The sequence below is a fragment of the Balaenoptera musculus genome, chromosome 6, assembly GCF_009873245.2.
Source record: "Balaenoptera musculus isolate JJ_BM4_2016_0621 chromosome 6, mBalMus1.pri.v3, whole genome shotgun sequence".
In the NCBI taxonomy this organism is placed as follows: domain Eukaryota; kingdom Metazoa; phylum Chordata; class Mammalia; order Artiodactyla; family Balaenopteridae; genus Balaenoptera; species Balaenoptera musculus.
In genome coordinates this window covers 105,239,755-105,311,169 of record NC_045790.1, presented here as the reverse complement: position 1 = coordinate 105,311,169, position 71,415 = coordinate 105,239,755, and the positions used below count along the sequence as shown (strand labels likewise).

Sequence of the window (71,415 nt, the reverse complement as noted above, 5' to 3'; positions counted from 1 at the left end):
TATTAGTTCTAACAATTTTTTTGGTGGAGTCTTTAGGGCTTTCTACACATCCCAATTGTTCTAAACATCCCATTTTAGTGATGTGGAAACTGAGGCTCAGAGTAGTTAAAGAACATGCCCAGAGTCACAGCTAGAACTCATGGTCCTGACTCATTTCAAAGTCTGCCTAACTCCAAAGTCTTCCTAACACAAGATATTGCCTCTGCTGTTCAGTCCTTGAAACAGTACGAAGGACTAGATGGTATAACACCCATTTTTGAGAAGTAACAGAGAAGGAGAAAGTTCAGATTATGCACCTCCACACCTGTAGCTTCTTCCCCATCCCAACTGCTCTGCCACTACCTGAATGCATATGTGATGAATGGCTGTCTATACAGAGATTGGGAGTGACCGTGTGCATCTGTATACGCCTCTGGGTGTTTGTGTATCTGTGAACGTGTGGTGCATATGTGTGTGCTCCCATTGTGGCGTGTGTTGATATGTGTCTGTATGATGTGTGTTGGGGGAATGTCTGTGGCGTGTGTTGGTATGTGTCTGTGTGATGTGTGTGGTGTGTGGCGTGGTTGGTATGTGTCTGTGTGATGTATGGGGGGAGTGTGTGTGGTGTGTGGGTGGTGTGGTATGTGTGGAGACCTGTTTGTATGGGGTGGTGTGGGTCTTCAAGGCATGTTGTGCTGTGTGCATGTGAGGGAGAGAGGTGGGAGATGAGTGGCGCAGTGTGTTCTCCAGGAGAGGAGATCCAGAGACTGGTCTCGGGCGTGTTTTCCGTCCTCGAGCATCCCAGCATCTTGCTGACACTGATCTGGGTCTGGGAACATCTTTCCTGAATAAACATGATGTCATTTCCATTCCATTCAGCCTGCGCTGGGACAGCTGCTGTCAGCATCACTGAGGGAAATGCCACCTCGGCCCTGACAGCTGCCACTTGGCACACTTTGTAGAGAGCTTCTCCGGGAAGAAAAAAACCAACCAGTCATGCAGATGCTATTTAAAGTATGTTGCATCTTGATGAGAAATGTAGAGGAAGCTAAAGTGTGCTGGAGGGATGGCTCAGGACCCTGGGCTGGGAGGAGGGGGAAACTCGGGTGCCCATATCACACAGGCTCTATGTATCTTGGGCTAAGTCTTGCCCTACCTCCCATTTTACAGATGAGGAAACTGAGGCCTAGAAAGGGGAAGGGGCTTGCCAAAGATCAGAGAGCAAGTCAGAGTCACAGAACATGAGAACTGTAAGTCATGGTCAAAATTCACAATCTAACTCCCACATTGTACCAATGGGGAAACTTTGGCCCAGAAAGGACAAGCAGTTTGCCGAAGTTCATACAGCAAATCAACGGCAGAGCTGTGGCTAGAACCCAGCTTTCAGGCATGAGTATTTGACCTTTGACTTGAACACACTGATCATCTCTGTCTTGCATATAGTAGGAGCTAAAAAAATATTTGTTAAGTGAGATTTGCATTGCTTTGGATTATTCTTTTCTCATCCCTGCCTTTCACAACCAGGAATATCATGTGCCTGCCTTATCCAGCTACTCTGGAACCTCTAATATCCTGGAATTAGTTTCTACTGCAGCAGGAAGCATATAACATGCTGCTGGTCAGGCTGGGGACCTCTCACTTTTTTAAGTTGTTGCCTTGAGTATTCAGCAAACCCAGGTTTGAGTCTGACACTTCCCTGACTTCTCCTCCTTATCCAAACTCCTAATAGTGACATTCAAGGTTTTTCACCTCCTGATCTCTTTCCACCTTCCCATGCTCATCCCCATCTCTTCCCATTAACCAGTGATCCTGTAATTTCTCATTCTCCCTGAGTAAGCCATGTCCTTTCACACCTCCATACGTGCTTTTCTCTGGAAGGACCTTTCTCTGCCTGTCAAACTCCTACTCATCCTTCAAGACCCTACTCTAATATCACAGAACAGGTAGAGTAGCTGATCTTGGGCTCACAGCCTCTTGGACATCCCTTCGTCATAAATCTTCCCACAATGAGTTGAAGCTGATGATCTGACTCCCCTAAAAGATCAAGAGCAATCAAGGACAAGAATAGAGACTGAGCGATGTCTATATCCCCAACATCCAACTCAGAGCCTGAAATAAAAAATGTTCTGAAGAAATGTTCATTGAATGAATGCCCTGCACAGTGACTTGCTGACAGGCCATGGCAGAAACCCTGGTCCAGAAGGCCAACCTATCCCTGGAGAAGTGAAAGAAAGAATGGTACCAGCATGGCATTGAATTCCAGGCCAAATTAAGAAGTCACCCTCAAGCAATTCATAAAATTCAGCCAAATGTGTCTTTAAGATCTTAGCTCAGTCCTTTCTGGGCCACCCCTCCCACTGTCTGACAACTCCACTCTCACACCCAATCCTGCTACCTCACTGATACCTAAAGCATCCACCAGGCTTGCTTTCTCTTTGTGGCCTAAAGCTCTAAAATAACTTATTTCAACCTTAATCTCCAGAAAAATTCCATTACTCTCATTGAGACAGACTGTCTTGGATGTTGGGAAAGCAATTTGACTCATAAAAATGTGTAAAGGAGTAGGACCTCATTCAACTTTCTTAGAGATCTCTGCAAAGGAGAAGAAAGGAGTTGAGAAATATTAGTAATAAAGGGATTTAGCAATAAAACAGAATTGGAAGTGAACTCAGACAAGAAGCACTTTCCTAATGTTTACAAAAGCTTTGAATGGCAGAAGTTTACACAATAGGTTCTCTACGGTTCCTTTGCTTTTTCTGTCATCACCCCGTCTAACTACTTTAGAATATTGCTGATATTGGCATCCTTCTGATAGACACCAGTCTCATTGATACGTAAAATTCAGATAATCTTTGGAATCTTCAAAAGTGCTTACTTTTAACTTATGGAAAACTTATTAACTTTCTTATTTTTCTTTTAACTTATTGAGAGTACAGCATAGGCAATGCTTTTGGACAAGATAGGAATAGAAATCTCTCCTCCTGCCTCTTTTGAAGTCAATTATCATGGTCACAAAAGGGCAGAATTAGGACAAGACTAAAGAATATATTATAAGATTGAGGCTTATAAAATATTTGTCAAAATATCTCAGAATCAGGTTAGGACTCAGACATCAGTCAGCTCCAACTATCAATGAATTCTCTGTAGATCTGTGAGTCAAACAGCCTCAGACTTAGATCTCCCTAGGTCTCCCAAATGTGGGAGAGTGGATGAGTGGGAGGACTGATCCTATCGTTTCTAATTAATAGAGTAAAGGAAGGGGTGGATGAACAGCCTTCTTAAAGAAGGGGTCATAGGGGCATAGCTGGAGAAGAAAAGGAAACAACTTGAGTTGAGAACCTACATGATGCCATTTAAATATATGATCACAGTTATTACAACATCTCACTAAATAGGGTCAGCGATTTTCAAGGTGTGATTTGCAGATCCTAGACATCCCCAAGACTCTTTTGGAGGCTTTGCAAGTCAAACATTTTCATAGCAGTACTTGGAAGTTATTTGCCTCTCTTTCCTGCAGTTTGACATTAGTGCTGATGGTGAACAAGCAAAGGTGAATCAAGACAGTGTCATCAAGCTGTACTAATGATCATTATATTCTTTATCACCACACGCTGCAGTATAAAAAATGTCCCTGATGAATCGGTAAAAATTACTAATATTATTAAGTTTCAACCCTGGAGTAAATATCTTTTTAATATGCTGTGTAAAAACATGGGAAGTACACAGGAAGCCCTTCTGCTGCATATTTCAATACAACATTTGTCTCAAGGAAAAGCACTGTGTGATCGTTTGAATTGCGAGCTCAACTACCCACTTTTTTTTCATAGAATACCATTTTCACTTGAAAGTTCTTTCACATGGTGTATAAATTTTGATTAATCGGACTTGGGCATTTGACAGACATTTCTTCAAAAATGAAAGAAGTGAGCCTGTCACTTCCAGGAAAACAACTCTTGGTGTTTGTTGCCAATGATAAAATTTGAGCTTTCAAGGGAAAACTGAGTTTGCTTCCTTACACTTAAAGACTAATGAGGTGTTGTCAAGTATAATTTTTTGATATTATATATTGAGATGTGTCACTATTTGGAAGATATGCCTAATACAGTCAACCAATATTTTCCAAATGATGCATGATACTACAAAATCATGTGTAGGTAAAAGATCCATTCAAAATGCAAGACAGGCCAATACATTTTTATGAAACAGAATACAAAATGTTTACTGATATGATTCATAGTCTACATTGCAACTAACCTTTTTAAAAAATATTTATTTATTTATTTTTGGCTGCATTGGGTCTTCGTTGCTGTGCGTGGGGGCTACTCTTCGTCGCACTGCGTGAGCTTCTCATTGCAATGGCTTCTTTTGTTGTAGAGCACAGGCTCTAGGTGTGCGTGCTTCAGTAGTTGTGGTGCACGGGCTTTGTTGCTCCACGGCATGTGGGGTCGTTCTGGACCAGGACTCAAACCCGTATCCCCTGCATTGGCAGGCAGATTCTTAACCACTGCGCCACCAGGGAAGTCCCTGCAACTAACCTTTTAAAAACTACTACTTGTCAAGTTTTGGTGTAGTATCAAAGAAGAATATCCATAATTATCTGAAAAGTCTATTAAAATACTCCTCCCTTTTTCAACTACATACCTGCATGAGATCAGATTTTTTTTCCACATAATTCAACCAAAACAATGTATCACAACAGACTAAATGCCAAAGCAAATATGAATCTAGTTTTCTTCTATTAAGCCAAACATTAAAGAGACTTGCAAACTGTAAAAGAATGTCACACTTTTAACAAATTTTTTTTAAATATATTTATTTTTCATAAAAATTTGCTATTTATGTTACTAGGTAATGGATTTTGTGTTGTTCTTTTTCAATAAATTAATGAATATTCTTAACTTTTTACTTTTAATGTTAATATAGTAAATATCAATAAATATAACTAACATAAATTAAAACTCTTCTTGTTTATAAAAACAATAACTTTTAAGAGTGTAAAGGAATCCAGAGACCAAAATGAGATCCACTGCATAGACTTATTATCTCCACTTTATAGAAGAGGAAACTGAGGTCCAGGGAGGTAAAGGGACTTCTCAACAGTCACCCAAATACTGGGTGATAAACCAAGATTTGAGCTCATCTGATTGCAAAGCCCACATTCTTCATTGTTCTCTACTTTATTGCCTTGACATTCAACAAACATCTCAACAAGCACAGGAATCCTACTTTGCAGCTTTCAAAGAGCTTTCACTTTCGTTATCTGCTTTGATTATCACAACATCTTTTCAAGACTGGGATTATTTACATCTTCTCTGAAGAGATAGGGATACTGAGGCTCAGAGCATTGTAATGACTTTGCCCAAGGCCCCAGCTGGAAGGTGCAGAGCTGGGATTTAAGCCAGGATTTTCCAATCATAGAATTTGCCTTCTTTTCACTACTCTCAGGTGAGCCAGTGTACGTGTCCATCTACACAGGTTCTCATACAATCACTTGTTGGAAACACTTTGACTATTTCAAGTCATTCTGTGATATTTACTTTATTTTTATTGAAGTATAGTTGATTTACAACGTTGTGTTAATTTCTGCTGTAGAGCAAAGTGATTCAGTTAAACATATCTATATATATTCTTTTTAATATTCTTTTCCATTATGGTTTATCACAGGATATTGAATATAGTTCCCTGTGCTGTACAACAGGACCTTGCTGTTTATCCATCCTATATATAATAGTTTGCATGTGATATTTACTTTAAAAGTACTTTATTTTTTTAATTTTTTTTTTAATGTAAGAAACAACAATTTTGTAAAACAGGTGAAATACAAATAACATAGCTAGCAGTATTAGTGAGGTCATAGGTAAGAATTAAGCGAGCTTCCATTAGGTGTGGCCCAGTATATCCCAGGTTGTCTGACTTAGGCTGTTCTGTACCAATCCTTTATCTTTAAGGTAAATTATATATTGGCACTGTCCATAAGGCACCCAGCCCAGTTTCCTAGTGTTACTAGACTGATTATCCTTAGTATGATTTAATTGTTCCCAACATAGAGGAGCCTTTAAACTTAAATTACCATGGCCTGATGTTAACTACATAAATCCATCCCATAATTGTGGGAGGTCTTATTCCTTGGCTGAAATTTTGCTTGTTGCTATGATTGAGCCTGAGTAATAAAGAAAAATTTATGGCCGGAGTCAGAGTAGGATCATTAATTGGCTAGGTGAGGGGATCCCACCTAGTAATATTAATAGTAGCCTAAATAGGACTATAATTTCTCTCTTCTAGAATAAATTTCCTAAGAGCCAACCAATAAGATCCTTGGAGTAGGGAAATCCACCAAGGTAACCCAGAAGTACTAGACACAGGTAACTGGCCACAAACCCAACAACTGAATTGATTTTTAAAACTAGCATAGGATCGTGCCCATGATAGGAAAACATTTGATTCATATGCAAGGGTCCAAGAAGTCAAGAAAACGTTATAAATGATCATACTAGTCAGGTCCAGGATCTTGGGCAAGCTGTATACTTCTGATGTCGTCTTCTGCTCATCCTGGTATGAGTGTAGTTACTCTTTTGTTTGAGCATTGTTTTAGGGTGATTTTGAGGTCAGCCACCCTCTCCGTAGGCCAGTCCAGTGCAGGGGCCCTTTGTGAGTGGAAATTAATCCAGGAGTCAATTCCCTTCAGTTTCACTGTGCATGAGCTAGTTAAGAGTACCTGATAAGGGTCCTTCTGTCCAGGTGGGAGATGGTCTTTAAATTATGTCTGTTCCAGCATGCATAATCTCCTGGTTGCAGGTCCTGGGGCATCTGATCTTCATTCAAAGATAGATTACTGAGATAAACTTCAGAAACAAACTTAGAGTGTCCTTCAATTAAACTTTACATTTATATAACATGACAGCAAGGAACTACCTGGGAGGTAAGTCTTAATAAATACAGACCCCCCATTAACAAAACCGGAATTTAATATTCACTGAAACATAAACTTTTTCTCTCTAAAATTACCCTCAATTTTACCAAATATAACCAAATTAAGAGTAGTTTGTTTGCAAAATAAGTCTGGTCTCAATAAACTTGGCCTGATGATTTATGTAACTATAATTGATGATATAGACTTTTTGTGTGTGTGTGTGAAACTTTTTTTTTTTTTAAACATCTTTATTGGAGTATAATTGCTTTACAATGTTGTGTTAGTTTCTGCTTTATAACAAAGTGAATCAGTTATACATATACATATGTTCCCATATCTCTTCCCTCTTGCATCTCCCTCCCTCCCACCCTCCCTATCCCACCCCTCTAGGTGGTCACAAAGCACTGAGCTGATCTCCCTGTGCTATGCAGCTGCTTCCCACTAGCTATCTATTTTACATTTGGTAGTGTATATATGTCCATGCCACTCTCTCACCCTGTCACATCTTACCCCTCCCCCTCCCCATATCCTCAAGTCCATTCTCTAGTAGGTCTGTGTCTTTATTCCCATCTTGCCACTAGGTTCTTCATGACCTTTTTTTTTTTTTCTCCTTAGATTCCATATATATGTGTTAGCATACTGTATTTGTTTTTCTCTTTCTGACTTACTTCACTCTGTATGACAGACTCTAGGTCCATCCACCTCACTACAGATACCTCCATTTCATTTCTTTTTATGGCTGAGTAATATTCCATTGTATATATGTGCCACATCTTCTTTATCCATTCATCTGTTGATGGACACTTAGGTTGCTTCCATGTCCTGGCAATTGTAAATAGAGCTGCAGTGAACATTTTGGTACATGACTCTTTTTGAATTACGGTTTTCTCAGGGTATATGTCCAGTAGTGGGATTGCTGGGTTGTATGGTAGTTCTATTTTTAGTTTTTTAAGGAACCTCCATACTGTTCTCCATAGTGGCTGTATCAATTTACATTCCCACCAACAGTGCAAGAGGGTTCCCTTTTCTCCACACCCTCTCCAGCATTTATTGTTTCTAGATTTTTTGATGATGGCCATTCTGACCAAAAGTACTTTATAATTTGGAATTAGGCTGGTTCAAGTTTCTCACATACGGAAAAGTTCTAGTACATTTGGAAGATGGGGGGAGATTATAAATGCCAGGATAAAACACCATAACTATTTTTGTTCCCTAGAACAATGCATTGATTCGTAACTACTCAAATAAATTAACTTTCTTACATTGAGTGATTCATGTGCTGAAAGACAAAATTTTCATAACATTTGTCTTAGTTTGGATTCCTCAAGACAATGATTTGGGTGCAAATAATTTATTTGGGACATGATCCCAGGAAACGTGGTGAGGGGGTAGAGAAGTGACAGAGGGAAAGGAAAAAGCTGATAAAGGAAAGGTCCATTTATGCAGGAGCGACCACTGTGGGCAACTGGGTCTTAATCCCACTGAGGATCCTCAAGAGGCTGTATGGAACATGCCTTAAAAGTGTCCAGCTCAGGGGCAAGGAAGCTGGGGTTTTTGTTTTGTTTTGTTTTTTTTGTCCGCACCGTGCTGCATGTGGGATTTTAGTTCCCTGACCAGGGATCTAACCCATGCCCCCTGCAATGGAAGCACTGAGTCTTAACCACTGGACCACCAGGGAAATCCCAAGCTGGGGTATTTATCCACTAGTTCCCTTCCCTTGTTGTTGAGGATTTCTGCTAGGGCAATAACTCTCCATCACTTGTGACTACCCACAGGTGGGCTGAGAATGACCAGAGACGCCCTCAGGTGGAGAGATAGAGTAGGCCCCCAGCTTGTAGGGAATTGTCTGCAGGTGACCTTGGGATAAGCTGATGGGACATGGGTAGGGTGCTGGCAACATGTTCCTAATAGCCACACCGTTCATTCCTTTATTCAACAAATCCACATAGGAGCCTCCTCTGTGCCAGGTCCTGTCCTGGGCACTGGAGCTACAGAGGTGATTGACCACCTCAAGCCCCACCCTCATGAAGTTGCACATGGGCGGGCTCTCATGACTGTACTTCATTGAAACAGAAGAGTAGATCATGCTGCTTTCACAATAGCAACAGATGTTGGTTGAGTTAATGGATAACAAACACTTTAGAAGCAGACTTTATTTAATTAATTAATTTATTTAAATGATGCTTCTGTGAGCCTGTGCCTGGGCATTTTGTTTAAAAGACACACTTGTAAAAGATTAAAGGTTCAATTGAAAAAGAAGAAGAAGAGCTCCAGGGAAAGGGTAGAAAGAATGCAACAGATGGATATTTAGAGTGTGTCATGATACTAATGGCAGCTCTTTTTTTTTTTTTTTTTGGTAGTTAGGGTGATATTCTTATAAATGTAAGAGAGGCTGATGACAATTGTATTGATAAAAGCAGTAACTACAATTTTGCTGTCCCTGTTACGAGACACTTTGCACACATTTTGTCATGTAATTCACACAACAACCCTGATGGTTGGAAACGGTTAGCTCCATTTTACAGATGAGGAAACTGAGGCTCAGAGAGGTGCAGTAACTTGACCAAAGATATAGCAGCTTAAAACCAAAGTTGATCTAAATCCAAAGTCCTGACTCTTCTCCAGCCATGTCGTGAAGGAAAGAGTAAAGAAAGGAGAAGAAATGGGCAAGAGTTGGGGAAGGGGGAGGAGGGGGGAAGAGGAAGAAGACAAGGAGAGGAACAGGCAGAAGAAGGAGAACCCGTGGGAACAGAGCCACCTGTTACCTAACAGTTGTCTTCATCTAAATTAGGAAAAGGCACCCCTCTGGGCCATCACAGCCTTACAAGCTTGGCTGGGAGGAACACATTGTGTGTAAAGAAAATGATGCCTCTTCCTGTTGATGGATGAAACTCTTACCAAGGCATGCAACTTGGCAAGCAGAATGAGGGCTGGATTTCAGACATTCTTTGTCCCTTGCTTGGCGATATTGAGGGAGGTGAATCAGAAGAGAAAAAAGGTCCAGTGTGAATGGGTTCAAGAGAAGTAGGAGAACTCCCAAGAGGGGTTGTCTTTGGAGGTCCCTCAAGTAGAATCATGAAGATGCTCAGTGTCCAGAAGTGACGGGAGAGCATTTGATGGAGAGAAACCTTCTCTCATCCGCACTTCCATCTCCCATCCATCTTATTCATCTACCCACCATCCACAAACTCATTTGTGCTTCCGTCTCCTTCCCACCATCCGTGCACCCATCCTTTCATTGTTCAGTCACTCCATAAACCCTTGGAACCCACTCTGTGAAAATGTCTCAGTTGGATTCTGGGGGCCCAGAGGTGACTCAGTCAAGGTCCCTGCCCACCTTAAAGTCTGAAGCGGGAGACAGAGGTAGTCAAGAATGCAAGTCCTCAGGGCCTTCAAAGAGATGCAAACAATAGACGTTAGGAATCAAAGCAGAAAAATAAAGAGAGAGGATGGGAAGGGAAGGAGGAAGACAGAGAGAGAGAGAAAGAGAGGGGGAGCGAGAGAGAGAGAGAGAGAGAGAGGGAGGGAAAGAGGGAGAGAGGAGAGATCACAGTCTAAGAGGAATTGTGTGGAGACAGGAAGATATGGGAAAACTACATGGAGGAGGTAACATCTGGTCTAGGCTTTGAAGAATGGGTAGGATTTATTAGGGAAATGTAAATCAAAACCACAGTGAGATACCATCTCACACCTATTATGATAGCTACTACTAAAAAAAACATACAATAACAGGTGCTGGAGAGGATGTGGAGAAATTGGAACTCTTGTGCACTGTTTGTAGGAATGTAAAATGGCACGGTCGCTGTGGGAAACAGTACAGAGGAGCCTCAAAATATTAAAAATAGAATTACCACATGATCCAGCAATTTCACTCAAATTAACTGAGAGCAGGGTCTCAAAAAGATATTTTTACACTCATGTTTACAGCAGGATTATTGACAGCAGCCAAAAGGTAGAAGCAACTCAAGTGTCCACTGATGAATGAATGAATAAAAAAATACAATACCGTATACACATACAATGAAATAGTATTTAGCCTTAGAAAGGAAGAAAATTCTGATGCATGCTACAGCATGAGTGAATCTTGAGGACATTGTGCTAAGTGAAATAAGCCAGCCACAAAAGGACAAATACTGTATGATTGCACTTATATGAGGTACCTAGAGCAGTTAAATTCTTAGAGACAGAAGGTAGAATGGTGGTTGTCAGGGAGTGGGTTGGGGGAGGGGGGACAGTATGTTGTTTATGGGTATAGAGTTTTAGATGTACGAGATGAAAAGAGTTCAGAAGGTTGGTTGCACAACAATGTGAATGTATGTAATACTATTGGACTGTACACTTAAAATGATTAAGACAGTAAATTTTATGTTATGTATATTTAACCACAGTTTAAAAAAAAAAAAAAAGAATGGGTAGGATTTAGACATATGGAGATAGGGAAGAAGGAAATTCTAGGCAGAGATAATGTTGAGAAAGTCTTGGAGGTGCAAGATGAAACCTGAAGGCAGAGAAACATTCATTTTACCTTCAGCATAGACAAGAAGAAAGAGGCATGGCTAAGACGCAGCTTCCTCAAGGACCTGGGCAGGTGGCAGAAAGAGGGCTTGGATGGAACTGACAAGGATGCAGGCACAGGAACATGTCTTGATAGAGAGAACACAGGATCCATCACTCCTTAGAGACCTCATAAGGTCTTGGAACTTTGACCAAGTCATCCCAGTTGTTTCCTGCAAGATGGAGATGGGGATACCTGCATCATGAGTCTGTTTGTGAATATCAATGACGATCATGGCTGGGAAACGGTTTTTTATGCTAGAAATTCCTGAAGAAGAATAGTTATTGCTGTTATTATGTAGCAGCTAAGTCCAAACCAGAAATTAGAGTCTGGTTGATTATGGAACTACTAAACTAGTCATCCTTAGCGTGGGTTGACATCATGGAAGTTTTAGTATTGTGATTGTTGAATAAGAATAAATTATTTTGATGCAGAAGATCCTAGAAAAGAGAGAGTGGATGTTCAAAGACCTTGTAGCAAAAGGGATGGTTTTCAGCCCTCTATTAGTCAGTTATTGCTATAATAAAGCTGTATAACAAACAGCCCCCAAACTCAATGGCAAGTAACAATAAGTATTTACTTTTTACTCATGAGCCTGTGGCTGTGCTAGCTCTGCTGGGCTCTCCTGTTGTTGGCTGGGTTTGGCTCCAGGCTGCAGGTCAAGTTTAAGTCTGCTCTGTGTGTTTCGCATTCTCGGAGCAGCAGCTACCCAGGGTATACTCCTCTCATGATGGATGGCTAAGACCAGGAGGCCAAGCAAACAACAGGAGTACCTTTAAATCTCTGCTGGCATCATGACTGCTAACTCTTCATTGCCTGAAGCATGTTACCAGGAGGCCCAACCCCAAAGCAAGCTGGAATATACACCACCTGCTCTACTGGGAGGCACTGCAAAGTTGGATGGGAAAGGGTGTGACTGTGTATTTCACAGAAGCCATGAAGAGCTAGGAGCAATAATCCAGTCTTCTCTAGGCCTCTATGCCAGAAGGATCAGCCGAAGAGACTGAAGGAACTGGGTTTGGGATAGATCCAATGAAGCCCCCAGCCCAGGTAATGCTGCTTCCGGGCCCAGCAGACAAAAAGTGACCCAGAGACCCAGAGATGGAGAAAGGAGAATCCTGCTCCCCTGCCCACAGCCCCCATTTCTCCTCCACAAACCAGAATGCAACTTGGCTATCTTGAGGGCTCCTGGCAGCAGGGGACAGCAAAGGACATCTTGCTGTGCCTGACAGGGACCATAAGGGGCACCTGCAGCACAGGTGGCTGTTTCTCCCTTGCTGGCTGGTGAATGGTCATGTGGTGCCCGGAGTGGGACGATGTGTTCTGAGCACTTACCGGTCCTCCCATTGCTGGGGACAAACCAAACAAACCAACAGGGGAGACTGGTGGCATGGCTGAAGTCTTGCAGGCGACTAGGCAGAGACCAGGACCAGTTGGGGATTGGGGGCTAATGTCAGTGGGACGGCATTTGTATTTACAGGCTGGTGAAGTCTGGGGTGGCCAGGCTGCCACTACAGTTCTACTCTAAAGATAGTTATTTAAAAGAAAAAAAAATGCGTATGCTCTTTGACCCAGCAGTGCCACTTTTAAATTTAACCTACAGAAATACAACAGTGACCGAAAATATGTGTATAGAAGGATGTTCCTTGTACTATAGCTTGTAACTTGACAACACTAGAGACAACTTAAACATCCCTCATTAGGGGGTTAAATTCATTCTGGGAATTCACCTAATGGGAGCCTAGGGCATGCCATCTTAGAAGGTCACAAACCTCAGGGACCACCATGGGGGTACCCAGGTGGAATTGTTTGCCCCAACTGCTTCCTTCCTTCCACTCAGGACCTGGGAGCATAACTCTAGACATGAGGTCAGCTCAGCCCACCACTGCCTGGGCCCACCTGGGCTGTGGGAACTTCCATGGGGCACTCACAAGGGACCTGGAAACTGGGTGTAAAAGGCAGGGTCTTTCTCTGGTCTCCAGAAGGATGTCTGGCAACAGGCAGTGCCGTTGTGCCTCCAACACACTTATGCATGTGTGTTCAGTGGTAAAGAGCACGGGCTTTGGAACCAGACACCATATCAAGTCCTGGCACTGGGCTCTGAAGAGACAGAGAAGAAGACCACGCCCTCAAGACGTCCCCACAGTAGGGAGTCAGTCACGGACCCTCACAAGTCAGGGTGACAAGTGCTATGACAAGATATACAAGGGCAGCAGCCAGGGCCACAGGCCACTGAGTGCCCCCATGGGCTGGACCTAAATTGTTTCTTATGCTCCCAACAGCCTTGTGACACATGTTCAGTAAAAGCTATCTTAACTGACCTGCATGTAACCAACTTACCAGGCTATTGGCTGCCCTCCAGTCCCAGGTCAGAAGACACTGATGCTGCCTGCCAGAGCTGATGGCTCCAGCTTCTGTAGCATTCTTCACCTTACCCAAGCTCTGCTCCCACTGGCTGAATCAGGAGAGTCTGATCCCCAAAAGGTTTGGCCAATTTGTATTTATTGTTGTGATCATATAATTTAGCTAAATAAAACAAAAGTCATGAAATCTGACTGCAAAAAAGAGAGAGAGAAAAAGTAATGTTTTGAGAAAAACTAAGTCCAGTGCTTTGGAAATATGCAATAAAGATGAATTGCTAAAATTAAATCTGTTGATTTCGTGTGGGAGAGATTCTGGGAGGGAGGGGATAATAACAATGTGGAATTCCAAATTCAAATTGCTTCATAAGTGGCCTTGCATTCCATTTAAAAGTGCTGCTCTGTGAGTACAGGCCAAACAGACAAAGCAGAACTCCAGCCAGAGGACTTGAACTCAAAGCAGCAGCTTTGGCCTGTACTGATTGTTCTATGTTAGAACAAAATGTTTAAGGTATTTATGACTCCATTTTTTTTTTCTCTTTTTTTTTTTTTCACGCACACACACTGTATTTTATTTTTACAAGAGATAAATAGACTGACACCAAGCATTGTAAATGGATGACCACAACAAAAGCAACAATGATTGCAATTACCAAACACGAAACACACTCATACTATGTATGACTCCATTTTTAATAACTGCCTTTCTTAGCCAACGTTTTGATTATCTAAACAACTACTTGGACCAATCAGGTTACCTGAGAGTTTTCTACTGGACTATTACGCCCATTTTGCAGATAAGGAGAGTAAGGCTGGGAGAGACAAAGTGTCTTGTTCTAGGTCACACAGCCAAGAGGTCCTGGTATTGGAAACCAGGCTGAGTGGCTTCCCAGCCAGGATCCTCTGGTGGGCGAGTCTATTGAGTGTGAACTGGAAACTGAGTGTAAGGGTGTGGGTGTGAGAATGAGTGTGTGTGTGTGTGTGTATATGCACATGCACATGTTTCTGACACGGGCTCAGTGCCAGCCTGGCCCACCTGAAGTTTTGTTTTACAGTTGTGCTCAGACACCAGCCCTGGGTCCCACCTGTGTGACCTCCATGCAGAGGCAGGTCTAGATAACCCAAGGGAAGAGCCTAAGGGATCTGGGCTCTAAGGAGCAGGCTTGCACATGAGCAATCAGGACACAGCCCAGAAAGGCCCCCAGCTCGCCTGTCCTTCTGGTCCAATGGAGGCAGAAGGTGGTCAGCCCTACGAACTCCTACACCCTAAGGAGGGGCCCAGCCATGTTGGCAATCTCGAGCCCCGCCCCCTCCTCAACCACGATGAGGCTGCCCGCATGGGCCCACTAGGGACCAACACCTTCCCAGGTGGCAGCCTCTCCCTTTCCCGAAGGCGGTGGGCGTAGCTTCTGTATGGGGTACCTCCAGGCTCAAACGACCCCAATTGGGAGCCCCTATACTCTGCTGTTCTTCCTGAGAGCATGCAGGTCCCACTGCAGATTGGGATGGTACAGGAAGAAACCCAGGCAGGCTGGGCTGAACTCACCTCTGTCCACTCAGGGAGGCCTGGGCAACGTGGGCATTTGTCCTCCCCAAGGCTGTCTTCTCATCTGTTAAATGGGGGTGGCAGCACCCACCTTACGACAGGCAGGAAAGGCTCACACTCAGACTACCTAGGTCCAAACTCGTGTTCTGACACTTGCCAGCTGTGTAAGCTCGGGCAGGTGACTTAGTCACCCTGTGCTTTAGTTTTTCTCCTTTATAAAGTGGGGATGATAACAGTACCAATCTATTGGGCAGTTGTGAACATAAAATGAATTAATACGTGTAAAAAACTTACAATAAGGATGCAAGACACATAGAGCTATATCTGTCTGCTATTACCACCATTATAATAATTTTTAACCTTGTGGGTGAGCAGGAAATTAAATAGATCCAACGTGATGCCCATAGGAGCTCAGGACATCTTGGCTACCCCTCCCAGCCTAGGGAGAAGGTGGGGAAGACACAATGATGATAGACCTGGGAACGGCCCAGCCCCTGAACCAGCCTCTACTGTACTTTCTAGGGCATAAATGTCCTTCCCATGCTCCGTACTGTCTGCTGTGAGCTCATTCCATGCCTTCTCCCTCATTTAGTCTAATAGCAGACCTCAGAAGGATTCTCATTCCCATTTTCCAGACGAGGTAACTGAGAAAGTTTCCAGGGTGTTATACTGCCACCCAGAAGTTAGGATCCCAGAACATTCAAGTCAGAAAGACCCTGAGGGCTCATCCATCCCAGGGGTGGATTCATCTCCCATGCAGCTGGAGCTGACTGGTCTCAGAGGCCTGCTTGAGAAGGATTTGGAGGCTAGATGGGACCTGAGACAGAAAATGCTCTGTGATTGATTAGTGATGTCTTGCACGGAGGCAGGCGTGTTATGTGGAGATGTGCGCCCTTGGTCAACCTGTTCTCATCCATCCCCCCTACTTAGTGTATGGCTTAGAGATGGGAGCCACTTGCCCATGGTCTCAAAGAAGACAGTGCACAGTGGAGACAGACACTGCCCAGCCCAGGATCTGTCCCCTGCCTGGCACTGGGTCATTTCTGCTTTCTTGGGGAGATATTTACTTGGTGCTTCTACCATCTGTGGTCCTGGCTTCTGGGAATCAAGGAATTCAGAGTGGACTGAGGAGCCAGTGGGAGGCAGCCCCTGCCTCTGCCGCTGCTCCTGCCAAGTCCAGAGGAGTCTCATGTGCCCCTGTGGGCTCCCACTCTGGAGGTATTTGTTATCCAGAAAATTCAGGAGCTGACCCCAGGGAGACTTATGAAGAAAGCAGGTCTCTGATACACCATCCAGCTGTACTCATCACCCAGGGTCACTGCGTGACCCAACAGGGTTGCTCCCACCGTGCTACAAGCACGATGCAAATGTGTACAGCAGAAGATGCTGGCCAGGCAGCCAGAGCAAGCAGGAACACAGGAAATGCACATAAATGCACACACCCTTAAGCAAAGATTTGAAATTCATCTGTGTACACAGATACATATAGAGTCACAGATACTCAATAACAGAGAACCCGGAGAATATAAAGTAACAAATACCCACACACACCTACCACTCTGAGTTAACAAATGTAGATGATTCAACATTTTTGCTTTAGACATTTTTAATAAAAGAACAGGTGTTGAAGATTTTTAAATTGAAGCCCTTTTTTATACCCCTCTCCAGTACCATTCCCTTCCTTACACAGAAGCAACGACCACCAAGAATTTGGTATGCACCCTCCCAGTCCTTTTTTTTTTTTTAATTTGGTTGTGCCAGGTCTTAGTTGCAGCAGGCAGGCTTCTTAGTTGTGGCATGTGAGCTCTTGGTTGCGGCATGCATGTGGGATCTAGTTGCCTGACCAGGGATCGAAACCGGGCCCTGCATTGGGAGCGCGGAGTCTTAACCACTTCGTCACCAGGGAAGTCCCACAGTCCATTTTTTAAATCCACAAATAATACATAATATGCTTGTCTTTTAAATTTTTACATAAGTGAGGCCATATGTATTAATAATTCATTAATTCATCTCGTTTATTTTTCTGTATGGTGTGAGATAGGGTCTAATTTTATTTTGTTTCCATTTGGAAAGCTTCTCCAAACCCTAATTTTGAATAGTCCATCCTTTTCCCTCACAAATTTGTAATGCTTTTTGATAATACACCAAGGTCCCATATAACTTGGGTCTGTTTCTGGACTCTCTTTTCTGTTCCATAGATTTATTTGTTTACCTCTGTGCTAATAACTAAGATGTGTTCATTATCAAAGCTTTATAATAAATCGGGATTTTTAATGATTTATTTTTATTGAGGTAACATTGGTTTACAATGTTATATGTTTCATGTGCACAATGTTACACTGTATATTTGTTTCTGTATCCCCGAAAGTATGCTCACCCCCCAAAATTTAGTTTTCATCATCACGGTTGATCCCCTTTACCCATTTCACCCTCCCCCCCACCACTTCTCCTCTAATAACCACTACTCTGTTCTCTGTATCCCTGTGTTGGTTTTTGTTTGGTTAGGTTTGTTCATTTATTTTTGTTTTTTGTTTGTTTTTTTTAATTCCACACATGAGTGAAATCATATGGTATTTGTGTTTCTCCATCTGACTTATTTCACTTAGCATAGTGCCCTAAAGGTCCATCCATTTTGTCACAAATGGCAATATTTCATCTTTTTTTTATGACTGAGTAGTATTCCACTGTATAGATATACCACATCTTCTTTATCCATTCACCTGTTGATGGAAACTTAGGTTGTTTCCATATCTTGGCTATTGTAAATAGTGAAAATAGGGGTGCGTATATCTTTTCAAATTAGTGTTTTCCTATTCTTTGGATAAATACCCAGAAGGGAGATAGCTGGATCATATGGTAGTTCTGCTCTTAATTTTTTGAGGAATGTCCAGACTGTTTTCCATAGCAGCGACACCAATTTACATTCCCACCAACAGTGCCTGTGGGGTCTCATTTCTCTACATCCTTGCCAACACTTGTTGTTTCTTGTCTTTTTTTTTTTATTTAATTATTTATTTATTTATTTATTTTTATTTATGGCTGTGTTAGGTCTTCGTTTCTGTGCGAGGGCTTTCTCTAGTTGCGGCAAGTGGGGACCACACTTCATCGCGGTGCGCGGGCCTTTCACTGTCACGGCCGCTCTTGTTGGGGAGCACAGGCTCCAGACGCGCAGGCTCAGTAATTGTGGCTCACGGGCCTAGTTGCTCTGCGGCATGTGGGATCTTCCCAGACCAGGGCTCGAACCCGTGTCCCCTGCATTGGCAGGCAGATTCTCAACCACTGTGCCACCAGGGAAGCCCTTGCCTTTTTGATAATAGCCATTCTAAAAGGCATGAGGTGATATCTCACTGTGGTTTTGACTTGCATTTCCCTAATAATTAGTGATGCTGAACATCTTTTCATGAGCCTATTGGCCATCTGTGTGTCTTTGGGAAAATGTCTATCCAGTTCCTTTGCCTATTTTTTAATTGGGTTGTTTGGGTTTTGTTGTTGTTATTGTTGAGATGTATAAGTTCTTCATCTGTTGTAGTTTGGATATTTACTCCTGGTCAAATACATCATTTGCAAATATCTTTTCTCATTCAGTAGGTTGTCTTTCCATTTTGTTGATAGTTTGGTTTGCTGTGTAGAAGCTTTTTAGTTTGATGTAGTCCCATTTGTTTATTTTTGCTTTTGCTTCCCTTGCCTGAGGAGACATATCTAGAGAGATATTGCTAAGACCAATGTCAAAGAGGATACTGTCTGTTTTCTTCAAGGAGTCTTATGGTTTCAGGTCTTACATTCAAGTCTTTAATCCATTTTAAGTCGATTTTTGTGTATGGTATGAGATAGTGGTCAAGTTTCATTTCTTTGCATGTGGCTGTCCAGTTTTCCCAACACCATTTATTGAAGAGACAATCCTTTCTTCATTGTATGTTTTTTTCTCCTGTATTGTAAATTAATTGGCCATATATGCATGGGTTTGTTTCTGGGCTCTCAATTCTGTTCCATTGACCTATATATCTGTTTTTCTGCCAATACCATGCTGTTCTGTAAATCAGGGTACTTGTTAGGGTAGGACCCCTACCTTACTCTATCTCAGATTTGTCTTAGCTATTTGTGCACTTTCACATTTCTGTGTGAATTTTAGAATCAGTTTAACAAGTTTAATGAGAAATCCTATTGAAATTTTTATTAAAATTACATTGATTTTATTAATTAATTTGAAAATTAAAGTATTTATATATTGAGTCTTCCTTTCCATAAACATAATACATATCTTCATTTATTTCTTATGTGCATGTGTGTGTTCTTCAATAATATTTTGTATTTTCTCCATTGAGAAACATCTTTTGTTAGTTGATTACTAGTGTTTATAGTTTTAAACCTATTTTTTTTCTGTTACATTTACATTTTAATTGGTTATTGCCGATGGATAAGCACACTATGGATTTTCTATATTGATCTCATATCCAGCAACATCAATTCCTTTCCAATTCCAACCAGAAAGATGGGGAGCTTTGGACTTGGTAATTTGCAGGGCCCAAGGCAGGGTGCAGTGTAGGCTAGGTGTTTTGCTTTGTTTTGGTTTTTTGGTTTTTTGGCTGTGCTGCGTGGCATGTGGGATCTTACTTCCCCGATCAGGGATCTAACCCACACCCCGTGCAGAGTCTTAACCACTGGGCCGCCAGGGAAGTCCCTAGGCTAGGTGTTTAGAGTATGGACTCGGCCATCTGACAGGTAAACAGGGTTTGAATCCTAGATCTGCCACTTACTAATTGGGTAAGTTACTTAATCTCTCTGGACTAATGATCACACCCATTCCCTGGATTATTTCAAGGAAGAAGGCAGATAAAATGCATAACAGTGCCTAGCACAGAGAAAGAACTGATGCTGGTTCTTGTCATTATTACTAACTGGCTTCTCCTGCATAACCAGGGAGATAATTACCCATAGTAAAATAAATCAATTCCCGACTCTATTAGTCATGGAGAAGCTACACAGAGTTGCCAGTGTTTGAAGCAGCTTGATCACAAATTAACCCCCATAATCAGTGATGGCCCTAGTTACTGCTGATTTGGAGCTCACATTTGAAACCCATTTGTTTTCTCTGTCTGTGCCATTTTAATACATGGCCTCCCAATCAGACAGCAAATGGCCTGTCATTGACCGTCGATATGAGAAGCCTGGAGGACACCTGCCCATCTTTCTGACCCTGCCCCATGCCCCCACATCCTGAACCACTCTGAGGAATTTGGTGAACATCAAGTGCTATAGACTGAATGTGCCCCCCACCCCGAATTCATATGCTGAAATCCTAACCCCAATGTGATGGTATTTGAAGGTGGGGCCTTTGGGAGGTGATTAGGCCAAAAGGGTGAAGTCTTCATGAATGGGATTAGTGCCCTTATCAAAGAGCTTTCCAGAGAGCTTCCTCACCCCTTCTGCCATGTGATGACACAGTGAGAAGATGGCTATCTTTGACTCAGGAAGAGGTCTTCACCTGACACTGCATCTTCCAACTCCTTGATCTTGGACTTATGGATTTCCAGAACTGTGAGAAATAAATTTCTGTTGTTTGGTAGCCTAGTATATGTCATTTTTGTTATAACAGCCCGAGTGAGCTAAGAGACCAACTCAGACCATCCCAAATATACCCTCCGAACAATTCATGTAGCTACTTCTTCATAATGTGGAAACAGACAAATGGGCAGACATGCAATAATATCAATTTTACTGATATTATTAGTAGTACCACTGCTCTTCCTAAGACAGTCTAATCGACTATTTACACAGGGTTCAAGTCCAACATCTATGAAGCCCAATGCCCAGAAGAGAGCTGGACATTGGGTATGGTTGACAAAGCAAGAGAAATGCATCTGGGTGTGAGGCAGGGCTTGGTAAACACAGTCAAAGGAGAACCAGAGAGTACACCCAAAAAGGACTCCAGAAAGTCCCATACTGTTTCAAGCTGTGGATAACGTTCATGCGCTTTGTTCATAGAATCCCACCCTGACCAAAGCCCCAACTCCCAGGACTGCCCCCCAAGGGCTGTGGCAATTGCAACAATAGGATCTGGTGTATCATTGCTGATGGCACTAAGAGAAGCACTTTGTAGACATTATCTATTTAATCCTCCCAACAAACCACAAAGGAAGTGAATATCCCTGTAGAGAAGGCGTACCTCAGGAAGGGGCAGGGCTAGGATGTGAACCCAGAGCCACTCTGAGATTCTTAGTTTAGTTTTTGTTTTTTTCCAAATGAGTGATTGCTATCATGGACTGCTAAGTATTATTCCAAGTTTAGTGAGTGCCTTCAGCTGGCCCTGTAAGTAGTGCCGCCGGGCTGCGGAGTTTTCTGCACTGCTGACTGTTTTCACCAGACCGAAGAGTATTTGATTGAGCTGATGAGTACCTCTGCTCAGCTGCTGGGTATGGGGGCAAGTCCTGAGCTCATCTGGGGGTGATCTGATTGCCCAGCCATGGCCAGGGCCCTAGCTCTAGCATTTCCCTTGGGGTGCCCCCCTGGCAGAACAACAACTTCCCAAACTCTGCACGGCAGCTGCTCTGACTTCATGGAAATAGCTGAGGCTGGCACACCTCACCCCTTCTTTCCCTGGGTTCCCAGGGAGCCTGAGACACAGCTGAGGCCTGGGTTGAGGTGGGAAGAGGCCTCTGGGGGCCCTGATCACAAGAGTTCACCCTGGCAGAAGCTTTGGGGCTCAGGGACCTTCCCCCACCCCTTTAAAATCTGCCAGAGTCAATACTGCCACAGACAGCAGCCTTGGCAATCAGAGGAAAGGGGCTGAAAGAGTGAACTGCCAGGCAGATGCTCAAAGACCCCAAAGCCTCAGAAGCCATTGAGTCTACCACTCTAGCCCATTGCACAGGTGGGGAGAGTGAAGCCCCAAATCAGCCTCTTTACAGGAATCTTATAGGATCTGCCCTTGGAGACATATATTAGCAGACCTTGTCCTCTCCTCCCTGGGAGGGGGCCTAAGAGGGTCCAGACACAGCTTATGCCCTCCATGCCCCACCCCCAATGCCTGTGCTTGACCTTCCCCTCCGGAATCGAACCACACAGCCCAGATGCTAGAACTGGGGCCCCAGAGAACTCTGGATTCACCTCCCATACAACACTCTCTATGTACTCCTTTTAAAGTGATAACAAATCACTTGTCAATCTTTCCAAATTTATAACAAAGGTAGTATATGCTTTGTTAAATATACACCTACCCTATGACCCAGCAATTCCACTCCTGGGTGTATGCCTGAGACATGAGTGCATATATCCACCAAAAGACCTGATACATGTGTTCATAGCATCATTGTTCATAACAGGCCCAAACTGGAAACAACTAAATGCCATCAACAGGAGACTGGATCAATGAGCTGTGGTGTATTTCTCTGACAGGGTACTACACAGCAATGAGAAGGGAATGAACGACCGGCACGTGCAACATGGATGAATCACATCTTTATTATGTTGTACCAAGGAAGCCAGACGCAAAAGAGTACTTACTTCATGTATATGAAGTTCAAGAACAAACAAAACTATTTGAGATGATAGAAGATAAGATAGTGACTACCTCTGGAGGTAACTGGGAAAACTGGGAAGGGGCAGAAGGGAACCTCCTGGGACACTGGAGATGTCCTACACCTTGATCTGAGTGTGGTTATGTGGGTATACATACATATGTAAAAAAGTTATCAAAACATACACTTATATACACACTTTATGTATGTTATGCCACATTTAAAAATAAAAAATTTTAAAGTACGTATAAGCTGAAAAAAACACAAAAAGTGCAGAATTCCTGTCAGGGAATAACAAATAATTCAGTACTGCAGAGTCTAGGCTGTATGTAGAGGAGGCCAGAGAATTAGGCAGTTGAGAAAGAATTTTTTTCCTTAATAAAATAGGAAAATATTTAAATACAATAGAATATAGTTATTTCAATGCAAAAGCCAGCATCATGCTTTAAGGGAAAACATTGAAGGCATTCCCATTATAATGAAAAATAGGAGAAGTCTGTGTATTATCAACACTATTATTTAATATAGTTCTGGAGGTACCAGCCCACACAATTAGACAAGAAAAAGAAATGAGAAGTATAAAAATCAGAAAAAAGGAGAAAAATTGATCATTACTTACAGAATCAACTTAAAAACCATTATAAATAATAAGAGAACTCAGTGAGGTAGTGGGTGCAAAATTTATAACCTGAAATTAATAGCCTTTATAAATACAAAACAGCCAGTTAGAAGAGATAATGAAAGAGAAGTCCCTGTTTACAATAGCAGCAAAAAGACTATTTAGAAATGAATTTCACAAAAATAAAATGCATAAGATTTATTAGAAACATACCTTAATAAATTGCTGAGGGGGACAAAAGAAGACCTGAACATTATTGTCATATGTATATATATATATATATATATATATATATATATATATATATTCTGGTAAAATACCAATAGGAATTTTAAAAGAAGCAAGCTGATCTGAACTCCTTATGGCAACATAAGTAAGGAAATTCTGAGAATTCTGAAAAAGAAGAGTAATGAGTGGGGACTAGTCTTAACAGATATTAGAACATAGTATAAACCTACAATATTTTAAACAGTGTGCTACTGGTGCATTTTAGACAGATGGATCAATAGAACAGAATAGGAAATTTGAAAGCATATTTGTAGTGGGTAAAACTGTGTCCCCTCAAAAGATATGCTCAACTCCTAACCCCTAGTAGTGGGAGTATGATCTTATTGGAAATAGGGTCTTTGCAGATGTAATCAAGTTAAAATGAGGTCATACTGAATTAGGGTCATATTGGATTAGGCCTTAATCCAATGGCTGGTATCATTATAAGAAGAGGGAAATTTGGACATAAACACTGAGAGGAGAGGTCATGTAAAGACCAAAATAGAGATTGGAGTTATGCTGCCACAACCCTAGGAATGCCAAGTGTTGCTGGCAACTACCAGAAGCTAGGATAGACCAACTGGATGGTTTGTTCCACCAGAGTCACCAGAGGGAGCCTGGCCCTGCTAACATCTTATTTATTTATTTATTTATTTATTTATTTATTTATTTTTGGCTGCATTGGGTCTTCGTTGCTGCACGCGGGCTTTCTTTAGTTGCGGCGAGCGGGGGCTACTCTTTGTTGCAGTGCGCGGGCTTCTCATGGAGGTGGCTTCTCTTGTGGGCTCTAGGCACGCGGACTTCAGTAGTTGTGGCACGCGGGCTCTAGAGCACAGGCTCAGTAGTTGTGGCGCACGGGCTTAGTTCCTCTGCGGCATGTGGGATCTTCCCGGACCAGGGCTCGAACCTGTGTGCCCTGCATTGGCAGGCAGATTCTTAACCACTGTGCCACCAGGGAAACCCCCTGCCAACATCTTGATTTTAGACTTCTAGCCTTCAGAACTTTGAGAGAAAAAGTTTCTGCTGCTTTAAGTTACCCAGTTTGTGCTAATTTGTTACAGCAGCCCTGGGAAACTAATACAGTAGGTAAATGCCTACAGGAATTTATATGACAAATGTAACATTGCTAATCAATAACAAAAAGATGAATTATTCAATAAATAGCACTGGGACAACAAGATAGCCATCCAGAGAAACAGCTGAAACCCTACCTCACATCATACACCAAAGCAAATTCTAGAATGAATAAAACCTGGGAGTAATTTCAAAAGGATTTTTAGAGTTAGGAAAGCCTTTAAAAGTATAATTTGAAAAAATGAATCCATAAATGACAAACTTGATAAATCTGGCCACACAAAAAATTTTAATTCTTCATGGAAAATAATATAAACAAAGTCAAAAGATATATATATATATAATAGACATATCATATGTTATTGACAAGGGCCTGATATTCTTGCTATTTTAAGAGTTCTTACATATCAGGGAGAAAAAAAAACAACCTAATTAAAAATAGGAAAAGTGTATAAACAAACAGTTCCCAGGAAATGAAATGTAAATGATTCTTAGTCTTATGAAAACACGGTCAACCTCCCTTGTAGCAGGAGAAATGAAATTACAGCTACTAGTTATCATTTTATATCTAACAGATTGACAAAGATCAAAAAGTTTGATAACATGCTGTGTTGGCAAGGGTGTGGGAAACAGGCATTCTCATTCACTGCAAGTGGGAGGGCAAATTGGTACAACCTCCATGAAGAGTGATTTGGCAAAATGTAAGTAAATTAAAAATCTACATACCCTTTAACCCAGCCATTCCATTTCTAGGAATTTACCATACAGATACACTTGTATATGTGCAAGTTGATGTATGGATGTGGCTATTTATTGCAGGTTTGCTTATCATAACAATAGATTGGAAACAGCCTAATTTCCCATCAGCAGGGCACTAGTGAAATGAATTATGGAACATCTATTTGGTGAAATACTATGGACTGTTTTTTGTGGGGTTTTTTGTTTGTTGCTTGTTTTTCACAGAGGCTTTCTGGATCTTAGCTCCCCAACCAGGGATGGAGCCCGGGCTCTGGCAGTGAAAGCGCCAAGTCCTAACCACTGGACTGCCAGAGAATTCCCTGGACTGTTTTGAAAGAATGGAACAGTTTCATATTTACAACGTGGAAAAATCTCTGTGATATGTAGTTAAGGGCAGAGAGGAAACAAAGTGCAGAACAACGTGGACAAAACAATACCATCCGTGGGAAAACTATTTTCTAGATGTGTTTTCATAGGCATGGAATATCTCTGAACAGATGCCCATGAAACCAGTAACAAAGACTACCTTTAAGTGAGGAACTAAGATGCTGAAGTTAGGAAACGGCATACTTAATACCTTCCAATACAATGTGCAAGTGTTAATCATTCCAAAAATTCCAAACATATTAAACACAAGAAAATCATAAAGAAAGCAAAAACAGTGAAAGTTTTCATTTGAGATCTGAGTTTAAATGTCAGCTCCACCACTTTCCTGGACTAGTTATTTCAGCTCTTAAACTTTAGTTTCCCCCATCTGTAAAGTGGGAATAATACATAATTATCATCCACCTCAAGGATGTCGGGGGCGGGAGGAGGGGTGGAGAGATAGAGAGAAAGCAAACGTGGCAAAAGGTTAGCAACTGGTGACTCTAGGAAGGTTATATGGGCGTTCATTGTATTATTGTATTACTACTTTTTCCCGTGATTTTGAAATTTTTTCAAAATAAAAAGTTTTTTGTTTTTATTTTTTGCTGATAGTGTGTCCCACCCCAGACTCTATTAAATCAGAATCTCTAGAGGTAAAGCTGGTGAGCCAACCTCTTCTCCCAAGCCAGCTGTATTCTGGGAACCACTGGACCAGCACAAACCTGGGGTGACTGGGGCACCCCAGCATCTCACTGCAGGCTGCTTTCCTCCCTCCGTGGGGCGCAGGTAAGGTGGGCACGTGCAGGACTGGGAACTGGGAATCGGGGTCTGGGGGCAGAGAGTAGCTCCCCCTGGTTATCTTGGGGGAAGGGGGCCCTGCACTTTCCTGCTCTGGGATTGGGGGAGAGTAGGGGAGCCCAGTGCCAAGCCCCGCCTCCCACCCACAGCCAGGGCTCTCTTCGCGTGGCCTGTGCCGGGACACGCAGGGAACCCCGGCCCTGGCAGAGCGCCTATCAGATAAGGCCGCCTCCCCCGCGCTGGCAGCCCTCGGAGCCGGCGAGAAGTTTACGTAAGCCTGTTGTTGATGGAAAACAAAAGCACAAGCGGGCATTTCCTGGCCTGCTCAGAGCCGCGGGGGCCCCAGACGCTGGCTCACCCCAGAGCAGCTCCGTCCTGACAGCTCCCCCAGGGCCTCGGGCGAAACTCTGGGGGTCCAATGTGCTGGAAGCCCGGCTCTCAGGAGGCCACCCATAGCCCCTAACCCCAAGCCCAAGCTACCCTGCACATGAGCCCAACATGCAGGAGGCGTTTAATTAATGCTTGTTCTTAACCTCTCTCCTGCGTGCGGGCCCTAGCATCAGCCTGGGCCTCCCGAGGACCCAACTCCAGCCCTGTCCCCGCCCCAGCCTGGAGCCCAGGTGGGGCCCATCCAGGCATCCATCAGCACCACTCCGTTGAGAGCTCGTTGCATGCCTGGCCCTGTTCTGGGGCAGCTCGGGCGATGGAGGTATGGGAACCAGGAAAGAACTGAGAATGGGCATAGCTAGCAGGAAATTAGGAGGGTAATCTCATCTATACATGGTGCCTCCTCCCTTGCTTTTAAAAGTAAGGAGAGCTGAGGCAGACCTTCACAGAGCTGTTGGAAAAAAGAAATGAGACAGCTGAGGGGGTCTTTTACCCACTCCCCATCCCATCCCCATCTTTGCCTGGAGGGAAGCAGACGACCAAGGTTCAAATCCCAGCTCCATGATCTCATCACCTTATGCCCAAGTCTCTTTATCTATGAAATAGGGCTAATTCTTGTGCCAACGACCCAGTATTGAGAATTAAATGAGACATTTTGAGGACTAAATGTGGTAATGACTATAAAACCTTTTTTTTTTTTTTTTGGCCATGCCGCGCGGCTTGCAGGATCTCAGTTCCCCTACCAGGGATTAAATCTGGGTCTCACTTTGTGACCACCTAGAGGGGTGGGATAGGGAGGGTGGGAGGGAGACGCAAGAGGGAGGGGATATGGGGATATATGTATACGTATAGCTGACTTACTTTGTTATACAGCAGAAACTAACACACCATTGTAAAACAATTATACTCCAATAAAGATGTTAAAATAAAAAAAAAAATCTGGGTCTCAGCAGTGAAGGCCCAGAATCCTAACCACTAGGCCACCAGGGAACTCCCTAAAACTTTAAAATCATAACTATCGTAATGTCAGGCACAAAATATCACACAGAAACATGTCACTATAGATATAAATATATTATGCCCACCTTCCCTTTCCATCTCAACACAGATATCTGCCTTTCAAGGTGGGCTTTCCTGACCCCCACCATGGGTCAGGTGCCCCAGTTACATTCCCTTCCAAGTCCCCCTTCATCCACTCCTTCTGGCAGCGCTCCTCACCCGTGTCACCACCCAGATGTGTGTCCTCCCCGTCAGACTCTTCACTCATTTTGTGCCAGGCTCTGTGCTGGCCCTGGGCACCCAGAGGTAAATCACATTCTGGCCCTGTCCTCTAAGGGGACTCAGCCTGGAGGGTAGAGATTGATGTTTACAGAGAGCAAGGAATCACTATGAGAATATTATAAGAATTACAAAGGCTTATGTGGGCACAGTGCTGGTATGCTACCTGACACACAGTAGGTACGCCCCGAAACCATAATTACATAAAATGATGCTGTTTAACAGTGGAAAGACCTGGAGTCGAATGCTGGCTCTGCCACTTGCTTGCTGTGTAAACCTTGGGCAAGGCACTTTCCCTGGACCGCAATTTCTCCATTTATCACGGGAGATGCTAACATTAAATCCCCACCTTAAGGCCCTGGTGGAATTCAAACAAGTTGATGCATGTGGAAGCACTTTCTATCAGAGGTTAACCGTATCAGCTACAAACTATCCTGTCAAGGCCAGTATGGGGAATACAGCCTCGGACAAAGGCTTTGGTATCAGGCCTGGTTTCAGGACCCAGCCTGGACGCCCCCTTGTTTTGCAACCTATGGCTAACGGCTCAGCCTCAGTTTCCTCATCTGTAAAGCAACGATAACAGCGTGTACCTCCTAGGATGCCGTGAGGAGCTGAGGAGATCACAATGATAAGAGTTAATATTTGTTGCACATTTAATCAATGCCAGACAGGGTTTTTAAGTGATTTTTGTATGTTAACTCATCTACCGTCATTTTACAGCTGGGAAAATTGAGGCAGGGAGATTTTAAGACCTTGCCCAAGGTCACACAGCTGGGAAGTGTTGCTGGGAAATTATCCTGGCAGTCTGGCTGTCACTGGAGCCCAAGATCCTAACCACCCTGCCTCACTGCCTCCCGGGAACCTGTTTAAAGAGCTTAGAAATGCCACACAGTTGGGCCTCAGCAAACAGTAGCCATTATTATGATTCTATTAATATATGTGTTGATATCATCACAATCTTAATTACTCATCAATCCCTCCTCAGAGCAGGGCAAGCTGAAGCGCTTTGGGCCTGAGTGGGTGCCAGCTGAGAGCTGGCGCCATGAGCCCAAAATGTGGGCAAAGCTTTATTTCCTTGTCACACCCAGTGAGAGTCAGTGCATGGGGCGGTGGGGCAGGTGGGTCCAGCACTGGGGCTGGCCCCCGGTGAGCATGGATGTCACAGGTGGCCCTCTTTGCCCAGCCTGGTGCTGGACACCCACCTGGCTCCCGGAACAGTGCAGGGCCGGGCTGGAGAGGCCGGGGCAGACACTGGGCCTTTTGTGTCCTACTCCCCACGCAGCCCAGCCCAGAAACCCATCCCCACCCCTGCCCCAGGCTGGGCACAAGGTGTGCAGTGCCCTCCTGGGAGAGGAGAGAATTCAGGCTGGAGTTGGGAGTCCAGCCAGTACCCTGGCTCCACTGCCTTCTGGCTGAGGTCCTTGGTCCAGGCCCTCCCTGCTCTAGGCCTGGTTTCCTCATCTCCAAGGGGAGGCATAGAGAGCTGGACTCAGTACAGGTAGGGCTTAGGGAAGGGGGAGGAAAGGAAAGTAGTGGTCCTGAGGGGCTGCAGTAAGGGAACAGGGCAGGGGCCTGGCCACCCCTCTGTTGGGTGCAAACGTGGTTAGTTTTTCACCCCCTCCTCAGACAGGCCCAGATCACCCTCAGCCTCCCTCCCCCAGTCTGCAGCACACACACACACACCACCTTGAACACCTGTGTTCACCTGAGCTCTCATCCCTGTGTGAACACACAGACTTAAACACACCCCTGAACAAAGACACACACCCCTGATCACACACACACACACACACACCCTTGATCACAGACATATACAGACACACACTCCGAGTCATAGACACACATGGACAAACGCCCCTGAACACAGACTCACACACGGACACACACACCTGATCACAGACACACACATCTCAACAAAGGCACAGACAGCCCCAAATTAACATACACACCAACACGACTACACACTCAGATACACTGACATCCAAACACACCTCCCTCCAACTCACACCCACCACACCTCAGTGCACAACCCACACCCTGCCTACCCATCACACACCAGGCAGACAGGCTTCAGTCCTCATTCATGGAGGCCACTGGCGGGGGGGGGGCAGAGTGAGCCCCCCAGGGAGCCCAGGATGGGTGCCTGGAATTGCACCTCCTCTTCCCTTCCCATACTTGGGGAGTCCCTCAGGCTTGAGTCCAGCACCTCTGCCCAGAGGCCCGCAGGAATGAGCCTAAAGGAAAGGAGGGCATTTGGGGGGACCTACTGTGTGCCAATCCCTGTGCTGTGTGCTTCCATGCTGTCACAGCCCCTTGACTCTGCCTAACGCAGTGCCTGGCACACGTTAGGGACTCCAAAGCAGAAGCTGAGGAAAGCGTCCAGAGCCCCGAATAGAATAGATATCGCTCTCTGACCTCCCTGCGGGCATTTCAACAGTGCACACCCCACCCGGACAATGCCGCGGTGCACCGCCAGGCGGCGCCCTCCGCCAGGCCCCTGCGGGGGCTCCAACTCCCCACACCCGGCGTCCCTCTTCCAGTTCCCGCTGTGCCAGGGCGGCTCCCCCGGGAGCTTCGCTAGGTCCCCGCGGGCGCCCCCGCAGGATGTCTCAGCTCCTCACCCTGCCGGATCTGACCTCAGCTCCGGCTTCCGCCCCCTCCCCAGTCCCCAGGGGCCTCCTGGGACAGCTCCGGGCTCGCAGCCACCCCCTCTGCCCAGAACCGCCCCGAAGCCCAGCCCCACCCCAGGCTCTGTCTGAGAAATTCTGAGGCCGTCCCAGAATTGGGGACCTCCTCCCTCGCCTCTTCTCTTGGAGCAAAGACTGATAAAGGTGCCTGAAGTGAAAGACCGAATTGAATTGAATAAAGAGCAACAGCTCCCTCGAGCAGAGCAGAGCAGAGCATCCTACGGGCCAGGCACTGAGTTATATCCTTCAGAGTTCACAAAACTCTATGAAGTAGGTGTTACCATTACCTTCAGAGAGGCTAAGTAATTTGCCCAGGAGCCCAGGAGCAGTAAGTAGCAGCAGAGTCTAGGGCCAAAGCTCTAAAGGCAAGATTCTGAGCCACAGTGAAGGTTCATGCTGACATTTATTCTCTCCAGGACCTAGGAAATATTTTTTAAGGACCCACCATCTGCCAGGCACTGTGCTGGGTGTAATATAAAGAAGAACACAGGGATACTGAGTCATAGACTTAACAGTGGCAGGAAAGAGAGTAAAATAGTCCCTAAATATGCACCTACAGATTCATCATTAATTTGCGCAATTGCTAAAGATACGTTACTAGGGACCCTGTGCCCAGCAGTGTGCTGGCAATGCTGGCCTAGGCAGGAAGAGGCCAGCCTCGGGTGGCCCTGTTGCAGGGTGGAGGTGAGTGGGCACAAACAGACAATTACTGCCCTGTGTGGTGAGTTCACTCTGAAGGACACAGTTACAGCGCAGTCAGGAGAGAAGAAGGCTAAGCAGGAAAGGCTCCAAAAAGGAAGGAGCTTCTGAGCAGGAGTTTTTGAGGAGAGAGGGGGGGTAGGACCCCCATGCAGAGGGCCCACCCAGCATATAAATCACGGATGAGTTTGGTGTGCTTGGCTAGCATTGAGCCCAGAGATGGTCCCGAGTCCTGCACCAGAGAGGTGGACGGAGACCAGATTGTGACCGAGTCTCACACACCAGCTTAAGGACCAACTTGCTCAGGAGGGATGGGAAACCCAAAGCAATGAGTAAATGTCCCAGGTCCCTTTCATGCCTCTGTCATGTGACTCAGAGGTCCCTGATGGGAAGGATGGGCCAGCACTTTGATGTCTTTTAGAGGCATCAAAAACTTGACAAGTCCAAACCCCAAATCCCTGGTCATTTTCCCCCGTCCTCTTCCCAATGACTTTTCCCACTGCATCAAAGGGTCCCGCCAGCTGCCCAGTTGTGGCTCTGCCCCCTCTTCGCTCTCCCTCCCCATAGCCAGCCCACCTCCTCTGCTCCCATGCAGTCAGGTGCCCCATCATTTGAGTGACCTCACATTTGTCTCCGTCCCCAACTGCCCTGGTTCATCTTTTCCAGTTTCCTGGTGCTCTTGGAATAAAGATACAGGCAAGCTGCCTGGAAAGCCTATGGCCATGTCTCCAGCCCCAACTCCCACCATTCTGGCCCTTGCTCTGAAATCTCCAGTCATACTAGCTACCTTTGAGTGCCTTGGACCTACTGGGCTCAGGGCCTTTGCACATGCTGTTACTCTTTCTTCTCCCCCTCCCCCTCCCACTTGCTGAGTTAATTCCCACTCACTTACCTGATCTCTCAGTGACACCTTCCTCCAGGAAGTTGTCCTTTCCCTCACCTGTGTGTATGGTCTCACATACACCTTATCACATACATCATTAGTTACTTTTGAGGCTATTTGACATTTGTATCCCCCACAAGACTCCGAGTTCCATAAGGGCAGGGACCGTCTTATTCACTGGTATCCCTGGTGACCAGCACAAGACATGGCTCTCAATAAATGTCCTTTAGCAAGATGAACTTCTGCTGCTTACTGGCTGGGTACCCTTAGGTTAGCCCCTTCCCTTCTCTGAGCTTACACTGCTCATCCCTAAAATGAAGGGGCCAGGTGGGTAGTCCCCAACTCAGGCTGCCTATCAGAATCCCTGATTTTAAAAAGATGCACAGGTAATCATCATCATCATCATCGAATTGGGAGTGGAGAGTGGGTGGAGGTATGGATGTTACAAGAATGAGTGAATGCTGATCCCTATAGAAGCTGGGCAATGAGTACATAGGGGTTCATTATACTTTTCTGTTTACTTCATTGATGTTTGAAATTTTCCATAATAAAAAGCTTTGTGTAAGATACACCAACCTGGGCTCCCCCGCAGTGGGGGTATTTTAGAAAAGCTGCTGGTTCTGAGGAAGCTAGTTCTGAAGCACAGGTCTGGCTAGAGGCTCTCCAAGGCAGCTTCCATCTCCAAAGAATTTTCAGTGATTCTCTCCTGCCTACATGAGTGCCGCTCACTGCTGGAAAAATCCTACACCCCGAGCACCCTCCTGCCCTCTCCCTGGATCCCCCTGTGGCGTCAAACACCACCAGGTCAGTCGCCTGATCTTCCAACTCAAAAAGTTTCCCAAAACATCCACCCCTGTTAGGACCCTCTTCTGGGCTCCCTCTGCCTCTTGAACCTCCAGGCCAGCTGCACAAGACCCCAGGATGGGCCGGAATTGTCTAAGTGCCCCCAGCCACAGTGCCTGGCACGTTGGATGGACTGATAGGTGCTAGCTGAATTTCTAGAACTGCAATGAAAATCTCTTTGTGGCCCCCAAGCTGTGTGATCCTGAGCAAATGACCCCTCCTTGGCTCCCTTCTCTGTGAAATGGAATGACACTCCCTGCCTCATGATGCTGTGGGAAGAGCTCAGTGAGATAATGAGCATAAAGGCATGGCAAGTTGTGTAGGACTTCCATCCCATGCAGAGCCGGACTCTCCTTCCTTGGGGCTCCTGTAAGCCCCCGGGCTTCCCTCATGCTGACAGTGTCTGGCTGTTGACGTGTCTGTCTCCCAGAAAGCCTGGGAGCCAGAGGGAGGGGCTGTTGGCCAAATTATCTCCACGTCCCCAGACCTCGATGCCCAGCACTGGGCCATGGAGAAAGGGAGGAAGAGAGGAGGGGGAAGATGGAAAGGAAGGTATGAAGGGCCCACTGGCCCTCCTAGAGTCCCCAGGGGCCAGAGGGTCCAGGGCGGCCCCTCCCTGGGGCCTCAGCTGGCGGATGAAGCCTGGAGGTGTTCACTCTTGCCAGCAGAACACACAAGCCGTAGCGGCCAACACTTCCTCTCCAGGAAGCTGGTTCTGCCATGTGGGACTCCAACCTGAGTACAGGGTGGGGAAGGGGGCCTGCTTGGTTGTATCCTGGGCCTGCAGCCCAGGAAAGAACAGGGGGATCAGAGTCATCTTCCCAAGGCCCCCAGGGCCAAGCTCCAGCTGGTATTCAAGGCTGTCCATGAGCTGAACCTGACCCACCTCCACAGGAGCACCCCCAGCCATTAAATTACTCTCCACTCCCCACTGTTCTCTGTATCCTCTTGCCTGTGCCCAGGCTGTGTCCTCGCCAGGAATTCTCACCCTGCTCCCCTCCTCCACCCAGTCACCTTTGGTTCATCCAAGATCCCAACTCACATAACATCTCCTTGGGGTCTCTCCCAACTTCTTGAGACAATTCCTCACCCCTTCCCTGTAGCTCCCCTCATATTTAGTCAAACACGAATATAGCATGTATACATTCTCTCGTGGAATCCTAACAGTCCTCCTACAAGGCAGATAGTGTTGGCCCCATTTTACAGATTAAGATACTGAGGTTCAGAGTGGCTAAGTACCTTGCCAAAATTCTTGCAAGGCAGAGAAGACTGGAAGGTCTCTTCCATCTGCCCCAGGCCTCCCCTCTCTAAGGAAAAGGAGAGTTCATAGGATGAGACAGGACAGGGGACAGTCACTGTCAAAACCTCAGCCCCTGCAAACTGCCTAATGCCAGGCCTGGGTATAGGTCCCCAGAACCAGGAGGCTCTCCATGTTCACAGCAGGTTGGAGACCAAAAGGTTTTGGTGATGGTCCCTTGGTCCCCTCTGGAGCCAGCATGCAGGGAGGTGGCAACACTGCCCCAGAGTCTCAGGTAGCAATGATGACAGCATCTTCTCCCTCCCTCCCATCACCAGGGGACAGAGCTGGGCTGGCAGCCTAAGCCCAGCCTCAGCCCCTGCCCCACCGAGCGCCTGCTTTCCAGTCTGAGTCTCTGTTTATTTCTGCTGTCCTTTTTGTGCCACCTTCTCCCTCTCTGAGTGTCACTCTTCACCAGTTCAAACGACCATCTCTATTCCTCTCGCTCTGTCTCTCTGTCCAGGTCTCTCTCAGCCTCTGAGTCTGTCCCAGGATCTCCCTTTATCTCTGAGTCTTCTCAATCTCCATTGGCTTTTCTCTCCATCTTGTCATCTCTCCACCTGTGACTTTGTCTCTTAACCTGGATCCCTGTCTCTTGTCTCTCTGCCTCTTCACTGCTCTGTGGCTGTTCGCTCTCTTTCCATCTCTCTTTCCCTGTCTACTGCGGATCTGCCTCTCTGCCCCTCTGCCCTGTATCTTTGTCCCCATTGTCATCTCTGTCTGTCTCTGCGTCTGTGCGTATCTTTGTCGCTGTCCCTTTCTGCCTCTGTGTCTCACTCTTGCTCTGCCTCTCTCCCCATCTCCCGTCTCCGTCACTCTCTCTGAGTGTCTCACTCTGTGTGTGGTGCTCTCAGTCTGGACTCAGGGGAGAGCAGTGCCTTCCCCACAGCACCCCCATCCCTGGCCCAACAGCAGGCCCTGCTTCCAAAGTTGCTCCCATGTAGAGGGCGGGGGACCCCTGGGCATCATTCCAGGGCCTGCTCCCTCTGGGTGGCAGTGCTGACAGACAAGATAGGGATCGGACTCAGGTCTGTCCAGGCCTGAGCAAGGGGCACAGCCGGGTTACGTGGGGGCGTCTGGGTGCCTGCAAATGTTTGCACGTGTGCACATCTGGGTTTGTATGCGGGTCTCCCTGTGTGGGGTGCTCTGGGTGTCTGTCTGGGTATATCTGTGAGCGTCTGGGCCTGTTTATGTCTGTCTGCTAGATTTGTGCACGTGCGTCTTTGTGTGGGGCTGTCTGGGTGTGAGCACATTAGCCTGTGGGTCTATCCATCCAGTAGAGCCTCAAGAGTGTACCTGTGTGTGTCTGTGGGTCCCTGGGAGTACCTGGAGTCGGGCTGTATCTGTGCGGTTGTCCACGGGCCAGGCCCTCTGCTTGCATTCTCTTACCTAGTCATCAAGGAGGTACAGATTCTGTTACCCTATTTGACAGATAGAAAAGTTGAGGCTCTTAACCCACATGCTTGGATGTGTGACTACAGATGTGTCTGCTTGAGTTTGAGAGCTTGGCCTCTGGAGACAGACCTGGTTCAAACCCTGGCTCCTCTACCACTAGCTGCCTGACCCCAGGCAGCTAGTGGTTAATCTTGGGCAATCCTGAATTCATTCAGCAAAAATGTATCAATCAAAACCAGATAAAACTAATCCATGGTGTTACAAGTCAGAATAGGAGCTACCTTGGGAGGGGTTGACAGGGAGGGGGCCCAAGGGAGACTTCGGGGTGCTGTAAATGTCCTGTATCTTGATCTGGGTGGTGGTTACACGGGTGTGTTCATTTGGAAAACAGCAATCAAGCTGTTCATTTCAGAAATGCGCCCTTTATGCACATTATACATCAATATAAAAGTTTACCAAAAATTTATTGAGCTCTTACTATTTGCCAGGCATTAAATAGCAATAGAAACAATAGTGTTTGTGTGTGTATGTAACATTTCAGAAAGTGAGTCACTTCAGGCTTTACATACTTTCAACCCATTCCTGCCCTACTCCCTTTCCCCACATGGTCCCAATCATGATGGCAGGAGGAGGAAGGGAGAGGGACCGCAGTTCTGGGCTGGATTGCTGCCCTGCCCAATCTTGCCTGGCTGTTTTCTCCTCAAAGCAGCTATGATTTTCCCTCTGGGTTTTCAAATTGGTGGGCCACTGTGGGGCATTTTGCTAGACGACAGCTGGCATTCGATCAAGCTGGTAACAGAGTACCCTGCAGTAAGGCTCAGGGCAAGAAATGAGGGGTGTAAGATGCTCAGTGGACAGACGTCACACCTGCTTGATGCATCCAGCAATGACAGGCAGTGCCTGGATACACACATTCCTGCTCTCCACCTGCAAGGTCCTGACGTGTCACTTGTCATTCCATAAAATATATTGAGCTCCTACATGCCAGGCCCTCCGCTGGGCCCTTCAACACACCTCACTTCACCCTCACTACAACTGCCATGTAAAGGTCACGACTGTCACCTTCCAGCTGAGGAAACTGGGGCCTGGAGAGGTGAAATGACTTCCTTCAGCTCACACTGCTCAACAGAAGAGATTCCAACCTCATTCTGCCTGGCTCTCATCCTCCATCCTCTCTGGATGCATCTTTTCTCTGGGTTTCTGAGGTTACCTGAAGCTTTAGTAAAGGAACCAAATTCATTTGGTTTTGCCCTCTTGTAAGATTTTGAAACTTTGTGTCTTATATTAGGAAAACTCGAGCTTACGCTGCCCTTTGGTGACAGCGTTCACTCCTCATGGGGAAAGGCCTCCCTCATTGCCTGACATACCCTTCCAGCCCAGAGAAGAGCAGAAGAGGCAGGTGTAATGACCTTTGAGCTTTGTCAAAGGATCCAGCAGGGCGTGCTTATTTAATATTTGAAAGAACACATGCATGAATGAATGGTATTTTGCTTACATGCTCCCCACTTAGCACATAGCACACGTGCTAAGATGATCTCTTGTCTGTCTCTGCCTCTACTCTAAATTCCTTAAGGGCAGGGACTGTGTCTACTTCATCTCTGGATCCCAACAAGCAGCCCAAAGTCTGGCACAAAAGAGGGTCCCCGCAAATATTATAAATATTTATAAGTTATTATAAATAAATATTATAAATAGGGGAAGACCTTGGAATTGATCTCTGGGCTTCAGTAAGACTCTTAAGTCCTGTGAATTTGGCACACCTCTAAACAGCAGTGGCACCAGCTAGTTTCAATAAGTGGTTTTATTACTGGTTAGATTTTACAAATTCTGATATTTGAACAGACTTCCACCTTAAAATTCTAAAACAACAAAGCGACTGTTGGAGGGGGTTTGATTTTTTTCCTTTTTTTTTTTTTTTCTTTTTTAGGACTATTCAAAGTAACAAACTTTTTTTTTTTTTTTTTTACATTTTTGCTCTGGTCATAAATATACAGAGAGAAAAAGAGGGAGAGAAAAATGAACAAGTCATCCAAAGTATGGAGATAAAACAGTATTCCTAAGGCACGTGGCAGTCTTTGAAAATACAGAAGCTCTAGCCAACTTAAATTATTTGTTGTTTTTCCTCGCTCAGTCCACAAAACTGTACAGTGACACAAATGTTGTGTTGCAGATAGATCTTCCAAGTAATTCCACTCCACACCGCTGTGTCAGCAAGGGGCGTAGTTATTTTCTTCCTCATTTTCCAGGCGAGATCCTAAAATGTGGTTAGTTAGTTGCTCAAAGCCTCTATTTTAAAATACACTTGGAATTCAACTAAAGATAATTTCTTTTTTAAAGAAATTGTGGGGCGGGGGCGGGGGGCCGAGAATCATTAGAAAAGGTTGGTAAGAGTCGTTTGCGAGGGGCTGTGAGGCTCGTGGCCCTCCAGGTTGCCAGGCACAGAAGTTAAGACGGACGTCACAGTCGGCAGGGTGGGGCTAGTCAAGTCTGTGAGGGTGGTGGGCGTGCTGGAGGGGCTGAGCGAGGCGTTCGACAGCTCCGAGGCCGGTCCCGACGGCGTCCCCGTCTGCAGCGCCGCCTCCGTTGACTTGTCCACGCCAGTGTTTTCCTGCCGTAAAAGGTTGCGCCTGAACTTGGCCCGGGCGTTCTGAAACCAGACCTGCGTTGGGGAGAGGGAAGGGCTGGTCAGAGGAAGGCGGGCAGGACGAGGAGAAGAAGGGCAGAGCATGCCCCGGAACTGTTTAACTCAGAGATGCCAATCGGTGTTCTGCCGGAATGCGGGGGTGGGGGGGGGGACGGGGGGCGGGGGGCGGGGGGCGTGTATTAAAAAGTTGGGCTGGCAATATTTTGTTTTGTATTTTTATTGTTAATACAATAAAAATGTCCTTTCCTCGAATTGCCTGTTACTGGGTTTCCCCTTCTGTTAGAAGGTTCTCAAATATTGTAGCCACTAGCCGCATGTGGCCACCCAGCACTTGAAATGTGGCTAGCCCGAAGACGGCTGGTCTATAGGTGAGAACCACATCAGATTTGAAGGAAGTAGAATATCTCGATGGTAATTTTTATTTTGATTACATGTTGAAATGACAATATATTGGACATATGGGGCCAAACAGGATATATCCTTAAAATTAATTTTACAGGTTTCTTTTTGCTTTTTTAATGCGGCTACTGGAAAGTTTTCAATGTAAAATTACATATGTGGCTCACATAGCATTTCTATTCTGTTCTGGGAGATTCACACAAACCAAATCTCGATCATTTTTCACCATGGTTGAGAGGTTCGTTTTTTTGGCAGTCGCCTTTAAGCGGGCAAGAGATCCCACAAATTCTTGTGGGTACCATTTTTCAAGTTTTTCATGGCAAGTCTGGTAAATACCAGAACGATGTAAAGAACACACAGGAGTCGTCAGTCAATAAAGAGTCACTAAGAGGAAGAAAAAGACGCAGCTCCTAATCCCCACCACTATCTGCTGGAGAAGCCGCCAGCATCCCAGACCACTGGGTTTCAGGTCTCAGGGCGGAGTGGACAGAATGGGAAGAGCTGCCCGACGAAAGATTCCCTCTCCCGACCTGCCATGTCCCAGTATCCTTTACGAGGGAGGTGGGGTGGGGGGCCCAGTTACTGAGCTCGGTGTGAAAAGAATGCCCAAGAGAGAGAATAAGGGTTTGCTTTCATTTTCCCTTGAGCACCGACACACGCATACATCCGCACCCACACCACTGCACACAAGCCTGTACACACGAAGTATCGATACTTATCTACACAGCACCCCCCAGCCAGTATGCCCACCCATCGAACTGCACAGAGAGATCCCGCTGTACCCCGAGGTCCTCAAAGTACTTTGGGAGAAGCCAAGAAAATCTGGGGGGAGGATGGTTGGGAGCTGGGGTGGGAGGTTGTATCTCCCAGAGAAAAAAGCCCAAAGGGCAGGGGCCCCTTCCCTTCCCTTTGTGTGAAGAAAACACTCGCCGGAAGCCTCCCGATAAAACAGAGGGCCTTGGGGAACTGAACAGATTCTAGGGTGTCCAGCTGCATCTTTCCAGGTGCGCCTGCATCTCCTGTCTTCCTAGTGTCTCAGACAGGGATCGGAAGGGCCAGCCCTCGGCCCCACCCTCCCCTGGGGACCACCCCAGCTACAGGGGCCTGCGGCCTCAAATCCTCTTTTTGGTGGCCTGATACAACTTGGGCTCAATTAAAAAGCACAGCCTTGGGGCTTCCCTGGTGGCGCAGTGGTTGAGAATCTGCCTGCCAATGCAGGGGACACGGGTTCGAGCCCTGGTCTGGGAAGATCCCACATGCCATGGAGCAACTAGGTCCGTGAGCCACAACTGCTAAGCCTGCGTGTCTGGAGCCTGTGCTCCACAACAAGAGAGGCCGTGACAGTGAGAGGCCTGTGCACCACAATGAAGAGCGGCCCCCGCTCGCCGCAACTAGAGAAGAGCGGCCCCCGCTCGCCGCAACTAGAGAAAGCTCTCGCACAGAAACGAAGACCCAACACTGCCAAAAATAAATAAATAAATAAATACATTTATTTAAAACAAAAAAAAAAGATCCCAGGAGAATTTAAAAAAAAAAAAAGCACAGCCTTTAGAATCCTGGAGTAAGGAGGGAGACGCAGACCCTGTGAAGTCGGGAAACAAAGCTCTCTCCCGCTGGATCTTTCCAGGAAGAAAGCACATTTTCCCTGGCCTTTGCCCAAAGCAAGCCCATCACCTCTTCTGGGGGCTTGCAAATAAGTACAGTGCTTCTAAGACCAGCCTCGATAGGCACTTCTTGTGATGGGGGCTCCTTCCCCGCCCGGCCTGCAGAAATCTACAGAGGTGGGACTCTGTGTCCGTCTGGCCCAGAGAATGACCGATGGAGAAAATGATGGAGAAAGCCCCCAGAGACCCTCAGAGAGAAGAGGCGACTTCCCCAAAGTAACACTGCAGATTGGGGACTAGGAAGGCTGGAGCCATGACGCTCTTGCCACCGTCCTGTCCTGAGCATGTGTGGCCCTGTGAGCGTCCTGTGGGCCTGACTCTCCAAGCGGTAGCAGGAGCGGGAAGCCCCGGGGGCAGGGCATCGCCCATCGGTCCGGGGCTCCAAGCCCTTGGGAAGGGCTGGAGCCAGTTAGTTGCTGGCTGTTTGCTATTTCTCTGGCGTTGCCCCTAACAGAGGTTTGTAAACAATGACACCATCTTCCACAACTGCCTTCTCTGCTTCACTGAATCTGAGGTGCTGGGAATCTGGTGGATGAAAGTCAACAACTCAACTAAAAGCCAGATGCTGCGGGGGTTTGTGTGGAGTTTGTTTCTCACCTTAAGCCAGGCATCACCAGAATTCTCCTGGGTATTTCAAAAAAAAATCCCCTCCCAAGAGGTTGTTGGGACAGGGACCTTGTCTAAGTCATCTTTATATCCCTGGGGATATGGCAGAGGGACTGGCAAAGATTAAGAATCAGTCACATGCATTGAGTTAATAGTAATACTAACAGATAATATTTACAGACCTCTTCATGCCGGGCACCCCCCGGCCATCCTCTAACATGCACGGTCACAGGTTATCTCCATGATAGGCCAAGTAGGGAGGTACTATCATTATCCCCACTTTATAGATTTAAAACCAGAGAGGCTTGGAGAGGTAAAGTCACTTGCCCAAGGTCACACAGAGGCCAAACTGAGATTAGGATCCAGGATTATCTGCCATAAAAAGTCCATGCTTTCCCTACTACATGATCCGGAGTGAGTCAGTGAATGAATGAACGAATGAATGAGTGAATAAACACAGAAGCAACTACGATGTGGTGGAAAGAGCACAGGCTGTAGCTTCCAGCTCTGGTTCTGCCACTGACCAATCAAGTGACCTCTGCTAGTCCCTTACCTCTGGGTCTGCCTCAGTTTCCCTACCTGTACAACAAGCGGGTTGGACCACACCATATGATCTCTATGGCCTCTTGGGGTGCTGACAGGCTGCGATTCTCTGGCAGCTGCAACAAGGAAGATGATCTGCTCTACCCACCCATCTTCTTAAACTGACAGCCCTCTCTCTTCATCTCCAGGGAGTGCCTCAGTCAGGTGCCCAGGGGATCCCCAGCAGGTCCTGGGTGGAGGAGGAAGCCCACATGGTTACACGGCTCCTCCTCAGACACCCCCTGGCACCGAAGGCTGAGCTTTGCCTCGCAAATCCCCTTCCCCAGGATTCCTTCATCAAGGAGACCAGGAGGGCCAGTGGGAAACCCACTCTGCCCCACAGATCCCCTCCAGGGCCACTAAGGAAACCAGCCAAAAGACAAACGCTTCAAGCCCAAAAATGTCCACTGGCGGTTTCTTTTTATGACATCAAAACCAATGGCCAAAAAAAAAAAAAAAAAAAAACCAATGGCTGCATCCAAAGCATCCGACCAGATGGGACAAGTGCAAGTCACGACACAGCCACTCCACGCAGTCGCAGAGGAAATGTCTTGTGATGAATGTTATGTGAGGAAAAAAAAGACTAACAAAATGACATCCTCTGGTATTGCAACTTCATAAAGCAAATAATAACGATGAATATTATTCACTCAGAAGGCAACGTCTAAGCAAAGTTCTAAGGATTTTACACATATGAACTCCTGTTAGTGCCTTACAAGGTCAGCACTGATACTATCGTCAGGTGAGCAGACTGAGGCCCAGAGCCCAGCCAAAGACGCAGAGATGAGATGTGCATCCCAGCAAGCTGGGCCCACGCCCCTACCCACTACTTAACTTCCAAACTGCACACCTGGATTACTGGTTTCCTGTGTCTTCATATGGGTAATTTTCCCCCCTAGTTTTCTAACCTGCCTGTATGGTGGTTCTATTATTTTATAAACTTTAAAGAAAGTTTTCTTTAAAGAATAAAAAATAAGGAGCAGTGGACTGGATATCAGGACCCCTTGGTTCCAGTTCCAGGGCTACAACTACTTTGCTCCGGGGCCTTGAACAAGTCACTCCACCTCTCTGGGCTTCAGTTTCCTCTCTTCTAAACGGAGAGATTTGGGCCAAATCACCTATGAAATTCCATCCAACTTCAACCATCCGTGACTAGATCAAACACTCTGTACAGCCCTGTGCAAATGACATGCAGAACAATGCTCACTCTCCCCATTTTACAGGTGGGGAAGCTGAGGCTCAATGAACTGAAGTCCTAGTTTAAACCTCACCTCCTCAGGGAAGCCACTCCTGACCACCTCCCTCCCCAGGTCAGGCCCCCGTGTTTATGCTCTCGTTGCACCCCTATATTTTTCCATCCTAGCACTTCTTCTATTTTATTTTTGTCAAGAGTTAAATAAGGGTTCTGTGGCCAAATACACTTGGGAAATGTTAGACTAGACAAAGTTGAATCTCTTCAAGATTTCTCAATGCCTGTATTAATGCCAGTGTGCTCTGATCTCTAAGAGAAGGACGCAGTCAATCTTTGGCATTTCCCAAACTTATTTGGCCCTGGAATCATTTAAAGATATTTTTACTATGAGATATTTCAAATATACAGAAAAATATAGAGGTCAATCTTATCACCATTTTAATTATTTATACAATACCTTGCTGGACATTGTCTCCCCTGTGGACTGTACATTCCAGCCGGGCCTGTTCACTGCCAGGGTCACCCCTGAATCCTCAGTACCTCATGCCCCGCCCAGAACATGGCAGGTCAGTGTATTTGTTCAAGTGAGTGAACGGAGGAAAGCCAGTGTCCTCAGTTCTTGAGTTCTCACATAGGTTAATGATGACTAACTGGTCATCTGAAGAATGCTTTTAAACTGCTGGTTGTTAAAATGTATTTTCCTTCAAAGTCACACTGGGAACCCCTGAGGAGACGTTCACCCATCCAAATCCATCAGCTCACCAGCCCCTTCCCCAGCCTAGGGCACCTTAATGTCCTGCCTTCCTAATCCTTCCCCAGGAAGGAAGAGAGGCAATGCAGAGGCACATGGATGTGCTGAGCAATGCTCTCCAAGAACTGGTAAAGCTTAATGTCTTAATGGACTTCGGTCCAAGGGGCCATTCTGTCTCCCGGTCACCTTGCCCACTGGTGACAAGTGAGTACTGTGATTGTCATGCTGCTGCTGCTGGTGACAATTTTGAGCACTTTTTACGCCCCTAGGGCTTTACAACAGAATTCCTGCTTTCCTACCAAGACATGGCACCTATGACTCACTCCTCCCCTTGTCCCCCATCTGTCCTGCTGCGTTCGGCAGCTAGATCCAAGGGGAGGGGGTACTGAGAATCACAATCCCTACGCTGTGCCATATTGGAAAGAGCTGTGGAATCAGACCAATCTGGGCTTGACTCCTCCTATCACTTATTAGCTGTGAGACTCAGTGCAAGGGTTTTAGCCTCTCTGAACCTCAGTTTCCTCATCTGCAAAATGAAGATAATTAAAATTTTTAAATGTGTGCAAAAGGGGATGGTAGACTGAACCTTACTAGGTAAATGTGTACGAAATTAATATGTATTGAGTCCCTCATATATACTTTATAAATTACACTTTCTGTCATCTTACTTACTCCTTGCAACCACCTAGTGAGGCACTGTTATCATCCCCATTTTATAGCTGAAGCTCAGGGAGGTTAAGTCACTTGCTCATGACCATTCAGAGAGTAAGTGGGAGGGCTGAGTCTGGACCTCGTATCAGCTCCAAATTCCAGCAGGGATACTGCATCCCGGGCCTGCCATGTTGATGCTTATGCATTACAGATTCAGTAACAGCCTAGAATCCCTAGACACACACACACACACACACACACACACACCCTACATCATCCACTTCTGGGAACACAGCCTCAACCTTAACCTGCCCCGCCCTGCAGACTCTCTCCGCAGGGTCGAGGTGGACCACAACCTGCAGGGGGCACCCAAGGCCTAGCACAATTAAGCTTGTGTAGCCAGTGATGAGAAGCCATTTCATGGGCACCTACTTTGTCTACTTTGTACCACCAGGCACCATGCTGGAGCCTTCCCATTCATTGTCTCAATCCTCAGGAATCCTCAAGGTACAAACTATTATTATCTCCACTTCAAAGACAAGGAATTGGGCTCTGAGGGGAGAAGTTAAAGTGCCCAAATCACATTGTTGTTATGTCAGAAAGGACTTTAATCTATATGTTACCTTCCAAAGCCACACCACCAGCTGCCTCGCCCCAAACTGCCCCCATCCCATCTCCCCCAGCTGGCCCATCAGTAGTCAGAACACCTGGGACAGAGCCCCACCCTGCCAATGCCTGGCTCCTGTGTCCTCAAGTAAATCACTTCATCTCACTAGTTCTTAAGCTTCTCATCTGTAAAATGGGGAGGAAAATATTAAGGTAAGGAAGATGAGTGGCTGGAAAGACAATGCTTTGCAAACTGCTGCATAATCATGAGCTGCTGTGCTGTTAGGGAACACTAAGCATTTGTGCAGGAGATTGGGAGGTCTGGGAGGAGGGAGAACAGGGGTCTGATGTGTCCTGTGGGTATGACTGCCCTCACCCCAACAACGTACAGGCCATAAATGATACTCACACTCAGAGGCTGCCACTGCTGGGTTGGCTTAGAGGAGAAAGAGCAATGCCCACTGATCAGATGTGCCTGGATTTGGATCCAGCTCTGCTACTTACCAGCAAAGTGTGACTTGGGGCAAGTGGAAATCATTTGGGCCTCAATGTTCTCATCTGTACAGTGGAGGAGAAGGGATCATGATGCCTGATAGTGAGGACTCAATGAGCAAATGTACTTCATGAGTCTTTCAACACATAGTAGACACATAGTAGAGCACTCAAACATTTATTGATTAGTGCTTCTATCAGTGATTCTCTCTCTCAACTAGTCCCATGCCCAGGCTTTTCTGAGTCCCCATGGTGGAGAGGGCATGCAGGTGTGAACAGCCCTGGCTCAGGATTTTAGGGGAGGAAGGGCAAGTCTAGACCCAGGTCACACAGATGAACCCTTCCTCACACACAGGGTAGGTAGTTGATCTCTCCCCTGGTCTCCCACAGAAACTCCCTCCCGACTGATCACACTATGGGAAAACCGATTGTGGGTCTGTCTCGACACCTAATAGGTGAATTTCTTCAGGGCCAGGACTGTGGTTCATTCACCTCTGTGTCTCCAGGGCCTGGTGCCAATAGCTATTTGGTCAGATGAAAGAATGAGAGATAACTATGCTGGAAATCCAATGTGTTCCTAAATCAAGCTTCCTTACCAAGGCCAGCAGAGATCAGCTCCCCACTCCAGATTCAGACCCAACCATGGACATTTACTCTTTATTTCACTTAATCTGGATAATTGGCGAGGTATGTGCCCTAATGGTGCCCATTTTACAGATGAGAAAGCTATGGCTCAGAGAGGGTAACTAATTTGTGCAAGACACACTGCCGGTGAGTAGAGGGGCAGAACGGAACCCAGCTCTGCCTGACTTCAAGCCCCTGTTCCTGCCCCTGCCTGCTCTTAGGGCTTTTTTCACGGATCCCTCTCCCCCCACCAACTCACCATAAGGGCATCTAGAGAGAGGAAGGACTACTAACCAGAGAAAAGGCGGCAACCACAGATCCTCCGTCCAAATTCGCCCAGGGCTGAGGAACAGAGGGGGCGCCAAGGAGAGTCGCCCGACCTAATCCCCAAAAGGAAAAGTCGGAGGAAAACGGACCAGCGGGATCTGAGACCCCAAAGGGCCGCCTCTTCTCGAGCCCTGGTCAGAAGGACCTTGGGCAAAACGGATCCCTAACAGGAGGGGCGGGGCCCGCGCGGAGCTCCAGGGCGGGGGGCGGGCCCAGAGAGGCGCATCGGTGTTTCATTGGCGGGCCCTCAGCTCCCTCCGCTACGTCACTGAGCCCGCGCGAGACCAAGCTGCGCCAGCCCCGTCGCGGGGCGCCGGGCTGGCAGCCGGGCCCAGCCGGCCTGGGGGCCCGGACTCCAGGCTTCCCGGAAATCTGCGGACCCTCGCCCGCGTCACAGTCCCATGCCGCCACCGCTGTCACCTCCAAGATGCTTTTTTAAAAGTTCTAACAGACTCGCAAGAAAACTTAGGGTGGATCCACAGCCTTCGGTGTCGTCACCATCACCCTCACCCACTCGGTGTCGCCGCCCACCCCCGGGCCCTCAGTCCTCAAAGACTTGGGGCTAGGGGGTCGGTCGGACTGGCCTGCACTCAAATCCCAGCACCACTCCTCCTGCTGTGGGACCATAGTCAACTCACTTCATCTCCCGATTTTCTTACCCAAAAATGTGCATTGTTATCCCTACAGTCACACGTTCTGAGGAATAAATTGGTTAAACTAGCTATAAAGGGAGATATTCTCCCACCGTATCATTGTACAGATGGGGAAACTGAAGTCCAGCCACCAGAATAATTGTTTATACTAGTTAATATCAGTTAACTGATTAATCTAGTTAATGTTATCCTAGCTACCATCCACTGAGCGGTTGTCAGCTACTGTGATGGGCACTTACGTTACCTCAATTGCTCCTCCAATAAGCCTTCAGTGTAATTTCTTGTGCCCATTTCATATATAAGGAAACTGAGGCTCAGAGGAGTTAGGTGACTTGCCCAGGACCATGAAACGAGTAAGAGGAGGAGCTGAAGATTTAAAAAGTGGTGACCCAAGGCTCTGCCACAAGTTTGGGTCATACAGGCAGCTGGGATGCCTGTATCCCCAAATGGGGTTCTTAACATTTTGGGGGTGGTGGACAGACCCTTAGGAAATCTGGTGAAAGCTCTGGATCCTCTCTATCAAGAAAGCACCCTCATACAAGTGCAATGCTGCTTGTTTTCAGAGGCACCCATCTACTTCCATCCAGGGGATCTGCCCTAATCCCTCTCCCTTACAAACCTTGCTTCTGGGAGAGTCTGAGAAACAACAAAGAAACAGAAGGTAAATCTAGAGAGAGACAGGAAAAAAAAAGAGAGAGAGAGAGAAACTAGAGAGAGCAAGTGAGGAGCAAGAAGCAGAAGGAGCAAACGGCTAACAGCAGGTGCCTTGGACGGGCATCCTGGTTTAAGGGGCCAAGGTTGCTGGTGGGGGGGTGGGGGGAAGCTCTGGTTTAACTGAAATGCTTGAACCTTTTACAACATGAACATATTTGAGTGTCACCTGGGTAATAAATAGCAACTAAGAATTGCTTACAAGAAACAAAAGAGACTGAGTGTGTAGACAAAGAGGACAGAGGGACACACAGACACAAAACAGAAACACTGAGGGACAAAACTTGAAGGAGAGAAGACAAAGTTAGAATGGAAAAAAAAATATTGAAATACAGCTAGAGATAGACTGAAGAGATGGAGAAAGAGAACAGAGAAAGATAAAGAGATAGGCGGACGTAGAGTGGAAGGTCCTTCCAAGGCCCACGGCCATTGTGGGATTCCACCCCAGGTCCTGACGCCACAGATGCCCCCACCCCTAGCCCCGGCCCGGCTGACCTGGAGGACCCGCTTGGTGAGGCCCGTCTTTTGCGCGAGCTGCTTCAAGTCCTTGGCGTCGGGGTTGTGGTTAATGGCAAAGTAAGACTTCATGGTCCGAAGCTGGTGGTGCTTGAAGGAGGTGCGCATGCGCTTCGTCTTCTGGCTGCTCGGGTACGGCTGGTCGCGGTCCAGGTGCTCCGCATCGTTCTCATTGCAGCTCAGGGCTGGGGAAGGAACACAGAGACAGCAGGTGAACCTCCTGGCCCGGACCCCAACAACACTGCCAAGTCCACACCCACCCCACGCTTCGCCAAATGTTTCTAGCCTCAGGACCACACGGCAGGTGCCGCACCCCGCTGAGATGGAGATATTATCCCATTTTATAGATTTACAGGGGAGTTTGAGGTTGAGAGAGCCATCTGCCCAGGGTCACTCAGCTAGGAAATGCTGGATTCAAACCCAGCTCTAGGAGAATCCAAAAACCATTCTGAGCCATCATGTTACAATAATAATAGTAATAATAACAACAACAGCTACAACTTGTCAATGACATTCAACTCCACAAGATGTGCTAAAGGGCTTTACATGCACAGTTTCATCCTCAAAACAACCCTTTGAGCCAAGCATTATTTCCCCCTTTTTACAGATATTGAAACTGAGGCTCCGAAAGGGAAGTCACTTGACTGCAGACGGCAGGCCCATGATCTTCCCGTTTCTCCCTGCACTCCCTAAGGAGGAATGCAGTCTCCAGTCTCCCCTGCCCCTTTCCCCCACACAGTGTCTGGGGCAGGCACCTGGAAGTCACAGACTTCAACTCACTTTCCATACCCTCCACTCACTTTCATTTCTCCCTCATCAGTTCCTACAACCAAAGGTACTGCACAATCCCTTAGCCCTGGGCCGCAGGCACTGGGTCGAAGGTTGGAAACTGTATTTTGTAGCTTAATCCTCACCACTGCCCTATGAGGCAGTTGTTTCCCAGTTTGACAAATGAGGTGAATGAGGCAGGGAGGTTAAGCGATCTTTGGAAATCTCATGGAGTGGCAGAGTTCTAACCAAAAGGGAAGGAAGCTGGAGGAAGAAATTAACATGTATGCCACACCCAGGGTATGCCTTTGGCTCTACATACATGGGGGGAGGGGGGCTTCACTACTGCTCCAAGAGGTGGCTACTGCTATTCACCCCATTTTAGAGATGAGGAAACTAATGCTAAGGGAAATAAAGCCACACCATTGGTTATGGCTGAGCCTAGATTCAACACTGCAGTGCTTGCCTCCTTGCTGTTTCTTTCCCCTACACCACAAAGGCAGGCAAAGATGAAGCATGACTCTTTGGGGAGCCCGTCCCCATCCAGAAGGGGCCCAGCTGGGCCTGTCAATGCCTGGAAGGCACTGGGGTTGGGGACAGGGATGGAAAACTTGGGCCTCAGAAAGTTGCTTAGCAACCTGGTGGCTGATGGGGACACGCAGGACCCCTCTCCAAGATCCCCTCAATACATCCTGAGCCATCCCACACGTAAGGTCTTAATTTGGGGAATGCCTCATAGGAGATTAATTCATTCCCCCTAAAGTGGGCAACTGGGAATATATCTCCTGTCTCATCACATGCCCATAATAGAGCTGCAGATTTAGCAAATAAAAATACAGGCTGTCCAGTTAAATTTGAATTTCAGATAAACAATGAACAATTTTTTAGTATGATGTCTCAAATATTGCATGGGACATAACTATACTGAAAACTGATTCGTTGTTTGCCTAAAATTCAAATATTGCATGGTATACACTCATACTAAAAAATTATTCATTGTTTATTTAAAATTCAAATGTTGTATGGGATACACTTACACTAAAAAAATTTACTTGTCGTTTACCCAAAATTCCAATTTAACTGGGAGCCCTGCATTATATCTGGCAATACTACCTCAGAAGTACTCCTGCTCTCCTGGTGACCTACTCCTTCCCTGCCCAAGTGAGGAGTGGCCCCTTGCAGAAAACATTCACAAGATGCTGGTCTTGTCCCTAACCTAGGAGTTGTCAGCAAGTGGCTACACCTCCTAAGGGCTCCTCCCATAGGCACCCAGGCACCCAAGTCCTCCAGCCGGGCTACTCCCACTGAGAGCGCTCAGAGTGAAGAACGGGGATCCGGCAATTTAAAGGGGATCACAGAATGACTCCAAACGGGATCCGTGGAAACTGCCCTGCCCCCGCTGTGGGGAGCAACCCTCTTCTTGCCCCTAGTCCCCAGCTCCACAGGAGTGGGGGGGCAGGCCTCCCCACAGGGGATCTCTGGGCCCATTCCTCCGCCCAGCCCCTGCCTGGGCCTTGCTGCTGTTAATGAGCTCCATGGGGACCCTGGCGCCCCACGAACCCAAGGGACATGCCCTGAGTGAGGCCTAGATGGGGGGAGGTGGTTTAGGGGAGGGAGAAAGAAAGGGCAGAGAAAGGAAAGAAAGAGACAGATGTAGAAAGACAGAGAGAATGGAGAGAAAAGGAGAGATGGTAGGGAGGGAAAATGGACAGAGCCAGGAAAAAAAAGAAGAGGCAGAGGAAAAGAAAGCAGTGGATATGGAGAGAACCAGAGAGAGACAGCTACAAAGACAGAAAGAAACCAGGAGAGACACAGAAAGAGCCTGAGGGGACAGCAAGGCCCGGAAATAGTAGGGATGTTGTGTGGTGGAGGGTCCAGGCCAAGGAACTGAATCCCAGGTCTCAGGGAGACTGGGTCCCTGCGGGGTGGCTTTTTCGAAGCTGTTACAGGCTGGGGAGTGGTGAAAACAGGAAAGGGGGAAAAGGAGAGGAGGGCAGAAAAGGAGTCGGCCCAAGGCAGGGAGGCCGAGGCCAGCCAGCGGCTGGGGCAGGGGGCTGCGCTGGGGGCAAAGAGGCTGTTGAGCCCAGATTTGGTCGGTGCCCCAGGCCCCGCACTCTCGCCCCCAGCTCCCCAGACGGATCGCGGTTCCCCAGGATCGGGTCCGGGGAGGAGCAAGGGGACGAGGGGAGGGGGAGGACCAAGCTTTCTCTCTCCTTTTTTTTTTTTTTTTTCCTCTCAATTAGGCCGATTCAATGGAGCTAAAGAGCTCGTAAAATCATGAATAATTTACTCGTGATCTGTTATTAACCCATCGGGTTTCGAGCTCTTGTCGCTGGGACTGAACCTGTAATCAAATCTGACTTCGCCTCATTTTACTAAAGACTAGATTGTAGGTTCAATTGTCTAAATAATGGATTGGAATCAAATCAGTAATTATGCCGCCAGGCACACACACACACAGAAAGCTGGGGCTGGGGGAGGCCCGGGCATCCGGCCGGTCCGCGCGGGACTCCCGTGGCCGCGGCGCGCAAACCCGGGCGCAAAGCGTGCGGCCCGGGCCCTTCACGGTCTCCGGCGGCCTTGTCCGCGACCCCGGCCGGCGGGCAGCCACGCTCCGGGGTGGGGTAGGTTTCAGTTCCGCCTCCGGGACCTGGGCTGCGCTCTCGTCCCAGAGGGGCAGCCAGAGGAGGACCGCCGCGGCCATCGCCCCGGAAGGACTTTCCGACCCTGCGGCCCCGCCGCTCTGACTGCTCTTCCCTAAGCGAAGGGCCGGGCGCACCGACGGCGCCCCCTCACCACTCTGCCCGAGCTCACCGCGCTGTAGTGAGGTGCCGCCGCTCCTCCACCGGACTGTCCCCCACAGCGATGGGCTTTGCAGGGGGTCCGTGTGGCTGGGCCCCTGGGTGCGGGACACTCACACAAACAAGCTCGAGTCCTCACAGTAAGAATCACGCACCAAAAAAAAAAAAAAAAAAAAAAAAAAGAATCACGCACACAACGCACACACACACTTGCCCGGACACACCCCCGAAATCTCACCCTCCATGGGGCCCTCTTTCCAGTCCCAGCGACCCCACGGCCCACACTGCAGCCATTTCTCTCCTGCCAGCGCCGGGAGGGGAGGGAGGGGGACAGCAGCCAGACCGGGGGAGGCCTGGCCGGGCAGGAGCGGCCAGGGAGGCTCCCCCTTTTCCCAACCTAGTCCCGGGAGCCCCGCGTAAGCGAGCCGCAAAGCCACCGGCGGCACACAGTGCGCGGTTAAGCCCGGGCCAAGGCCAGAGACGTGAGCGTCGAGAAAGAGACAGGAACAGAGAAACGGGAGACGCACGCAGAGAGAGAAAGTGGAGCCTAGAGAGCCGAAAGGAAAAAAAAGGAAGAGAGGGACCAAAGAGAAAATGACGAGATGATATGCGTGGGGAAGTCTCGTAGAGATGCCAGCTCCTCTGAAACTCAGCCTCCAGACACATCTTGCTCGGTGCGGCGCGGCCTCGCCAGGGAAGGCGGCGGAGCAGCAAAAAGCACAAATACACCTCGGTACCTCCTACCTTTCAGTTGCAAACCCGGCTGCGAACCTGTCTGCCCGGGAAAACATAATCCCACTCCCAACCACCACACGCCCTGTGGCCCAGCCCGCCTGCTGCTTCCTACTGGAGGCCGACCCCACTTGATAAATAGACCGGCTTTGTTTTGGGGGACCTGATCTGGACTCAGTGTGGTCTATTCAGGGTGGTGGGTGACGAGGGATGGAAGTTTTGGAGAGCCGCATCTCTGGTAGAGCCTTCAACAAATATTAAATCCGCCTCGCAGACCTGGCCGCAGCCACCTCACCATTTACCAGACTGGGGGCTGTATTTTCCTCCCAGCTCCGCACACCAAGACACACATGCCCCACCATCACCCAACAAGCAACTTCGTTGGAGCGAACAGGGGATCCCCACCCGCCTCTCATCCCCTCCCCGCCCCCCGCCCCGAGCCAGCTCAGATTTTTAAAGATCAAAATAATCCTGACTTCTTCCCCACCACAGCCCTCTCTGCACAGTTCAGTGTTTTTGTTTTGTTTTGTTTCCACTTGTGCATTAGACTAAGGGGAAAAGGAGGAAGAAAACAAAGTCTCCGAATCCAATTCTGTCGCAGACGAAATAAAGAAAGTAATTGCAAATAAACTCTATCAAGTTCAGAAGCCCGGGGAGTCATAAACCTTTCCCGGCCTTGCAGACTTTGGGCAGATGTTAATGGTTCAATGTGCCAGGCCTCAGAACCTCCGCAGCTGTCCTGAGCGCGGAGGGACGCGGGAGGGGGCAGAGCCTCTCCCGGAACAACCCGGGGTTCAAAGATGCCGGAAATGCGAAACAAGCCCTCCACCCTACCCCGGCGCAAGGCCAGGCCTACTGGGTCCCAACCCGGGGCGCCGGCTTTGGAGGGTCGCGGCTCTCATCCCAGCGCCCCGCTGTCACCCGGACCTCGGAGGAAGAACCCCGGAGGAAAACCGAGACCTGGCGGAGCAGGAAGATCGGGTGGGACACTACGACCCGCTTTTTCTCAAAGGCTCCTGGGCCCAAGTTTCCCGAGCCTGCTGCACTCAGGACACTTCGCATGACCCCGGCCGCAGGCCAGGCCAAGCTCGGTGCCTGAGGCCACAGCCTGTCCTTTCTCTTGGGACCCCCACCGCTCTGCTTCGCTCATCCATCGCCCCAGATCCTCTCCCTCAGCCACGACAACCTAGAGCCTGTTTGGTGTCGGCTCTGCCTTGTTTTCTCTATCCTTGCACTTTCTGCACAGCAAAGTGGGTAAAAGGCCCAAACCAAAAAGCTGCTTCTGAAAAATTTCTCAGCGACGTGATCCTGCACCCAGAGCATCAAGACCATTAATGCACCCTCTCCTCCCGCTCCAGCCGAGAGCGCATGGGCTGGAGCCCAGGGAGCTAATGTCCCTTCTGCCAGGTCGTCCGGTGGGCCTGGGGAAGCTAAAGGCTGGAGTACCCAGAGTGCTATAAGTATACATGTATAAGACACTGAAATTCACTCGGCTCTTGGCCACTGACGCAGTGCACTTTCCCTCAACCCGTCGGGGCGCTCGGGGCGCCTCGCACTCACCAGCGTTGTAGGCCGCCAGGTCCGCCCCGGGCCCAGGGCTCTTGCGCTTCCTCGGCCGCCCCTTCTGCACCGTGCCCACGCCATTGTAGTAGGGAAGACCCAGAGGGTTGGCCCCGGCTGCACCCAACCCCGCGCTCTTGGCCGCAGCAGCTGCCGCTGCTGCAGCTGCGACATCCGCGTGGTTGAAGTGCGCGGTGTACTCGCCCTGCAGCAGCGCCTCGAAGTGCAAGCGGCAGTAGACCAGGCTGTCCTTCATGCCGAAGTGGTCTCCCGTGGTCAGCATCTTGTTACACGTAGTGCACGTGAAGCAGTTGAGGTGATAAACCAAGTCCCGAGCTCGCATCACCATCTCCGAGGCCGAGATGCCTAGGTGGCAGCGGGCGCAGCGCTGCACAGAGAACCGCCTGTAGGGACCATCGAGGGAGGGACTGTGGGGACACACGGTTGGGTACCCCCCCACATCCCTCCTCCAAGTGCCACTGCTGCCACTGGCGGAACTCCACTCCTCAAGACTGGCAACCGGGTCTTAACTTGGAGGATGGGGGGAAGATGGAACTAGATTTTGGCCCAGGTCTGGTCCTACCCTGAAATATAGTTTCCCTTAACCATTTTCATGCCTACAAAGACTTTATCCAGAGTCTGAGCAAGCCCTAGGAAAGCCTTTGCTCGGGAGTAAGGGGAACTTCCCAGTTACCCCTTCCTCAACCTCTAATCCTGCCCTCCACAGCAGTGCCTGGGCATCCTACAGACGTTTGTAATTTGTAAGAAACACAGAGACGGGAGAGAGACAGAGAGAGACAGAGAGAGAGAGAGGGAGAGGAAGAAAGAAAGAAAGAGGGAGAGAGAATAAGCAGACCTAACCCTAAACCCAAAGAGGAGAACCAAGGAACGTGGAGTCTGTCAGTGATTCCCGTTCTTCAGTCCTGGCCAGCTTTCACTCCCATCTCCAGGAAAGACCCGGAAATGCACCCAATCCAATCCCCCAGCTCTCCCTCCAACTTTGTTCCACACCAGCCTAGACTGCCTGGGTTTAGGGAGGGGGTGCCTGTTTCTGTTCCCTCTAGTTGACCCAAGAAACTTCAAAGGGAGAAGGGTGCAAGGACCCCCAACCCGAGCTTATTTTTGGTCTAAGCTAAGAAGAGGACACTTTCTGCTTTTCTCTGGGTCCCTACACTTCGCAGATCTTTCCAAGATTTCCCTCAAATTGCTGTTTAAAAAGGATGTCATCCAATTTGTACTGGCTTGGAGAAGGGAGGACCTAGGTAGGGAACCCTCCCTTGGGACTGGAGGGAAGGCAACCGGAGAAGATTGCACCTGAGATGAGGGGTCCTGGGTGCCCAGGGCAGTGGGTCCCGAGGTGGGGGCTACCTGTAGTAGTCTTCCTTGCAGTAGATGCTTCCATCCTTGCTGAAACAGGTGAGCTCCGACTCCAGGTTGAGCTTGCACTCGCAGCACTTGAGGCAGCGCATGTGCCACTGTTTGTCCACCGCCAGCAGGTAGTAGCGGTCGGAGATCTTGCCCCCGCAGCCGGCGCAGAGCGCAGCGCGGTCACTGCTGATGGACGGCATGGTCTGCGGAGGGAGGGAGGCGCGAGTCCGCAGCGCCTGCGTCAGCCTGCGACCCTGCCGCCACGCCACGGGGAACCGGGCACCCGCAGCTCCCTCCGAGGCTCCAGCTAGCCCTAAACGTGGGGGTGGGGGGATGGGGGTGCCTGCCAGGGTGTGCGGTGCTCTTCCTGCACCCCAAAAGGCCCATAACCAGGGGACTCAGGACCCAGGCCCGCCCATGCAGCCCAAGCCGGCCACAGGCCCTGGACCGGCTGCTGGCCTGGATAGATCTTCCTCCTTACTTCTCCCCCTTCCTGTCCCCTCTGCTCTTTTCCCAGAAAGGCTCGTGCTGTGTTTGGGGACTGGGGGCAGCAGTGGCTACTTCAGCCAAGCCCTCCAAAAGCTTCCCCCAAACTGTTTCTTAAAGGAGCCACTCTGCTGGGCCTCAGGAAAAGGGGTAAGATGACCATTAAAAGTCACCCTCCCCACAGACTCCTCTCCAGAGACTCGGTGGAGTTCCTGGCCCCTAATCCCAGTGATCTCTGGATCCTTAAGCCGAAGGTTCAGGCCAGGGCAAATCGCGGGGCAACCTCTGCCCCTCCACCACCTCTGCCACATTGTCTGGGGCCCTCTTGGGTCCTGGGAGATGGTGAGTGGGGTGCATGGGCACCCTCAAAGTCTCTGAGTGCAGGATAGGCCCAATCCAAATCCTCTCTTAACCAAACTGATAGGCTGAGAGGGTTTAACTGGGGAAGAAGAGCTCAGAAGCAGAGGCACGGGGGCTGCTGCTCTTGCTTTCCAAGCAGAGAAGGTTCGCTCATGCTCCCCACCTCCTTGGCCTCTAAAGGTCACTTCTGGGCCCGGCTTGGGCAGCGTCTGCTCATCGGGCCCCCAGGGAGGTCTGAGGCAAGGAACTGGCTATTTGGGGCTGGGCTGGTGGAGCCAGGTATGGAGATCCGAACGGACTCTCCTTCCACAAGAGCCAGGCCAGAGCCTGAACTCCCGGCCCTAACCGAGCCAAGTCGGGCCAGCCAGGAGGCCCAAGATGCGAACAACGAAAAGCGCTAGCCTAGAAGACTTCGACCCCTGAAATTGCGCTGGGACGGGAACCCCGATTGCCAGGAGGCGGGGAGAGGCCCAAGTCGGCTGGAGCCCCAGTACTGCCGGTTTGTTCGCCTTCCCCGCGCCGCAGGCGGCGCCGCCAGCAGCCAGAGCCGAGTGGTGGAGGAGAGCGCGGGGCTGGCGACCAAAGAGCCCGTTGAAGTGAGAAGAGAGCCATCGGGCCGCGGGTAGGACTTCGCTCCCACTTCGGGAGAAATGCTCTCTTCCACCCTCAGCGTCTGAAATTTCGGTTTCAACCTTGTTTCCCTCCTCCGCCAACAGCCGGGTTTCCCCTGAGCCGGGAGCTACGGGCCTTGCATCCTGTCCGCGGAGCCCCAGCGTCCAGTCCCGTGCGGCACGAAGGACGCTCCCCAAATTGCCCCCAAACTTAGGAGAGCAGAGGAGCAGACCGAGCCGGTCCCGTCCCAGCTTTTGGCCCCGACCCCGCCGCTGTGCGCCTACCGTCTCCGTGTCGCCGCGGTCGATGGCGGAGCTGATGGCGGGAGCCTCGCTCTTGGCCCTGCGGTCCATCTCGTCGATGACCCCGTGCACCTCGGGGCCCGACAGACTGTGGAACAGCATCGCGGCGGGACCGGCGGGGCCGGGGGCGCGGCTCCTCCGCGGGAGGGCTTGCCCCCCGCCTCAGCTGCCTGGCGCTCCCCGCGCTAACGGGCCCGGTGCATAGCCACCGCGGCCCCGGCCCCGCCCGAGCTCGGCTGTGCCCCCAGGCCGGGCTCCGGGCCCCGGGCGCCCGCGGGCCAGGACGCCTCCCGCCGAGGCGCGGGGGCAGCTACATCGCGGGGCGCCTGGGCGGCGGCGCCAAAGCCAGGGTCACAAGGGCACGGGGCGGGTGGGGGGTGGGTGCGGGAGGGGGTGAGAGACCAGGGCAGAGGTCAGCGCCCGCCGCGGGCGCTTTCACGCCGCGGGCATCGCCCGCCCGTCTTCGGCGCCCCCGGCGCAAAGCAGGAGCGCAAACTCTGCCCGAGGCGGCGACGGCTGCGGTCGGGGCTCACCCGGGAGCGACTAGGTGCCCACGGCCGCCCAGCTGCCCGGACCGCTCCCCTCCCCGGGATGTGCCCCCAGCCCAAGGCAACCCGCCTAGGCGCTGGGTCGGCTACTGAAGTAGGGGTTTCTCGGAAGCCGGCGAGCGGAGCAGAGACACCGGGAGAATTGAAGAAGAGGAGGAGGAGGAGGAGGAGGAGGAAGAGGAGGAGGAGGTGGAGGAGGAGGAGGTGGAGGAGGTGGAGGAGGAGGTGGTGGAGGTGGAGGAGGTGGAGGAGGAGGTGGTGGAGGTGGAGGAGGTGGAGGAGGAGAAAAAGGAGGAGGAGCAGAGCGGGAGGAGGAGCCGCCGGCCGCGGGCCCAGCCGCGCGCAATGCTCTCCAAGAGCGCGCCGAGCCCAGCCCCGGCTCTGCAGTCCGCGCCAGCCAAGCGTCCGCGCCTTTTCTACAGCCGCGCCTGACATCACGTCCTGCCGCCGCGCCATTGGCCGCCCGGCACCCCGGGCCCTGGCAGCGCGTGCTCCGGGAAGGCGGGAGACCCGAGAGGGAGGGGAGCAGCAAGAGGAGGAGAGGAGCGACGAGATGGTGGGAGCTGGTGGGCGAGGCTGGAGGGCGGGGGCGGGAGGGAGGAGGGAGAGCGCGGGGTTTAGAGTTTTAAGCTACAAACAGTTTCCTGCGATTGCTTCGGGAAGGAAATTTAAACCCTCTTTCCCCGCCGTCTCCATCCTATGGAAGGGAAGCCGCCAGAGGATGCTTGAGGAGGTCTCACTCTGGTCTCCCCTCTGCCCGGAGCCGCCCCTCGGGCACCGGCTGGGGAGGCCTGGGAAGGCAGGCCTTGGAGCAGAGCTGGGAGAGCCTTCGGCCGCTTCCCGCCGAGTTCTGCCTTCGGCCCAGGCTCCGCGCCGCGGGCTGCGGACTGCCGCGCAGGACTCCCGCGGACCCGGCTGAGCCAGAGAGGCAAGAACCGGTGGGAGCTGTGGCTCCCGGGGAGTGGGGCCAGTCAGCTTATCCTCCCTTCAAGTGAGCTAGGGCCCAATTAATGGTCCAGCGTGCAGCTCCTCACTCTTCCCGGTCTCTCTCCAGCCTGGAAGAGTGGGTGCGAGCATGGCTGTAGGAACTAGGAAAGGCATGGGTTCGGATCCTAGTTCTGCCATTTACTTGCAGTGTAACCTTAGGCAAGTGACTTAACTTCCCTAAGCCTGTTTCTCATCTTTTAAGTGAGGGACAGGAAAGCCCTCTCCACTTGGATGTGACGAGTGAAAGAGATCACGGATGTAAAATGCCTGGAACATAGTAGGCACTAAGCAAATTCTTTCATCACTTCCTTTTCCCTCTCCTCCTCCCTTTAAAAACTTTCCCACTCCGAGCTACATTAGGCATCAGTGAGGTTCTTTAAAACCATTGGCCCATTCTCTGTCCGCTGGGTGCCTCATGCCACAGACCCAGTTACTGAAGGGCATCCATCCTGCCGCCTGGCAGCACCACTTCTCCACCAACCTGGCCTGCGGCATAAATCCCAACTGCCACCCCAACCCCCAGACTTCAGGCTCAACCAAGAATCTCTTGGGAGAGATATCCGGGTGTGTGGTGAAGCGAGATTTAGGAAATAAAAGGTGATTGTAGAGAAAAACTGAATGAGCTAGTCAGTTATAGAGTCCCATCTCCTGGCTCTGCTTTGGAGGCGGGTTAGTGTGAAGTGACTTGATTGCCAACAGGAGGTAAGGGGCTAGCCAGGATCTGTGTAGTTTATCTTACAGGGCATAGAATTTAGGCAGCACAAAATCATACTTCACACAAATCTTATATAAGTTTCAGACATAAATATACGTGTGCTTATAATGCCCAAGCACAGTCATGCTCATGTGTGCAAATGCACGCATTCATCTTTGTTGGCAAAAACACGGCCAGCAGAAATGTAGAGCTAGCACGTGCACTTCAAGTATAAGTGTACAGTGCCAGGCAGGAGGGTGCATCTATAAACTGGAAAATTGCACAGTTATATGTACAGTTGCACACTCAGGCAACTCTACCTAGGTCCCTGCGAAAGATCCTCCGAGGCCACACGATTCTCTGAGGCCATGTTTTGCATATTTGCAAAACTCTTGAAGTTACAAGTGTGTCTGTTCATGCTGCACATGCACAGATGCCCCAAGGCGAGGCAAGGAAAGGACCATAATCCCAAAGGCGCGCGTGCGCGAGTGTTCACACAGACGTGTGCTCTGGCGCCTGCACACGGCCAGCGCCCAGGCACACGGATGCCTACCTGCATACACAAGCATGTTTTACTGACCCATCTGGGGTACTTTCTTTCAAAGAAAGTAGGGAGTGAAAATCTAATCTGGGAGTCAGTGGGGTTCATTGGGAGGTCGCCCAACCGGTAGGAAAAAAATTGCAACAACGCTGGAGCATTTGTCCTTGGTGCAGCTCTGCGCCCAGGCTGGTGGTTGCAATACGTTTTCGAGAACTCGAGGGGCTGCCTTAGGAGCTACGGGGCGGGGGGAGGAGCCCTCGGTAACTCTTGCCGCGGGCTTCCCAAGAAACGTGGAAACACACCCTGCGTCTCTTCACTTCCCCCGTATCTGTAAGCGCACGCTTTCTTCGACACCTCACTGACCAGCAGCCCACACCCATCGCTGACCTACCCCAAATTCCCTGGCCGTCAGGATTCCCGCCGGGAGCGCCCGCCTATTTATCCCTCCGTGGCAGGCTGGGACGGGCTCCGGTCTGCAAAAGGCTCAAGCCCATTTCCCGCCACGGGATCTGGGGACCCCCTCCCCGGCCCCGGGTTCAGAGGCCGGTAACTTTGCTAATCTCCCCCAGCGGCGGGGGGACGTCGTACAACCGCTGAGCCCTGTCCGCGGAGACTAAACAAGGAGAGGAACAGGCTGTAAACACACACCCTGACACGTGAGTGACATTTACGCGGTGCGAGAAGCCGCAGCCGAGGGGATGGCAGGGGGTGGGGGGCGCAGGCAACCGCGGGTAAATGGAACCTTCTGGGGCGCCAGAAACAGCGGCCCCTCGACGCCCCTCCCCCAGGTAGGGGAAGGAACTCCCTAGGTCCCTTGAACCTGCCTTTTGTGGGAGGTGACAGGTGAACGGAATTCAGGTCTGGCTACTCTCGCCGCTGCCTACCTCCCCACCATCTGCTTCCTCGCAGACAGACAGACCGGGCGCATAATGAGGTAGCAGCCTCCAGCCGGCCACCGTGACTAACTCAGAACAAAAGCGCTCCCTCCACGCCTCTTCCAACAAAGGGGCCACCAGCCCCGGCGCTCCCCGAAGGCTGCGGGGCTCCCGGCTGCCGGCTGCGGAGCTGCGGGCGCGCAAACTTCCCGGGGCTCCCGGGGCTGCCGGCGCCACAGAGCCGGGGCCGCGGAGGGAGGAAGCACATGCCGCCCAGAGAAAGTGAGGCCGGGCCTGGCGGGGGAAGAGGGGGCGGGAGCCCGGCAGCCGCGGAAGGAGGGTGATTGATCAGTGCGCTGTTCCCGGAGCTCCGTCCCGTTATTAGAGGCGGCCAAAGCAGGGCCACGCAATAACCGCCGAATCGCCAACTAATTGACGCTGCAGGCAACTACTTCATTGTGCGCGCTGGTTTTATGTCTTCATAGCCGGTGATTGACAAGGTGTAATTAGTCATCTCACTCGGTGATAAACATGGGCACCCTCCTCCCGCGGCATCAGGCCGTGTGTACCAGCAGAGGAAGCGATAGTTGACGCTGATATACCATTAAATCAAAATGAAGACGTTCAGAAGTGTGTGTTTGCTGTGACGCTCTGATGGTTTATTTCTCAAATACGGCACCAACAGATTTACTTGATTTGCAAGTTAACTACAACATTAACTGGTTTTATTTATTTTGCCTCTTCTTTCCTTTTCCTAGGCAGGGATGTTGCTCTTGGAGAATGTGAAGACAGTTTGCTTCTTGACAAGCGAGCGAACGGGCGCCCAGATTTTTGCAGCCTCTCGAGTCTCCCCCGAGGGAAATGCAGGCAGAGAAAACGCCTGATTTGGGAGCCACCAGGGAAGGATTCCGCGCAGGGAGAGCCGCCCTCTTTGGCCCCAGACCCGCCTGCCTGGGGACCCCCTTTGGGCACCGCCAATGGATTATCTGAAACACTGAGGATGGTGCTGGGGACTGGGGTGGGGAAAGCCTCTTGGATAATAACTGCAAAGAAGAAAGAGGCAAAGACAACTGTTTCTTCTCTGCCTTGCAGCAGGAAGAACTGTGTTCTTAAAGCTGTTGGCTGCAGTCACAGGGCCAGTTGCCTGCCTCCGTTCCCTGAGTAAAATGTAATGTCTCCTGCTCTCAGGGTTGCACCCTTCAGCAAATTATACTCCTTGTTCGGCTGCGAAGTGGGTCTTGCTTAGGGAACTGTGTGTGTGTGTGTGTGTGTGTGTGTGTGTGTGTATGGGGGGTGTGTCCCTCTACAGTGAGGCTGCTACTGGAGGTGCTGATTATTCATTTCAGAAACCTGGTGGTTTAAATCTTTAAAAGGGAGGGAGCACTCCTGGTTGGGCTCCCTAGAACTGCTGTGGTCTGTCTCAACCCTAGTTCTGGTTAGAGAATGGCAAGGACTGAACAAAGCCACCAATATCTGAAAGTTCTCTTCCAGTGTATCACACATGCCCCCAGGAACCCCCCAGGAGGGTAAGCGCCCTACATTTTCCCCTTCTCTCTAACCTCTGTCTCTCATTTGTATAGCAGAGGAATGGTGATTCCTTGCCACCGCGCAGGAATGTGGGGTTGTGGACCTCTCCAGGAAGAGATGGGGTGAAACTGAGTCACAAGGATGGCAGAAAAGCCCCATATCTTCAACAAGGACCCCCCTTCCCAGGCCTGGGGGAGGAGGTGAAGGGGGAAGTGTTTTATATTGATGTGAGAGGCTGTCAGTTAGCAGCAAATCAGCTCAGGCATGGCCACCTCTTCATGAAATCAACTCATTGCCTTGGTCACACCTTACAGAAAATCTGCTGGTTACCACTATTGACAATAAAAATTAGTGGGGCCTTAGCTGTTTCGAAGAAGAACCCCGTGTCTGTGGATACATAAGTGGCTTGGCCTGACTCTGGCATGGAGGAACCCAATTTCTCCACCTCTTCTCCCTGCAGCGATCTTAACAGTTCCGAAACCGCCTCCCAGAGCGTCAGCTGAGCAGGTTGGGGAACTAACCAGGGCCCTCTCTCTAGGGCCCTGTTAAATGCACTGAACTTAAAATGAAACACGAAGTGTGAATTTCAGGTTTGAACATGATGCATCAGGAAACGTGGAGGTTGGCAGCCCTTTCCTCCCTCCTGCCTTTCGGTAGCAGGTATTAATATTGTATTAAATGTTATGAGAAAGTAAGGGCTGCGGAGAGGAATGTGCTCAGATGCAATTTTGTCAAGGTTTTTATCTGTGATTATGATTCCAGATGTAGAAACTCCCGCAGGAGGGAAATGAGGGGCTGCTGGCGTGTGACATGTGTTTTAAGGTGTTTGGCAGTGTTTCTCAAAGTGGTGACAAAACGTTCAATTTTATTACAGGGAATCGGCAAAAGAAACATGAATATACTAAGTCGGAGATTGTTCATCTCAGCAAAAGGATTTACCATTATTGATTAGGGTGGGGAAAGTTTGTATCTGGGTCTGCTTAAATCACATTGTCAACAATGTAAATCTGTCAGATCAGATTATTCTTAAAGAACAATTGTAACAAAATACACAATAGCCAATTGCATCTCCCCACCTACTAATTTCCATGCAAAGATGTAAACTATTCTGGAAGAAAAAAAAAAAAGTATTGCAACAAGATGTCATTTTTTTTTCAACGGGTGTAACTACCACCATTCCTTGAGGGTAATTCGTCTTAATCTAACCCAGAATACAACCCAGTCCTAGAAGAGCCCCAGTCCTAGAATTCTGCCCTTTTTGTTAATCTGGTTGCTTTTTAAATAGAAGCACAACTAACAGCAGTAAATTTCCTCACACTGGGAACCGCATTTTGCTAAGAGGAGAATCAGGAAGATAGTGTGGAAAAGAAGTGGGGATGGGGGAGGAAGCAGCTGAACTCTTGACTAACTGACAACTCTTGTATTGACATGCATTTGAGACTGGAAAAATTCCTACCACGGTCTTTCTCCATTCAAAGGCATCTCTGCCACCCCTTTCTGACAGCAGGACACCCCTAAACTCTATTTCCAAGCAAGGTTTCCTCATAAACATTTTATGAGCTTCACTTAGACTAATCGACAGGGGTACCCAGCCAGCGCTGACTAGACTGGAGGAGGATTTGGTAAACATTTCCACAGAACAAAAAGAGGGGGTTTTGGCTAAAGATGCTGGACTTGGCTCTCCCCTGAGTCCCCAACCAGAGAATCTCTGCACACTCACAGGATATGGATCGCCCCATACCTAGCACAGTCCGTACATCTGTCAGCCCATTTCACGAAGCTCACAAGTATTCAGCCCCAGCCTTTCCTTAATCCAGGCTAAAGAATGTTGATTTTGGTTTCCCAGCCACTGGCACTGTTTTACCATCACAAAAACATACTCGCTCCTAGCACAAATCGCACCTTCTTGGGAAGTAAGAAGGTTCCTCTCCTATGAGGTGATGTAGGACTTGGTACATTTCCGAGGGGAACAGTGAGGTTGCAGGGAGGGGAAAATGCTCAGCGTGGTCACCTTCTTTCACCCTGCACTTTCAGCAGAGCCCTTTCTCTACCCCAGCCCAACTTTCTACTGGCTTGATTAGCAAATCTCTACTGCTATTTGGGGAGCTGGCATTGTCTCCTTAGGTGAGGAGTGAGTCATTTCCCACATAAGCTTCAGCCTTAGCCCAACCTCTTGCCCCCTCCCCCATTTTTATTCTTCCATTAATTAAAACAACTAATGTTCCATCGATTATCTTTGCATGAATGAAAATCGTTACGGGCCCTTGCAGGTATATGGGAAATTCTGTTTGCTTAAGTATTCACACTTTGATTTCCAATAGACTCATTTTCTCAGGCATAAAGAAATTCAAACAAAACAAAACAAAAACAATCTCCTGATACTTTGCAGTAAAGCACGAAGACTAGTAGTAATGAGTTTGTGCCGATCTCTTGCAGGAAGAAATGTTCAGATGGCCCCATTTTAGAACTGAATTATACTATCTGGTAAAGGCTTCTAGACAGTTAAGGAAAACATTGATAGGTCATCAGACCTAGGTTTTGAATTTGTGCTTGTGTTGAATCAGATGAGCTCATCCAAATTTACTTTTAAGCTACCATCAGTCCTCAAAAGTAAAAAGGCAGGGGACAATCAGCTCTATTTGGAATTTCCCAGCTAGTTGGCCATTTCAGCTTGCATCTCCATTTCTGGGGGCTGCCATAATTAGAGCGATCTATTTTGCATTTACTTCTCTTTGCAAGCACTACATTATTCACTCTTTCCTGTGCTTATTAAACAGTGCCACCTGCACCAAATTCAACAAAGCTCTTCCATCAGTCAGCCCAGTAAGGATCCCAGACCATATATTATCATTAATTGAAGCTCAATTGAATAGTTGACGATAGAGGCATGAGTAAAAGTAACACATTTTCTAGGACCTGCTTATAAGAATGTTTTAAGCTAAAAAAAAAAAATTCCCCAAATTGTCGTTTTTTACAAACTCATTTCATTCTCTCTGTACAGTAATTCAAGCAGCAATTAGCAAGTCTTTTAATTAATGAACTATTCCCTGTATGTCACCAAGGTGCCTCCAGCACAAACGTCCTCCTTCATAAGGTACTAGAAAATGCAGTCAATATTTTGTCACCCAAAGCCTTCGAAGCTGACCACCTCGATAGCCCTAATACTATCAAAAGGATCTGAAGAGCCAGGGACAAAGCTGGGAAACAGAGGACAATTTTCAGAAAACTAGCCATGGATAATCTGAATCCAGAGAGAGGGAGTGGCAGGAGGAAGGGAACCAGAGACAGAAAGGAGAGGCAGAAAATGAGTGTAGATAGATACAAGTGGTTAAAGAAAAGCACAGAAAGTTTGTAGCAAAGATGGGACCATCTCTGCGCCTCAGCTACAACAAACTCCATCAAAATGTTGATGATTTACACATTTTTAGGAGCCTGAAACCTCACTGTGCATTGTTCTTTAAAAAGCTTTCTGCTTTGTTCAAAATACTGCTTATCTTTGGCATTGTCAACAGCTCTGCATCTGGGAGAGATTAATTAAGTGATAGGTCAGACACAATGAGGTGAAGGGGCATGTCCACCCAATCAGGACTGATTCATCCATTTCTAGGTGAATCAACTTTGTTGAGGGATGCCAATTTCAGTTCCATTTCCAGGGAGGATTTATCAATAGGAATGCCTGAGCTCCCCCAGTGAGGGGCTCTTAGCTGGAAAAGGTATTTCCAGACAGAAAAATCTAAAATTCACACTCTCTTTTTCAGATGTGAAACCAAAACATAACTATAAATTGTCTGTAGGCTTAAGTTTCACTGATGTGGGTGAAGGCTGATTTTCTTGAACATGATCTTTCTACAAAATAGCTAATTGGATGATTACAAATAAGACTGCCATGCAACACAATAAAAAAAAATTAAAAGTCTGCTTTCTCTTCTCCCCCTTCCCAACCATTTCTCATTGCCCCTTCCTTTCAAAGTCCACTTTTAATTTCTAGAAGGCAAAGTGAAAGAAAGAGACAGGAAAAAAAGGAGAGGATGAAAGAGAGAAAGAGAGAATGAAAGAGAAATAGGTTTTCTAACCTGTCGGCTGAATTTTTCCAGACCAATTTGAGGTTATCTTTAAATCTTCACCCCCCCATACACCCCACACCTTTCTAAAAAATCTTTAGATTAGTGAGAAATTAGCTAATCAGGAAAGGCTATGTGGCCAGTTCACCCTATTCTTAACCAGAAGGGTTTTAAGGACCTTAGACCCTACTCCCCAAAATGACACTCTCCCCATCTCTTCAGCAGCATGTCAGTCCGGGTGAAAATTGTGGTTGCCTCTGTGTGTGTGTGTGTGTGTGTGTGTGTGTGTGTGTGAGAGAGAGAGAGACAGAGAGAGACAGAGACAGAGACAGACAGAGACAGAGACAGACAGAGACAGAGAGGGAAGTAAACTCCCAGCCTGTGAATAATGCTCAAGTAAAGTGACTATTCCAAACAAAACACTTGGAATATTTTTACTCTATTCGTGAACACCCCTGCAAATGAAGTTCACCTTTTCCAAGGCGTGTGTGTCTGTGTGTGTGTGTGTGTATGCGGGAGTAAACAATGGTTTGTGGTTTTTGTAACCAATCAGCCATTTCCCCTTCTCCAAAGAAATGTAGAATGCCGGTTTCTTAACTATCCAATTCTTTAAATCATCTGGGATCCATCTATATTTATAAAACTGAGCAGAAACACTTAACAGCCTGATCAATAGCCATTGACCGTCAGTGCACCTCACAACCTAACATGCACAGCTTGATCATGTATATTTGATCATCGAAAAATTCAAAGCATCTTGCAGAGTGTATCAAGCTTCCCATAAAATAGTCTATCTTTTTCTGTGGTCTTAAAAAGAGTGCCGGTTTCTCTCTCCCTTGCATTCATCCATCTATCTATCTATTTACACACACACACACACACACACACACACACACACACACACACCCCTCCCTTCCTGGAGAGTTTATTGCTCATATATTTGATGAAGAACAAGGTAATTAACTGCAAGGCTGTTCATCTGGGTGGCACTTCATATCCATTGTAATAATAAAACATTTTTTCCCATTTTAGCAGAAGAAAGGCTAGTCCTGCCCACAGATTCAGAGGACCCCAGCATCTCCATCTGCAAAGCCTCCTTTTTATAAATCCTGCCTCCCTCTTAAGTGATGGCATGCACAATTGCACCAAGGGGCACTAAGTTTATCTGTAAAAAAAGCATAGTTGGAAAAGCTTGTCCCTTCTCAGACCTTCAGCATCAGCTAGTGGGGGTTTGGAATAGACATGGCTGGCTCCTCCGTCCCTAGTCTCCTTGGCAGCAAGCAGGGACAAGAGTCCAAAGGGCTTGTCCTACGAAGAGCCACAAGTAGAAGAGGTGTATTTTGGGATCTCAAGGGTTGATGTCCTGAGCACATGCCTCTAAGTTCCAGTATCCGAAAAAGGACTCAGCCCTGCAGACTTTTCTGATAGTCTGGGGCCAAAAGGCTGGTTCTAAGTTTCTCCATAAAGTATGCCAGATCTGTCCAAACCGCTCCAATCATCTGGCAGGAGGACTACCAGCTGGCAGGGCTGCTCCAAGCCTGCAGCACAGTCTTTCTAACCGCAACCCCAGAGACTACCTCCCACCCCCACCCCCAGCCAGCAAAACAAATTACCTGCAGAACCTCCCATTTCTGGAGTCCCCTGCTCTGTATTCCGAATCGTGCCCAGGACAAATTTCTCAGGGCCCTTCCTTCTAAAAGCAGCAGCATCTGGGCTGAGGCTCCCTCCTTTATGTGTGTGTGTGTGGGAGACTTCGTATGATAATACATGTAATATGATATAGAATGACAGAATGCATGACGGTTGCCCATAATACGGAGAAGTCAGTCAAAGGACAGAGGGGACATTTGGATAATTACCATCCATTGGCTAGTCAATCACTCGAACAGAGAGAAACTGCACAAAACCCACAATGGAGTTGGGAAACAAAAGAGACCCGAGCCAGACTCAGGATTAACCGGTCTAAAGCGATCTAAATGCTTTTGTATCTGAAGAACTGAGGCTCCCGGTTGCCCCCCCTTCCCACTCCCAGGGAACTAATTGCGGGGATCAGAGTTAAAGCCCTCTCCCTCCTTTCCCCTTTCTCTTTGTAGACTGCTCACCACGCAGAAAAAAAAAAAAAAAAGATTTCTCTCTCTGTGTTCATTAAACTATTTTAAAGTTAAAGGGATGGGGGAGGGTGGCTCCAGGTGGGCCCTCAGCCCAGAAGCTGGGGTTCTTCAGCCTTGGAAGAGGCTGGGACAGTCTCAGTCGATCTCAATTCTTTGTTTCTGGGTGAAGTCTTCCCTGCTCGCCCCTGGAAACAAATGCCCCATTCACCTGGGCAGCTGCCCTTTGCCTGGAGGGTAACACGGATGGCTGGTACCCTGCTTTGGATGAGGAGTCCCCATGATCGGCCCCTGCACTAGAAAAACAGAAGGTCCACCCCCTAGTTGAAAACTCAAATGGAGTCAGCACCCTCAGAATTAAACGGCGTAAGGCGTAAAAGGGTGACAGAGAAGGGGGTCTAGCCTTCAAAATGGGTAAGAGAGAAGAAGACGGTGGCAAATTGTGAGCAGACAATTTGCTTCTCAACTGGGCAGTGAGAAAGAGAAAGAAAATCCTTCTCAATGGGGCAAGGAGAGACTATGCTTATTTGGGGAAAGGGATGAGAAGAGACTCCTTCTGACTGAGAAAGAGAGAGGTAAAGAGGTGATTCCTCAAAAGCGACATAGGAAAATGGTCCCGTAAATGTTTAGAGACTCCGAGATGAAGGTGAGAGAGGAGGAGAATTCCTTAAAAGAGAAAAGATACAGACCGAGATGTCCGTAGCTGAGAGAGAGACCCCCGAGTCCCGGGACAGAAAGATGGGTAACTATCTCACCCAATTCCCACCGGGTCCTCCCTATGCCATTCTAACTCGCCCAGCGCCCTCCCGGCCCGGCGGGACTCGCTTGTCCCCGCTCCGTGGCAGCGGCGGCTCCCGGTCCCCGGCCCGCGGGTGCCCGCCGTGCCCCCGTCCGCACGCGCCCCCATCCGCACGCGCCCCCCGCGCAGCCCCCTGCCCCTCGGGGCGGCCTGGGCGCCTTCTTACCTTTCCGAGTCCTCCGCCGCGGGTGTGGCCGGCTCGGCGGGCGGCCCCGGGCCAGGGCCGGGGGGCGGGGGGCAGGGGCGCCGGGCTAGGGGGGAGCGGCAGGGTGAGGGCTGGGGGGGCTGGCACGGTGCCCAAGGGGGGCGAGGGTGCAGCGGGCAGCCCCAGGGCCCGCGGGCGAGCCCGGCCGAGCCGGAGGAGGGGCGGGGGGCGGGGGCCCGAGGAGGGGCGCCAGGGCCCGGGCCGGTGGGCGGGGAGCTCCAGCCTGCAGAACCTGCCGGGGAGCCGGGCGAGGCGCGGGAGGGAGACCTCGAGCCCGGGGAAGCCGAGGACCAGGCGCGCGGATCGGGGGTGGGGGGACGGTTTTGTCGCCTCAGCTGACAAATCAATCAGGGCCCGCCGAGCCGGGGCACTGCCACCGGCGCTGCGGTGCTCGCGGCTCCCCGGCCGGCCCCGCGCCGCCAGCTGCCGGCCGCCTCGGGTCCGCTCGGGCCGGCGTCGCGGGCGGGGCGGCGGTCATTAGGCTGCGGGCGCGTGCGGCCCGGGCGGGGGCGGGGGCCGAGCGGCGCCGCATTCCGGCCTCCTCCCCCGCCCGCCGCTGGCCCGGGCCCTCTGCGCGCTCCCCCCCACCCCCGCTCCCCCGTCACTGTCACTAGCTCTGGCCGTTCCGTCTGTCCGTCTCTGCCCGCCTCCCTCTGTCTCTCTCCGTCTCCCGGTCTCTGTCGCGTTTCTCTGTCTCCCTGCCTCTCTCGGTCCCTCCCGATGTCCCCAGCTCTCTTGCTCACTGCGCCTCTGTATTCTCTCTTTGCCGCCGTGGTGCTCTCTTACCCTCTCTCCTCGGTCGCTCTCACCATTTTCTCCCACTCTCTCTTCTTTCTTTCTTGCTACCTACCCTCACTCTCCACCCCTTGCTCCCTTTGCTCAGGAGGACTATTTATCTCTCCCTCCTTGGAACAGCAGCCCCAGCCCCAGAATCCAACTTAATGCATTTTCTCTGCTCTGAGACCTCGGACAAGTCACTTCCTCCCTGCCAGCTGCAGTTTCCGTGTTGAAAGGAGTTAATAAGCTGCTCTTGGTGATGTGGTTGGGAGGGGCGCCGCAGGGAGGGCATGCGGGAAGTGTTCAAGGACTCTGGTTCTCCCTCTTGGAGTTCATGCTTTCCCAAGTGCAGCAGCCACTGTGGCAGCTGCCTGACGACCAGGGCTCACCAGGTGCCAAGTGGGCCCCACAAAACCTCGGTCGCTAGCTTCCTAGGCCAGGACAAGTACCAGAAGTCCAGTTCAGCAGGGAAAGTCAAGGGTGGTTTCTTCTGGGGTCTCGAAAGCCTCTCCTGAGGAGCATCTGTGGTCCCCAGAGCTGGATCTGACATCTCAGGCCCTGTCACCTGCTGGTTCCTCCTTCACTGACACCAAGCAGAAGGGCAATACTCTTTCCTGTCCTTAAACCCAAGCGTGAGAAAGCTTATTCCTCCCTGCCTTCACACACACACACACACACACACACACACACA

General features: G+C 48.8%; 1 protein-coding gene across 2 annotated transcripts; it reads right to left on the bottom strand.

Annotated features, from left to right (window-relative positions):
* Positions 1–37,979: 37,979 nt before the first annotated feature.
* On the bottom strand, positions 37,980–57,799 carry LHX2 (LIM homeobox 2). Of its 2 annotated transcripts, none has more exons than XM_036855820.1 (5): positions 57,585–57,799; positions 55,843–56,045; positions 54,475–54,878; positions 48,593–48,798; positions 37,980–38,854 (listed from the first exon to the last, which is right to left on the bottom strand). In XM_036855820.1, exons 1-5 carry the CDS (start codon positions 57,702–57,704, stop codon positions 38,567–38,569), a joined length of 1,221 nt encoding a protein of 406 aa, XP_036711715.1. In that variant the 5' UTR covers positions 57,705–57,799; the 3' UTR covers positions 37,980–38,566. The 2 variants fall into 2 exon arrangements, with proteins under 2 accessions (XP_036711715.1, XP_036711714.1); XM_036855819.1 differs by having other exon boundaries at positions 38,158–38,854; positions 54,475–54,902.
* Positions 57,800–71,415: the final 13,616 nt, after the last annotated feature.

Excerpts from the sequence above, each read along its gene's own strand:
- LHX2 (XM_036855819.1), bottom strand. The coding sequence starts at position 57,704 with ATGCTGTTCCACAGTCTGTCGGGCCCCGAGGTGCACGGGGTCATCGAC. Across the intron at positions 56,046-57,584 it reads ACCGCGGCGACACGGAGACG|ACCATGCCGTCCATCAGCAG; the intron begins GTAGGCGCACAG and ends CTCCCTCCGCAG. Across the intron at positions 38,855-48,592 it reads TCACCAAGCGGGTCCTCCAG|GTCTGGTTTCAGAACGCCCG; the intron begins GTCAGCCGGGCC and ends TCCCCAACGCAG.